The sequence below is a fragment of the Trichechus manatus genome, unplaced genomic scaffold (assembly GCF_000243295.1).
Source record: "Trichechus manatus latirostris isolate Lorelei unplaced genomic scaffold, TriManLat1.0 scaffold00294, whole genome shotgun sequence".
NCBI lineage: Eukaryota > Metazoa > Chordata > Mammalia > Sirenia > Trichechidae > Trichechus > Trichechus manatus.
Window position 1 is genome coordinate 890,809 of NW_004444230.1, and position 67,647 is coordinate 958,455.

The 67,647-nt window shown below is 49.4% G+C and overlaps 5 protein-coding genes across 8 annotated transcripts; 3 read left to right on the forward strand and 2 right to left on the reverse strand.

The window, feature by feature from the left end:
- The first annotated feature begins 7,590 nt into the window (after positions 1–7,590).
- CUNH17orf113 (chromosome unknown C17orf113 homolog) lies at positions 7,591–16,200 on the forward strand. Its single transcript, XM_023725266.1, has 4 exons — positions 7,591–7,633; positions 12,419–13,139; positions 14,437–15,918; positions 16,186–16,200. The coding sequence occupies exons 2-4, from the start codon at positions 12,615–12,617 to the stop codon at positions 16,198–16,200; spliced, it is 2,022 nt and encodes a 673-aa protein (XP_023581034.1). The 5' UTR covers positions 7,591–7,633; positions 12,419–12,614.
- Positions 16,201–16,866: 666 nt separating this feature from the next.
- Positions 16,867–24,697, forward strand: ZNF385C (zinc finger protein 385C). Its single transcript, XM_023725267.1, has 8 exons — positions 16,867–16,933; positions 17,372–17,544; positions 19,152–19,259; positions 21,430–21,595; positions 22,406–22,696; positions 23,260–23,456; positions 23,794–23,904; positions 24,376–24,697. Exons 1-8 carry the CDS (start codon positions 16,867–16,869, stop codon positions 24,607–24,609), a joined length of 1,347 nt encoding a protein of 448 aa, XP_023581035.1. The 3' UTR covers positions 24,610–24,697.
- Positions 24,698–25,328: 631 nt separating this feature from the next.
- NKIRAS2 (NFKB inhibitor interacting Ras like 2) lies at positions 25,329–29,861 on the reverse strand. 3 transcript variants are annotated; one of them, XM_023725250.1, is made up of 5 exons: positions 29,749–29,861; positions 29,046–29,126; positions 28,651–28,758; positions 27,989–28,230; positions 25,329–27,378 (listed from the first exon to the last, which is right to left on the reverse strand). In XM_023725250.1, the coding sequence occupies exons 3-5, from the start codon at positions 28,742–28,744 to the stop codon at positions 27,139–27,141; spliced, it is 576 nt and encodes a 191-aa protein (XP_023581018.1). In that variant the 5' UTR covers positions 28,745–28,758; positions 29,046–29,126; positions 29,749–29,861; the 3' UTR covers positions 25,329–27,138. The 3 variants fall into 3 exon arrangements, with proteins under 3 accessions (XP_023581018.1, XP_023581019.1, XP_023581017.1); XM_023725251.1 differs by having other exon boundaries at positions 28,505–28,758; positions 29,676–29,836; XM_023725249.1 differs by having other exon boundaries at positions 29,676–29,831.
- Positions 29,862–32,301: 2,440 nt separating this feature from the next.
- Positions 32,302–58,936, forward strand: DNAJC7 (DnaJ heat shock protein family (Hsp40) member C7). Its single transcript, XM_004390313.2, has 14 exons — positions 32,302–32,752; positions 44,004–44,092; positions 45,125–45,249; positions 45,871–45,984; positions 46,521–46,595; positions 50,393–50,511; positions 51,410–51,563; positions 52,096–52,260; positions 53,117–53,208; positions 56,319–56,392; positions 56,748–56,894; positions 57,114–57,266; positions 58,090–58,152; positions 58,580–58,936. The coding sequence occupies exons 1-14, from the start codon at positions 32,676–32,678 to the stop codon at positions 58,615–58,617; spliced, it is 1,485 nt and encodes a 494-aa protein (XP_004390370.1). The 5' UTR covers positions 32,302–32,675; the 3' UTR covers positions 58,618–58,936.
- Positions 58,937–60,142: 1,206 nt separating this feature from the next.
- CNP (2',3'-cyclic nucleotide 3' phosphodiesterase) lies at positions 60,143–67,472 on the reverse strand. 2 transcript variants are annotated; one of them, XM_023725220.1, is made up of 4 exons: positions 67,336–67,472; positions 64,958–65,627; positions 62,965–63,104; positions 60,143–61,667 (listed from the first exon to the last, which is right to left on the reverse strand). In XM_023725220.1, the coding sequence occupies exons 1-4, from the start codon at positions 67,336–67,338 to the stop codon at positions 61,218–61,220; spliced, it is 1,263 nt and encodes a 420-aa protein (XP_023580988.1). In that variant the 5' UTR covers positions 67,339–67,472; the 3' UTR covers positions 60,143–61,217. The 2 variants fall into 2 exon arrangements, with proteins under 2 accessions (XP_023580988.1, XP_004390373.1); XM_004390316.3 differs by lacking the exon at positions 67,336–67,472 and adding an exon at positions 67,160–67,255.
- Positions 67,473–67,647: the final 175 nt, after the last annotated feature.

The following is a 67,647-nucleotide window of genomic DNA, read 5'->3' on the forward strand; positions in this document are numbered from 1 at the left end:
CCCAGGACAGGCCTCCTGGAGGCAGTGGGACATGGAGCCTTGGGACATGGGTAAGGGGCAGAGGTACGTCTGTCTGGGTTCAAAAATCCCTCCTTAATTCAAATATTTATTGACAACCTACTAGGTGCAAGCCACTGTATTGGAAAATCGTATTTTTAAAAGGCATCCTGTCAGAAAAAAAAAACCCGTTCCCATCGAGTTCAGTCTGACTCACAGCAACCCTACAGGACAGAGCAGAATGGCCCCATAGGGTTTCCAAGGAGCAGCTGGTGGATCTGAACTGTCAGCCTTTTGGTTAGCGGCCAAATGCCTGAGAGATGCCTAAATAACTACACGGGCAAATGATTTACCCCAAGATAGCTGCATGCTTGATAGAGGCGGGTACAGGTGCTGCGAGAAGTCAGGTGGGAGGGATGAATTCTCAGGAGAAGTCAGGGCTGCTTCGGAGAGTGACATTGAAGCTGGGTCTTGGAGAGAGGAGAGGGGATCCCAAGCAGGGAAACAGCCTGGGCAAATGCACGAGGCCTGAGAGCCCATGGCTTTCTGGGAACAGTGGGCACTGTGCTGGGCATGTGGCAGGCATGGGGGGAGGTGAGCAGGAGCCACTGTGGGGACCATGCAGCCAGGCTGGGGGTTTGGCCTTTGTTCCGAAGGTGACTGGCATCATTGAAGGGTTTTGAGCAGGGACAGTTTGTGTTCTCAGTATCTCTGGCAAGCGGGAGGTACATGAGGAGGGAAGGTGGGGATGGGGTGGAGCCTTTTCTGCAGCAGAACCTACAAGACTTGGTGACTGATGGGAAGCAGGAGTGGAGGTGGCAGAGAGGAAGGTGCCAAGGACCTAGCTTAGGCAATGCTTGGAGGGCAGTTCAGTTACCAGAGAGGGGGATGCTGAGAGAGAAGCAGGACAGGAGGGCCAGTATTGAGTTGAGAAGGCCAGTCCTGTGGCCCAAGGACATCATCAGGCCCTTGTGACACAGCCTTCTCAGGTCTCACTTCCCAGGCAATGGTCCCTGTGGTACAGGCCCCTCCCTCTCTACCATCCCCACCATGCCCAGGAGGTGTAAGAAGAAAAGGCCACAGTCCAGAATGCCCCTGGCCAGAGACAGGCTATCCAGAGGGATGGTATATCCCTCACCTGGCCTCCTTCTCCCCACAGTCACTGTTCCCTGAGTACTGGTTAGGTTTGGGGGGGCACCACCATCTTGCGGGTCACCAAGAGACATGATGCCTGGTACTTCAGTCTAGACTGTTAAGTCGGACCTGTTAATTTATTTGTCCACCTAGTTATCTGTCCATCCATTATCTGTCCAGCATTTTCTAACCCCCAGCCCAGCCCTGTGCATGCCCCATGCAGGGTGCTGGGATACCGCGCTGAGTAGACCTGGGTGCCTACCCTCCAGGCACTAACAGTCTAGAGAGCAGGAGATAGCCAGGGAACCAGACCTTTACAACAGTGCATGCTAAGAGGAGTGACATGGAAGAATGACAGTTGTGCCTAGTACAGGGGCGAGGGCTCCTTGGGTTTCTGGGAAGCCTGACATTCTGGGGCTCCTGCCTGAGAACATCCTTTTGGCCTGGTTAATTCTGTGCCATGACCCCCCAATTCCCCCCCACCCCCGGATCTCTCCTGTCTTCTTGGCTCTCTGAGAGGCAGCCCCTGGCCAGAGGATGGACACCTAGCAACTGCCCCTGAGGTGGGGAAGGGGGCTGAGAAGGAGCACCTAGGGGACCATCAATCACCCTGAGTACCTCTCCCAGCTTTGCCCCTGGTGGAGACCTGGCCTGCTGGCCAAGCTCTACATAGCTACAGCAGAGTGGAGAGCCACTGTGTGTGGCTGACTGGGGCACCCTCTGCAAAATGGCAGGGGGCACACTTACTTTCAGGGTTGTGGGGGGGCTTGAGGCTAATTCGTGGGGGGCCCTCACCACTGCTTTGTTCCTACATACCCACTGTCTGCGCTCCACACCACATGAGGTCTCCGTCCTTTGCAGGTAGAAGGGAGGGATCTGAGGAGCTGCGGGCAGGGACCTCCCAGTCATGTCTGTTTGAGGCTCCCTCTCTGGGAGGGCTCCTGAACTGTCACTTTGATTAGGGGCCTGTGGAGCTGGTAGCTTCCACACTGACAGCCACTCACAGGCAGTGAGGCAAAGACCCTCTTCTGCTCACACCCCTGAGGCTGTTTGTGGAGAAGGGGGAGGGAGACATGGAAGAGGGAGTGACTCTTCCCTCTCTGAGCTTCCTTGCCAATGCCCTGCATCAGAGACCTCCTTGCTCAGAGACACGCAACTCCTTGAATTCTCACCTCCTAGCCCTGAATGACTCTGTCACGTGGGGTTGCTATGAGTCGGAATCAACTCCACAGCACCTAACAACAAGAAGCCCTAAGTGAGTCTGGAACACCTTCAAGGGCCCATGGGATGGGGAAACAGCAAGTACCCTACACTTGCCCATCTCCCCTCCTCCAAGTCTTCCCCCAACTTCCCCTGCCCACCCCATCTGTCTCCCACACAGGAGGCCCTTTCATTCTTCAGGAATGTGTCTGGAGCCATCTTTCACCGCCCACCCCCCTGCCCCTCCTCCCAGATAGGTGTGGGCACCAGCACCACCCCTATAAGGCTGAAGTCAGTGACCCTATTGACCATCACACACACATACATCTAAACAACAACTTTGGATGTTTCTCAAACATCTGCAAAGAGAGAAAGGTTTGCTGGCTCACTGCTCCTAGCTCTAACCTGTGATATGGATGTTGGGTCAGCACCTGGGGAATACCTGGGCAGGAGCTGTAACCTACTCCAGCCCCAGGGTGAGCATCTGCTTAAGAGCTGAACCATTTACAAAGTCCTCCCACATCTGCATCCCATTCCTTCTTCACACAGCCATCCTAGAAGCCGATGACGACATACAGTCCTCATTCTACAAATTAGGCTATCAGGGCTCAGAGAGATTAAGGAACATACCCAAGGCCACACAGCCGTGGGTCCAGATCCGGGCGTTTGACTCTAAATCCTGTATCACACGTCCCCTGCCCCTCTTGCACCTGAGAACAACATATATTAACAGAGATTGTGCATTAACTTTTGGGGAGTGGGAAGGGGCTGTCCAGAGAAGGCAAACAAGCTCTCAGGACAGATGATTCCACAAGTGCTTCAGGACCCTCGGCCACTCTTCTGCCCTGTGCCTTGGTGTCATCAGCTGAAAAATGGGAAGGTGCCAGCCATCTCTGGCCTCCCCCATTTTGCCTAGGTTGGCTAGGGAGGGGGAGGGGAGCCTCTTAAAGCCATCTTGTCCCTTCTCCTGTCTCTGGCGGGACTGACCCAGCCAAAGGATTCAGAGTGCACACACCTCCTGTCCTCCATCATCCATTGCAACATGACGCTGAAGGGGACAGAAAGGGATTTCGGGAATGCCTTAAGCTCTGGTTTACAGAAATGGCCAGAGAGGCCTTGGGTGGGGAGTGCAGCATAGACACTAAGGGCGGACAGGAAAGCAGATGTGGAGTCAGACTATTATGGATTTCAGGGCAAAGATGGCTGCGGCTGCAACAGACTTTCCTATGCTTTTGGAGGATGGAGGGGTGGGAGAGAGGTCAAAGGGGGGCAGGCTGAGGCTGTCCCCTACCCGCACCCTAATCAGTCTTCCATCTCCTCTCCAAATCTTTGACTCCAGAAGCCTCTGGCTGCCTTCTGGGATCTAGAGATCAAAGACCTTGAGCTCAGGTCACGCCTGAGTCACTAGTTTGATGAGCTCCTCACCCCCTACTCCCCGCAGATGGATTAATTTCAGTCCCATCAGGAGGCCCAGGAAGCCCTCCAGCCAGTCCCTCTCTCTTTAGTGTCTCCCTGGGTTGCTGGTTCCTCCTCAGCAACCCCCACATCCTGGCCTTTGGGTGCATGTTTCAAAGAAACTGTGCTCCCCCCAAGGCCACTAGAAGTACTTCTTGAAGTCTAACCAGTGCCTCCTGCTGTTATTCTTGGCTCCTTAAGTGGCAGGTGATCAAAGTGGCCACACTCTCTCTGGACACCCATCATCCCCCACCCCCAGTGTGAACCTGACCATCAGCACTACCCCCTCCCCAGCCCCACGGACTACCAGGCAAGGCCTGGCCTGTCTGGGTAGAGAATTAGGGGGCTTAGCTCAAATCCCTAGCCTACAGAAGACAGACTCCATCTGTGTCTCTGGGTGGGTTAATTAGCTCTGGGCTTGAGTTTCCTTCCTCTCCCAAACAAGCAACTCCTTCCCCCCAGAGCCCCTTCCTAACAAACCTGTTTTCAGGAGCTGCCGCTGCCAGCCCCTCCCTGAGACCTTCTTTGTGGCTGGGACATTGGCTGCTCCCAGATTACAGGTTATTGTCTGGTGGAGACAGGATACTGAGGGGTGGGGGCTACACTGGGACCCCGAGCTTGGAATGCGAGACAGGATCCAGCTGTGGGTTGGCTGTCTCCTCTCCTCCCATTCCACCCCCCTCCCAGCCACCAGGTGCTCAGGTAAGTAGCCAGACAGCCGGTTTTCTGAAGAGGAGGGGGAAGAAGAAAACGGAGGAGACAGGACTGGGAGGGGGCAGAGGAGGGTGTCAGGGGTTCTAGCTCATCAGAGCAGTACCCCACCCCCTTCCTGGCATTGTCCAGGTAGCAAGTCCAAGGGTCCAGGTACTGGACTGAGAGACGCAGGACACCTGGGCTCCCTTCTCCCACCACCATGGCCAGTGCTCTGTGATGAAGTAATAACACCTCTCTGAGCCTCAGTCTCCCCTTCAGCAAAATGAGGTACATATAAGGGCATGGCGGGCAGAGGCTGAGGAAGGCTGGCCAGGAGAACGAGTGCTTCTGCAGCTGCAAGCTTTCCAGCAGACAGAGAAGGGACTAGCAGCAGCTCCTTCCCTGGACGTCTCTGTGGGCAAGGTCAACTCATCCCTTCAGTGGAAGAGGCACGAGGCAGGGACCTATCCAGAATGGGAGTCACCTCCCTGCTGTCACCCTCCCCCTCGTCTCCACGTTTGTCCCTTACTGTCACGCCTGGGGAGACGTGCCCTGGTCTTTCCACCTGTGGTTGGGCTAGGGAACCAGGGAATAGCAGCTCCTTCCTGGCGAGGAAGACAGGGCCCAGTAACACGCTGCTTCCCAGGCAGGACCAGGAGTCCCTCCCTTTCGCCCTCCCCTCCAGTCCTCGCATTCCCTCTGTCACTCTCTGGCTGGCTTTCATTTGCTCCTCAGCACTCCGCGGTGCTTCAGAAGGCAGAGAATGCTCTTGGGTGAGTGCTGAGGACGGCTGAGCTGCAGGTGGGGGGGGAGGGGGACACAAGGGGCCAACGAGGGTGGTCCTCTCCCGTCCCCAGCCCTCGCCTTTTCCTGCTATTGTTGGCCCTCAAAAGTCATCTGGCAGGAGACTCCCATAGCCAGTCAACCCTTGGTACCTTTTCCCAGGTCCAGGGCTGGGCAGGGAAGCCCCCACTTGGGCTGTGAACAAAGATGGGGTGGGGTGGCAGGAATGGTTAGGGAGCTGGAGGTCCACCCTGCAGAAATCAGGAGTGCTGTACATCTGGGCAGAAGTGTGTCCAGGGAACCTGCGTTCCCTAGTTCTGCGTATCAAATTGCAACTTCAGCCCCCTCCTTGGAGCCTCCAAGGAGTGGAGGGGAGAAGTCCTAAGGAACTGAAGAGGGACTTGTTAGGGCAGCAGATAGAGAAAGAAGCAGACAGGGAGATAGACAGAAATCAAGGTGGGCTCCTACCTGAGGTCCAGGCAGTGTCCATGGGGTCAACACCAAAGTCCCTAGCAGCAAGGGAGACAGCCATCACCCTCTTCAAGGGCTGTTTTTGGGACTCCCTCCCACGGAAGCAAGGGACTGAGGCAGTGGGGCGGGGCTTTGGGGTCTTCCTCCAGCATTGTGGGGTCCTGGAACATCAGCACAGCCCTTGAGTGCTGAATGGCCCAGAAGGGGGTTGGGGTACTGGAGAACGTGGGCTAGCAGTGGGTCTTGGTTGGACGCTCCCCCTCCTCGCCTTTGGCTCTCCCTCCCTCCTGGATTCTCATTTTATTGGCAGAGTTTTAGTTTTATCTGTTACAGAAATGGCAACTTTCTATTATTTGAGAAGTGTGTGTCTGTGTACCTCTGGGAGGAACCCACCATCGGCCCCTATAACTTTGTTTGCCCATGTGTGAGAGATAGACTGACAGACACACTCTATGTTTGCCTATATGAGCTCGTGTATGTGTCAAATGCGTTCACTTTTGTACAGGGAGTGTGTGCACATCCTACCTCTGGGCATTTGTGTCTGTATGTGAGCTTGTGTATAGGCATCTATCTCTGGGAGGTGTGTGCACTGCACAGTGATCGTTTTCCGTTGTCTCTATATGCACAGACATATACAAGGTCTGCGTGTCCCTGTGCACTGTTCCCTCAGGGCATATATGATCTGAGTGTCTCTGCTGCTCTTGCCGGCTGCGTGTACGTGCGTGCTCGTGCGTAGCCTCTCGGCCAGTGTGGGTATTTGCCTGTCTCTGCCTGGGTACCACCTGCACAAATCAGATGGTCTAACCATGGGAATGTGTATGTAAGTATGTGCCTCGGCGTCTGCGACAGGGGCCTCAGTTGTGTCCCTGTGTCCATGTATGTGTGCGTGTGTGCGTCTCTTCCAGTCATGGCAAAATAGCAGGATGCTGTTCCCCCAAATCCTCTGCCTCGGGGCAGCAGTCATGGTGATGTTATTTCAGGAGACGCCTGCTCTAGGTCCCCACCCCCAGCCTTGGTTGGACTTCTGGAGGCAGCCTCTTTTCTGTATTCAGTTTGTTCGTATGTTTGACTGGAGTCAACAACCAGCCCTCCTGAGGCAGCTATCCACTGAGCTGGGGGTGTCACTGTGGACCACTCGCCAGGGTTGGGGGGGGGGACTGCTCTGCAGCAAGATGCCATCAGAGAAGACACCCCACCTAACCCTTTTCGGGGTGCAGAATTCTGGACCCATCAGACCATGTAGTGCCGTCCTGGGTCAAGTGTGGGGGCTGAGATGTCCTACTTCCTTTGCATGTAGCCAGGAGCCAGGCAGCCACACGTGTGTGTGCATGTGCTGTGACTCGGTGACTATCGCCGCAGCCTCTGCACTTCCAGCTTCCTCGTATAGCTCTGCCCTGTCACTGCTGAAATGCCCTTCCCCTTGTACAATTTCGTTCATCCTCTTGTGAAGCCTAAGCGATTACACCCACAGACTAACTGCTGGCTCCTGCGTGATCCCAAAGCACTTGGTTCCAAACTCTCAAGAGTTCTTGGAGACGGTAGCCTCCCTAGCGCTCTACCTGTTTGTCTCACTGACTGTGAGCTCCTCTAGGACCGCGGGATAAATGAAGGAACTCGTGTACCTCCTGCTCCCGGGGAAACCTCTTTCCTGCCGTCTCTATCCTCAGTCGCTCCTGCTGCAGCGCAAGCAGTGGGAGGAGGCTGCTGGTGATGCCCGGTAAGCGCGCGGGGCGAAAGCCGCGGCAGGTGGGCGCCGCCCGCCCCGCCCGCAACCCTGGTCCGCGCCGGCTGCCGGCGCCTCTTCGCCCGGGTTACCGCTAGTGGCTGCTGTCGCTCAGCGGAGCCCAAAGAGACCGCGGCCAGAGCGTCCACCACCCAAGATGGTGGCTCTCGTGTCTCCGTGAGTGTGTGCGGGGCGGGGAGAACCTGGGCGGGCTGGGAGCCGGAGCGGGGCGCCCCCTCCTGGAGCTTCCGGGCACGGGGCAGGGGGCAGGCGACCCAGGACCAGGGCCCCTGCGGGCGGGGCGGGGGCGGCAGGGTGGAGGCCCCGTGCCTCTGCACGAGCCATCCGAGGGCTCCTCCACCACGCGCCCCCCAGAGGAAGTTCCCCACCCCTCCCGTCCCAGCTTCGGGAAGGATGGGTGAGGGGGTACAAGGGAGCCCCAGCCTCACCTGGGCTGCCAGAGGAAGAGGTGCCCCACCCCAACGTGGGTCTGGAGCGTGGACTTCTCCGAGTGGGTCCTTAACTGTTGGGGCCCAAAGGAGCCCGGGAAGGAGGCTGGGAACCATGATCCTGGGGAAAATAAATACTGGGTTTGAGGTTTACATGCTGGGGTGGGCGTGGGGGAGGCCGACCACTACACAGCCTCTCAAGTTGCACCACTTCTGTCTAGCTGGCCAGGGTGTGGAAAGGTGTGTGGATGTGAGTTAAAGACAAGTGCGTCCTCCTGATCACCCCTGGTCACAACTGAATCAACGTAACCAGTTGCCATAGAGTCGATTCCGACTCACAGGGACCCCATGTGTGTCAGAGTAAAACTGTGCTCCACAGGATTTCAATGGCTGATTTTTTAGAAGTAGAGCACCAGGGCTTTTTTCTGAGGTGCCCCTGTGTGGACCTCCAACCTTGTGGTTAGCAGCTTAGCACATTAACCCTTTGTACCACCCAGGGAGTCCAGACCAACATCATCACGATTTACATCCCACCCCACCCAGCCTGGTCCCCTTAGGTTGGGGTGGGGAGAATGTCACTGGATTCTGGCCTGTTTTTTAAGAGTGTGTCATCCAATAGAACTTTCTGGAATGATGTAAATATTCTATATCTGCGCTGTCCAATACATGTGGCTACTGGCTACCATATTGGATAGTGCAGTTTTAGGATCTCTACCTTCCCATGTCCCTACCTACTCTCTTGCTCTTTCATCCAAAACACCCTAGGTCTGAGACTCATTTTATCCCTCTGCAGAATGTAGCAGGATAGCCAGCTTCTGGGTAGGCAGAAAGGATCTCACAAGCTTCCAGAAGGGTGTCACCCTGGCTCTGTGACCTCTCCCATTCTTAGGTCCTGTGGATGGTGGGCTGGACAAGGTCACAGAATCACAGGCTCTGGGGACGAAAGGAAGTCAAAGGCAGCTATTTTAAGCACCCAACAGGTGCCCAAGCACCCACTCCATTGCTTTCTTTATACTTAGAGTTCGTTCTTCCTTATTCATTCATTTCCCAAATTTTGTGGAACACCTGGTGGGTACCAGGCACTGTGCCCAACTCTGGGGTTCAGACATGAACAATGTAGTTACCTTTCCCACCCTCAGGGGATGTGCATTCTAGAGAGAGAGAGACAACCAGGCAACAGAGCTGTGCAGAAAAAAGCAGAAACTTGTGAACTATGGGGAGTGCAAGGAAGGGAACAAATGGGACAATGACAGAAAAGAAGGGGGATTTCTGGGAAGGACAGTCAGGGAAGATTCCTCTGAAGAGAGGACCCTTAAGCAGAATAGGACAGCATGTGTAAAGGGCCTGGGGAAGAGAAATGAGAGAAGGCCAGTATAGCTGGAAAAGGAAGGAAGCTCAAGTGATCACTGGATAGGCCAGCAAGGCCCAGGCACTAGGCAGGATCTTGCAGGCCTTGAAACGGATTCTGGTGCTGGCCTCAGAGCAGAAGTTAAGCAGATTAGTGACCTCATCTAGTACATTTTTAAAAGCCCCCTCTGGTTTCTGGGGACCAAAGGGCACCAAGAGGGCTAAGAGTGGAAACCCATAATTCATCAGGAAGCAACTGATCTAGTCCAGGCAAGAGATGAAGGCAGCCTGGACAAGGGTGATGGCCATGGTATGGAGAGAAGGGATGAGTCAGAGGTAGGTGTTGGAGGTGGAATCAGCAGGACCTGTGGATGGAAGAGGTCCTGGAAATGAGAGTCAGTGGGGGTCAGAGGAACAGGTTTCTGGCTGGAGCATGTGGGTGGATGGAATATATTTTGCGGGAACAGAGTGAGAGTTCCATTTGGACAAGTCAGGAAGGCGGATGGATGGAGAGGCATGGTGCCCAGGGAAGTGGCCCAGGCTGGGGTTATGTATGTGAGAGTGGTCAGCACAGATGGTTCTGAAATTCTTGGACAGTTTGAGGTTGGGAAGAAGAAGAGGAGATGACATTGGAGGTTGAGGTGTGGTTGAGAGGGAGAAGGCAAACCAGAGGAAGTGGGGTCTTGGAAACCAAGAGAAGACAGAGTTTCAAGGAGGACGTGGTTAGCAGTGCCATATGCTGCTCAGAGTCCAGGGGAAGAGGAGAACAGGTTTCACCGGCATCCGGCAACACAGAGCACCTTTCCTTATTACTGAATGGGGCTGGCCCTGGGAATCCACTCATCTGTCCTCGTTTTACCACCTCTGCATGCCAGTCCCCATGCAGCTGCTGTACCAGGGGGCAAGACAGCCACTGCTTCCTCAGAGTTCAAATTCATCTAACCAACAGTCTCAGAAACAGAGTTTTTCATATGAGCCAAAATTCATCCTTTCATTCTTTTAAACAACCAACTTCCACTGAGAGGCGCCTACATGCCCAGCCCTGTAGCCGTGTACAGTCACTAAAACCAAAAAACCAAACCAGTTGCTGTTGAGTTGATTCCGACTCATGGTAACCCCGTATGTGCAGAATAGAACTGCACTCCATAGGGTTTTCCAGGTCTGCTTTCGGAAGCAGACCTCCAGGCCTTTCTTTTGAGGAGCCTCTGGCATAAACGAATAAACGTGATCTTGGCCTTCCAGGAGCCAAGTGCAGAGATATGTAGAGAATCCTTGTGTTCACCATATTGTTACTAAGAGTCACGCACAGGAAATTAGGGGAGACGAGAGGATGGTACCAGCCCAGGGTGACGGGATCAGGGAGGCAGAGGGGCTGCCTGAACTGCTCTCCAGGAATGAACAGAAGTTAGCCAGGGAAAGAAGAGGGATCGGGAACTCCCAGAACAGAGGATGAAGGCAGGAACAAAGGTAACAGCCTGGTGTGGGCAGGAAAGGGAAGCCTTTGTAGTTGGCTGAGTAGACAGGAGTGGTGGGGGGCTATGGGGGTGCTCAGAGGCTGGGGAGGGTTTTGTTGGTTCACAGTGAAGTGGGTAGACTTAGGCAGTGGGGTGCCATGGAAGAGGTGGAGCAAAGGAGTGACATGGCTGGATTGGTGTTTGAGCTTGCTCTCTCTGGCTGCTGGGTGGAGACAGGTTTGGGGAATGAGAGACCAGCCAGCTGGTGGGAGAGGGGTGGTCATGACAGGGTCTCAGCATAGCATTTGGGGTCAGGAGGACTTGGATTCTCATTCTGCCTCAACCACTTACAAGTTGTAGAACCTTGGGCAAGTCACTTGGAGTCACTGAGCCTCAGTTTTCTCCTCTCCAAACTGAGGATAAGGCCTCCCTCCCAGAGGACTTGCAAGAATACATGCAGTTCCTGGGTTATGAATGTCCAACTTAGTACAACTGCTAATTAGGAACCAACCCAGTAAAGCCTATTATATTAAAAACTCGAGGTACATACAATGGTTTGTAATAACAAACAGGTGCTACTCTGCGACACGCATCAAAACATTATTATTATTATTGTATTATTACGTTAAAGATGTTTTAGTGTATCTGGAAGTGTTTCTTTAATTTTTTTATGCACAGAAAGGTACACTATATACTATATACTAAGACAAACATTTGACTAAATGATGTTAGATACTAACCATACCTAACTGTTCTGACTTACGTACAAATTCGACTTAAAGACAGGTTTAGGAACAGAACTCTTCATAATCCGGGGACTACATGTAATCTGTCTTCTCATGGAATCATTGTCAAGTACTCGGCACAGGGTCTGAATCTGCTCACCCCTGATAAATGGTACTTGTTGTTGTTGTTATTAGGCATGGAGAGGAGTGGACAGATTTGAGAGAGATTAGGAGATGGAGTTGGCAGGTTTGGGTCATTAGCTGGACATGGCCTTCCAGTCCTGAATTGCTTGGGGTGGGGGCCTAGGGGACTGGTAGCAGGAGGGAGGTGAAGAGTAACCAGAAAGCTGCCTTCAGCCCAAGCAGCCCTCAGTTCTAGGTCACCCCTCCCAGAACCACACTACAGGTGTGCATGAATGGCGTGTGTGTGTTTCGGGAGGGTCGCTCCAAAGAAAACAAATTTCAGTTACTGTCCTGAGCCTCTGGAAGCAGCTCATTTTTGTGCTAACTTCCTTCTGATGGAATACATAACGATGGGCTGGTGGGACCAGCCATCCTTTGGGTTAGAGGCAGGAGGTCTGAGTTTTAGATTCAGCCATGAATTATTTATAAGGCCTGAGAACCACTGTCTGTCTCCAAGACTCAATTTTCCCACCTATAAAATGTGGTTGCGTACATGGTGCCTAGTCCTTTTCCAGCTCTGGTGTTTCCAAGTTCTGAGCCGCTTCAGCAGTCAAAGCCAATGTCCTAGATGGAAGGAGACCTCAGAGGGGGCTGGGGTCCCCATTCCTCCACAGAGTATTGGATAATACACTATGGTTATTTGCATGACTCCGCCCACTCTCAATAGCCCCTTGCCCCATTGAGTCCAGTCCACCCTTGAGCTGGGGAGGGCTCTGTAGGCACTGTGAACCCTATCACCCTACCCTAAACCACCCCACCATGATGGACCCCCTAACACCTCTCCCTTGTCTCTTTCATCTCCAGTCCCCCACCGGCGGAGAAGGAATAAGCTTTCCTGAATAAGTTAGATGGATGGTCCCCATTAGCCTGGTGGGCTGCCCCCCTCCTGCCTCCCCACCAACTCCCCTTGCCAAGGGAGGTGCCCCTGTGTGGGGGGGAGCCTGGGGGGGGGCAAGAGAATTTGGGTGGGGGCTGGAGGTACCCTGCCCAGCAAGCAGGAATGGTGCCCCCCGGGAAGAAACCTGCTGGAGAGGCCTCCAACTCCAACAAGAAGTGCAAGCGTTATTTCAATGAGCACTGGAAAGAGGAGTTTACCTGGCTGGACTTTGACTACGAGCGGAAACTGATGTTTTGCCTCGAGTGTCGCCAGGCCCTGGTACGCAACAAGCATGGCAAAGCTGAGAACGCCTTCACCGTGGGCACAGACAACTTCCAGCGCCATGCCCTGCTGCGTCACGTGACCTCGGGAGCCCACCGCCAGGCTCTGGCCGTCAACCAGGGCCAGGCTGAGGGAGGAGGGGCCTACCCAGGCCTGGTTCCCACCCCCACCTCTAGGGGCATCAAGGTAGAGGTGGACCCCTCTAAAGTGGCTGTGCTGACCACCGTGTACTGCATGGCCAAGGAGGACGTGCCCGATGACCGCTGCTCTGCCCTGCTGGAGCTGCAAAGGTTCAACCTGTGCCAGGCGCTGCTGGGCACCGAGCACAGTGATCACTACAACCCCAGGAGGGTGAGGGACATGCAGGTGGGTGGCAGCCAGAAGCATGGGGAGGGCCTGGGGAGGGAGGTCATTGAGCCAGCTGGGCACAGCCCCAGCATGCCAGCCCTGCCCACTGCCCACCGCAGGCCAGGGCACTTCATTCATGCCTTCAGCCAGCAGGACCTTCACCGAGGGCCTTCTAGGTGCCAGGTCCTGGGGCAGCTGCTGGGGATATAACAGTGACGAGGCCGGACCAGGCCCTGTCCTCAGGGGCACGGGGACATTCCCCTCACTACCTAGGCCAGAGGTTGCACACTGGTGGCCCTGGGGGCATAACTGGCCCACAGATGTGTTTTATTGGTTCTCATAATGTTTTTTAAAAACTTAATGTCCAACTTGAAAAATCAGGACATTATGTATAAAAATCTAGATATGTGACTTCTACTGAAAAGCTGTAAGGAGCCCTGGTGGTACAACAGTTAAGTGCTCAGCTAAACGAAAAGTTGATGGTTCGAACCCACCCAGAGGCTTTGTGGGAGAAAAGACCTGTCAATCTGCTCCCAGAAAGGTTACAGCCTAGAAAACCTTATGGCGCAGTTCTACTCTGTCACATGGCATCGCTATTAGTCGAAATTGACTCAACAGCACCTAACAACAGCAACTGAAAAGCTAGGCTACCATGCTCTTATGGCAAGAAGTGGTGGAGCTGGAAAGCAGGACATGGGCTTGCCAGGGTCCTCACCATTCCCTGTGGTTCCACTTCATGCTCAGTGTCACCCACATGGCCCTTGGAGGCATGCAAGTTGCAGTTTCTGTCCTAGGTACCAGCTGTGTGAGTCCTGAGGGCTGCAGCAGGGGGCTGGGGGCTGGATCTCATCCTACAGAGAGATGACAAAGAGAGCACACAGCCGGGACCCTGCGTAACTGGCCAGGACTTGGGAATGAATGTGTCAATCAGTTAACCCTTGAGCTGGATAGTAGAGGATGAACCCCAGGAATAAGGTAGTCTCTGGGGTGATGTTATAGAAAAACAATGAAAAACTAGCCTTCTTAGAGCACTTTATGGTTCATAAAGCACTTTTACATTTATGAGCTCATTTGAGCCTCACAACAACCCTGTGAGGAGATTGCGGCAGGTATTAGCCTGATTTTGGAGCTAAGGAAACTCAGAAAGTGAAGTGACTTGCCCAAGGTCACACAGCCAGTAAGTAGCAAAGCCAGGAAGCCAGGACTGGCCCCTAAGTCTGCCTGTGTTCTTTCCACCACCCTACACTGCCTTGCTCCCCCTCTCAGAACAAGCCTAACTCTGTCCTCCCTCCCTTTCTCTCCCTGGCTGCCCCAGGTGGCCATTGCCAGTGTCTTGCACACGGAGGACTGTCAGCGCCTGAGGGCATCCCCGTATGTGGGGCTGGTGCTGGATGAGACCAGGGACTGGCCTGAGTCACGCAGTCTGGCCCTGTTTGCCACTTCGGTGTCCCCCTGCGATGGTCAGCCTGCCACCACCTTTCTGGGCAGTGTGGAGCTACAGGAAGGTGAGGCCACCGCTGGCCAGCTCCTGGACATCCTGCAGGCTTTCGGCGTGCCCGCACCCAAGCTGGCCTGGCTCAGCTCGAGCCTCCCCAGTGACCGCCTGAGGAGTGTGGGCCTACAGCTCCGGGCTGCCTGCCCACTGCTCACAGAGCTACACTGCCTCCCCGGCCGGACAGACCCCAAGCCCCCTGCCTACTTGGGTGAATATGAAAGCATACTAGATGCCCTATTCCGCCTGCATGGTGGCCCTAGTTCCCACATGGTCCCTGAGCTCCGAGCAGCACTGGACCTTGCAGCTATTGACTTGGCAGGGCCACGGCCAGTGCCATGGGCCTCAGTGCTGCCCATTGTGGAAGCAGTGGCCGAGGCCTGGCCTCGCCTGGTGCCCACACTGGAGGCCGCAGCCCCAGCCTCTCCCACTGCTGGGACACTGGCCCTTGCTCTTCGCCAGTTCACCTTCGTGGCCTTCACCCACCTGCTGCTGGACACTCTGCCCTCCGTGCAGAAGCTTGCGCTTGTCTTGCAGCCAGAGGAGCCAGACTTGGCCTTGTTGCAGCCCCTGGTGATGGCGACCGCTGCCTCCCTGCAAGCACAGCGCTGCTCAGGTGGGGCCCGCCTCCAGGCCTTCCTTCAGGAACTGGCGGCCTCAGGCCCCGACGGGGGCGACAGTCGCTGCACCTACCGCGGCGTGGAGCTGGCTGGCTACTGCGAGGCCTCGGTCCGGGGCTTCGACCGGCTGCGGGGGGCTTTCCTGGACTCCATGCGGACAGGACTGCGGGACTCCTACCCCGGGCCCTCGCTGGACGCCGTGGCCTCCTTTGCTGCCATCTTCGACCCCCGCCGCTACCCGCAGGCGCCAGAGGAGCTGGGCGCTCACGGCGAGGGGGCGCTGCGCCTGCTGCTGCGAGCCTTCGCGCCAGCAGTGGTGCGCCAGCGCGCGCTAGGCGACTTCGCGCTCTTCAAGCGCGTGGTGTGCAGCCTCGGGCGGCTCGGGCCGCGGGCGCTGTGCGCCAAGCTGGCGTGCACGCACTCCGAGCTGCACGAGCTCTTCCCGGACTTCGCCACCCTGGCCGCACTGGCCTTGGCGCTGCCCGCAGGCGCCGGCCTCCTGGACAAGGTCGCCCGCAGCCGGGAGCTGAGGTGGTGGGGGCCGGCAGGGGGCGGGGAAGGCCGCAGTGGCCACGTGGTGAAGATCGCTGTGGACGGGCCCCCACTGCATGAGTTTGACTTCGCGCTGGCCATAGAGTTCCTAGAGAGTGGGTGGGGGGAGGGGCTCCTGGGGGTCGCAACTCACGTGAGGAGGCCCAACTTTTTCTTAACCCAGCCAGTCTGAGGCACTGGGCACATTGTGGGCCAAGCCGGACCTGGCTGTGGTGTTGCTCTGAAGCTGACCTACTAACTGGCTTCCCAGAGGTCTGATGCCTCCCATCCACCTTCCTGGGCTTTCTCTGCTCCATGCTGACCTCTAACCATGTTTCTTGGACTGTGAAGGGGAACCTGGGCAAGTGGGCAGAGATGCTGGGGTCTGGGATCCCCTAAATGGCTCCTGTTCTCTCCAAAGTTTGAAGAGGAGTAGCTCACCCCTTCCCCTTCTGGTCTTGGTCAAAGTTTTGGTTCTAGAAGAGTTTGGTCTTGGCTAGAAGGAGCAAAACTGGGTCCTGGGAAGTGGGAGGTTGAGAGAAGGAGAATGGGTCCTTGGCTGTTCTTTAGCCCCACTCCTGGCAGTATCTCTTCTCTTCAGATATGACTGGGGAACTGGGACCTTATTCATTCTTGACACACAGCACAGCACCCCACACACACACACATAAGCTAATGGTTCAAGGGCACAGCTGTGGAGGCAGTGGTGCCCTCCTTCGTTCCACCCCGATAGGCTGCCTGTTGGCTTTTCTGTACATGGCCATGTGTATAGATATAAATATTTAAATGTGAAATAAATCTGTCCTATCTTTCATAGTGTTAACACACAAAAATCTAAACGGACTTCTTTTGGTTTTGAAATGAGAGGGTCTAAGAAAGTCCCAAATGGACTGAATTAATTTCTTTTTTTTTTTCCTTCCTTAAAGTCTGGTTGCTCTCCAAATTCCTAGCCCTCCCCTGCCCTTGCCTTGAAGACCAAAGACTCCAAAACCAGAGCTGTACCTGCTGCTCCTGAGGACTGGCCTCAGGGCCTGACCCAGGATCTCTGGAGGAGTTTCGCCTCCTGGGGGAAGCAGTTGGGGCCTCCCCAGAGCTGGGGGACATGCCCCTTCAGATTCCCACGGTCTTCCCACCCACCCCCCGCCCCCCGTCAGCCCTGACTGTGAATGGTGTGGGGATCAGAAGACGGGATAGTTAGAGAGTGAGAGAGGAGGGCACTAGCCTGTCCCCAAGCATCCTGGGTTTGGTTTTAATAAAGTGGAAACCCAGTGCATCTTGCAGTCTCCTTGGTGGTGTGTGTGTTGGGGCCCTGCCCTGGCTCCTCTGCCCCCTCCTATGGCCGGACTCCCTCGGGGGGTTCATTTCAGCCATTCTGCTGCCTCTGTAAGTGGGGAAGGGTCTTTCTCTTGGACTAGGAGCCTTGCCCTGTAGACTCTGCCTCTGCTTCCCCAGCTATGGGGAGAAGAGGCCCCTTGCCCTGGGCTTGGCTGGGCTACTTTGTGAAGAGGGAGACAGGGATTTCTACCCTGGCTCCACACCCAAGAAGTCCATCAGCCTCTTGTTCTGGCTGCAGAGGTAGAAGAGAGCCCTGTGGCTCCCCACTTCAGACCCTGCCCTTCTTCCTCCTGCAGCAGGCCCGGCCTCCAGCACTCCCAACCCCCTGCTGGCCTCCCTGCCCCTGCCGGCCAGGCCTCTGCAGCCCCCGCTGGACTTCAAGCACTTACTCGCCTTCCACTTCAATGGCACCGCCCCGCTCAGTCTCTTCCCCAACTTCAGCACGGTACGGGCTGGACTGGTGGGGGGCGGGGGGGGGCGCGCAGCCAAATCGTTGGGTGGGCAGGTCAAGTGGGCTCAGAGGGGTACGTTCTCTGCAACTGGGTCTCTCCAGGAACTCATTCTCCAGCATCCCCCCTAGTGACTAGATGCTCCCCAAACAAGGACCCTTGGACCCAGCTCTTCCCTAGGCTAAGAAACAAAAATGACTTTGCCTCCACTGCCACAGTTGCTGGCCCTGTGGGGCCTGTACACTCTAGTTTCACTCGAGTTTTGTGTAGCCACAGCTATGGATGATCTCTGTGTGTCTGTCTGTGCTTTGGGTGTGCCTTCATGTTTTAGTTTGTGCTGTGTAGGTCTATGTTATTTGTGGATGGATATCTGTGCGTTGGTGTCCAGCGTGTATTTGTAAACAATTCTTGTGTGCCTGTGTATTTGTCTGACCTCTGAGTGTGTTTTTTTGTGTGTGGTTTGGGAGACTGTGAGTTTGTGGTTGTGTGCTACCATTTGTGTGACAGGAGTCTGTGTATCTTTCTGTGTGTCTCTGTGATTTGTAACTACTTGTAAGCTTATGTGCTGTATCTGTATGCTAGTCTCGGTATTTCTATATGTGTATGTGTGTGAATGACAAGTGTAGTGAGTACGAATTTCACTCTGCTACATGAGGTGAGAGGAATATCCTTTCCCCCCATTTTATTAATTCCAAAAATTCATATTTAGTCGTTGATGAATGCTACACTATCCTGACAAACTGGCCAGAAATTCCACCTCGGCCACCCCTGGAGTACCTCCCTCCCAACCCTTCAGGGTTGTACGGAGGTCCTAAAGGGGCTCACCTGGTCCAGGATGTTTGGGGAGGGGCCTATGATCTTTGGTCCCCTGTGTCACCTGTTGACATGCTTACTGTTTAAGGGTGAGTGGAACCACTGTTGTCCTCATATGTTGGGAGCCCTGCAGGCCGTTCTCTCTGAGGTTCTGTCCCCAGCCCCAGCTGCCCTGGTGCTGTGAGGGTTACCACATGTTCCTGTGTTCAGGGAAGTTTCCAAAACCATGCTCTTCTCCAAGCCTCTGAAGTCTTCCCTTAGGAAGGTTTGGCAAGTTTCCCTTGTAAGCCTAAACAACTTCTGCTTTTGGCTCAACCACCCAGACTCCTGAGAAAGGGAGCTTGGTTTGATAGAATAAAAAAAAAAAATCACTTACAATAAGGAAAAGAAAAAAGCCCACAAATTAATATTCCAGAGGAATGATCCTGCTACTCAGGGAAGCCTTGGCCTCCGCTTGCTGCTGCCTGCCCCTCCCCACCCCTCCCCTGGACACTCTTCCAGTGATGGATACAGCATGTGGGAGGGTGGCATTCCACAGGTGCTCAGTAAGTGCACACTCACAGAAAGGCCCCAGGGACAAAAAAAGCCCCATGATATGCTTGGCCTCCGAGGCCTCAGGGTCTGAACAAGTTGTTCAAGTCCCTGTTAGACTGCGCTCAGGCTGGGAAAGTTCTTCCTAGAGTCTGTCCACAACCCCTCCTCAATAGTCTTTAGTTTGGGGCATTTTGTACTGCCCCTTCTTTTCCCGAGTACACTCCAGAGTTATTGTGGCCTCCCACCCCCTTCACAGATGGACCCAGTCCAGAAAGCTGTCATCAGCCACACATTTGGCGTCCCCTCCCCTCTGAAGAAGAAGCTCATTTCCTGTAACATCTGTCACCTGAGGTTCAACTCAGCGGTGAGAGGGGTGGTGGAAGCAGGTCCGGGAGGTGGGGGCTGGGCAGGAAGAGGCTGAAGACTGGGCTTCCAGGGTCTTTCAGGGAAGAATGGGGGTGGCAGGGGGAGTCTATATTTTCCATCCTGGTCACTGAAGAGGTGCTCCTGGTCCTTTAACCATCCCATTCCTCTTTTTTCTTGGAATTCCTCTATCCCATCCCTTAACCCCTGCTGCCCAGCTCTAGTCCCTCTGGGATTCCATTTCCTTATCTTATGCCTTTCTCTGTGTTCTGGATCCTTCTGTAGAAGAGGAGACCACCTTTCCCCACTCTGGCTCCTGGTCTGAGACCACCTGGCATTCCGTAGAGTTCTCAGAGCACCTGAGAGCTTGCAGAATGTGTTTTTTGTGCCCATCATCTTAATTAGTTCTCATGACACATCTGTGAGGTATTAGCATTCCCATTTTTCAGTTGAGGAAACTGAGCCTCAGCAAGGTTAAGTGGCTTGCTTAAGGCCACACAGCTGGTGAGCAGCAGAGCAGGGATTTGAGTCCAGGCCTGAGTACTTTCTACCACAGCCTGCCCCTAGGTAGTGGAGAAACCTCTTTCTGGCCTCCCGGGGAAGGTTTGCCTTTTGTCCAGACAACTCTGGGATTTGGGGGAAATGCTCTCAGCAGACTTGCTGTGGTCAAAGGATCCAGGAAGGGACTTGGAGGGTAAAAACATCACAAAGTTTAGTAAAGCAAAAAGAAAGTTTTATTCGGCATACACTCAAAGAGGCAAAAGCAGGAAACAAGCATGCTGCCAGAGCCATGTCTGCCGGAATCTGAGGAAATTTACAGAATAGACAAAAGTTAGAAAACGGGCAAGCATGTTGTTAGAGCCATGTCTGCCCTAGTCCAAAGAATATTACAGAGTAGGCAAAAGTGGGAAGATGGACAAGCATGCTGCCAAAGCCATGTTTGTCTGAGTCCAGGGAAATATTACAGAATAGACAAGAGTGGAAAATGGACAAGCATGCTGCTAGAGGCATATCCGAGGAATGTTAGAGAGTCATCAGTATATGTGAACATTGCAAATGGGCAAAACCATTGAAAGCTTCACCTTTTCACAGATTGGCTAGAAATGGTGATCCTACATTTTGAATTGTCTTTCTTAACAATCATTGGTACAGGTTTCAGAAATGACAGTCAGGACGGTCTTCATTGGTCCAAAAACTCTTATTATACACTAAATGCTAATAGAAAAAGATAAGAGTGGAAAGTATGTGGGTCTTTTGTGCTGTTTTATGATTTGTTTATGTGAAAGTTTCCCTAAAAAATGTTTTCCAAGATTATCCTAGCTATTTTCTTTATACCTCAGGGCCCAGCTGATATGTCCTTGTGAGTCCTTGTGAGTTCAGCCCCACCTGGGTCACATTTTAGAACAGGGACTAATGGCTCCAATATTATCTCTTAAATTAGACTGCAGGGGCCTGTTCCATATTAAGGGAAGCAGGAAGCAGGGACCCGTGGTTGAAAGAGGAAGGACACTGACAGGCCAGATTTTGGGGTTCCCTCTAGGCTGTCAAGTTACAGAAGTTATGAGAAAGATGGACAGAGAGAGATTGCTCTGAGGGAGGTACTGTGCCTTCTTCATGCTGGACCCCTGGCACAGTGCCTGGCAAACAGCAAATGCTCAGTAACTATTGGCTGAAAAAATGGACAAAGGAATCAATGTTTTGGGGTGCACATACCCCCAGAGTATGAGGACTGCTCTGTTGTCTCCATTTGGGCATTTGTAAACCTGGTAACTAACACTAACTGAGAACCTCCTGTACATACTAGGCACTTGTCATTCATGTTCCTACTTAATTCTCCTAACTCTGTGTGGTTAGTATTGTCATCGCAAAGTTTACGCGTACAGAAACCGAGGCTCAGAGAGGTGAACTGACTTGCCCAAGATGCACAGCTAATAAGTGCCTGAGCAAGAACGTGAAGCCAGAGGCCGCTTGCCTTGGAGCTCATGTACGAGAACACATTCTGTCATCCTCAGAACCGTACACATGCTGTGATGATGATGGCAACGACAGGGACACCCCCATGTGGCCTGAGCCCTGCCTCCCTCTGGCCTGGCCACGGGCCAGAGCTGGCACATGGATGAGTCGTGTGGACTCCGTGAATGAATGGCAACACGGTGCCCTTCCCTCCCCAGAACCAGGCTGAAGCACATTATAAAGGCCACAAGCATGCCAGAAAAGTCAAGGCTGTCGAGGCCACCAAGAGCAAGCAGAAGCCTCAGACCCTGGCCCAGGATGGGGCAGTGGTGTCCCCAACCCTGACTCCAGCCAGTGGAGCACCTGGAGAGCTGCAGAGCACAGGTCAGTTCTGGACTCTTCTCCGCCCTCTCCCTCTCCCTCTCCAAATGTGGTTTCTGACGAGCAGTTGAGATTTCTGCTTATTACTTCTGCTTGGGTTGAAGTGTTCCACACATACAGGAAAGGCACAGGTCAAGGGACTATCCCAATCAGAACATGCCCAGATCAAGAAACAGCCTGGTACCAGCACCCTAGAACCCCCCTTGGGCTCCCTTCCCGGCACCACCCCTCCCCCAGGGTAACCACGATCCAGACATTTCTCAGCAAAGATCCGCTTCACTGGTTTTGGTGAATTACAGCGTGCAGGCTTCTGTGTTTGGCTTCTTTTGTACATCATTATGGTTGTAAGCTTCATCCCCGTTGCTGTGTGTAGCTGGTTTGTTCTTTTTCATTGCTGTGTAGTATCCCATTGCATGAACATACCACTATATCTATTCTCCTGTTGATGGATATTTGGATAGTTCCCAGTTTTCTGTGGTTATGAATAGTGCTGCTGTGAACATTCATGTCTTTTGGGTAATTCTGCTTATTTAACAATTACTAAATAACTGTAGAATATCAAGGCTGCAAGGGCTTTATGAGACCTCCTGTTCAACTTTATGATTTCAGATGGGGAAACTGTGGCCCAAAGAGGCCCAACTCTGCCCATCGAGTTGGTGGGAGAGCTGGGTGTGGAATTTGGCACAGGTCATTCCAACCCCAGGGAGCCTTCACTCTGCCATGTCACCCCATTATGTCAGTATTAAAGTCATGGTCTCAAGAATCCACCTGAGGCCTTGCTATCTTACCTGATGTCTCCCATCTCCCCAGAAGTCCCTGCAGCCCCTCCTCTAGGTCCCCCACTCCAACCACCACTGATTCGAGACCCCACGCCCAGGGAGCCGGCCCACTCAGACCTCTTGGATGCTGCCTCCTCTTCCTCTCCTTCCTCCTGCCCACCCTGCTCCCCAGAACCTGGGCGAGAGGCGCCAGGGCCTGAGCCAGTGGCAGCCGCAGTAGGAAGCAGTGTGAGTGGGGAGGGCAGGACTGAGAAGGGGAGCCTCTACTGCCCCACGTGTAAGGTGACGGTGAACTCCACCTCCCAGCTACAGGCTCACAACACAGGTGCGTGCTCCCCATCACCCGGAGTCCAGGGGGAGGAGAGGGGCAGGGAGGCTCACCCTCCCCAGGTGTGGGCAGGCTTGAGTTCCTGGGCACTTTGCTCTAAGGGCCTGGTGACACAGGTGTTGTGCTCAGCTGTTCTTGGGTGGGCATTCCTGGGTCTCCCCAGTAATCCCTGGGGAGGGGGAATTGGGAAGAGAAGCCTGGGGCAGCAAGAACTGAAGATCACTAAACCTCTGAAGGGTCCCTCTAGAGAGGGCAGGAGATGCCTGCTCCATCTCCCCTTAGGCCAGAACCAGAAGGAAGGGATGGACACTAGAGCAAAGGGGAAGCTGCCCAGTTACGCTGAGAAAGGCCTTCCTTGGGGGGAGGTTGGCATGAAATGAAAGAAGCTTGGGAGAACCTCGTGGAGACGAGAAGAGAAATCTCACTGACCGGAGGGAATGTATGTGCAGCACAGCTGCCAGGCATGAGGGACAGCCAAACGGAGCCAGTTTGGAGGGGGTCTCTGCGGCCCTCACTCACCCTCCTGGGTGCTGACAGACCATCTTCTTCTCTCCCCTCAGGAGCTAAGCACCGGTGGATGGTGGAAGGCCAGCAAGGGGCTCCCCACAGGGGCCGGGGCCGCCCGGTGCCCCGTGGAGGGGCCAGACACAAGGCCAAGCATGTGACAGGGGGCCGAGGGGGTCGGCCAGGCCTCAGCCCCCATTTCCACTGTGCTGTTTGCCAGCTCCAGGTCAACTCAGAGACTCAACTCAAGCAGGTGGGAGAAGCCAGGCTGGGACTGGGGCTGGAGGAGGGGTGAGGGGCATGGAACCAGTGCAGGCTGGGAGAGAGAGCCTGAGAGAAGACGGGAGTGGGGGCAGAGCAGAGAGTCACTAGAGGAAGAATAGTGAGGCTGGTTGGATAGGGGCTCCTTGAGGGCAAAGACCAAGTACCACCTCCCCTTCCCAAGGCCAACCTGGGGTGAGTACCCAGTAAGTGCGCTGAAGGTGGCAATTATGGGTAGAGGAAGGGTGAAGTAGTCATGCATGATAGGATAGTTTTGGGGTCCTTGGGATTCCTCATCTTGTTCCCAGACTGTCTTGTCTATCCATTAGCACATGAGCAGCAGGAGGCACAAAGACCGCCTGGCTGGGAAGCCCCCCAAGCCCTCTAGCCAGCACAGCAAGCTGCAGAAGCACGCAGCGCTGGCTGTGAGTATCCTCAAGGTATCTGTCTCCAGGCAACACAGCTGGGACCCAGGTCAAAAAGGGAGAGGCAGGGCGGGAGAAGGCCAGTTGGGGGACTTGGGGGTGGGACAGGAAGGAAGCCACCCCTCTGAGGCTGCCTGGGCAGGAAAAGCGTTGGGGCTGAGTTTTTGGCTGTCTCGAGATCTGCCCTGAGGAATTTCCGGGGAGGTAGGCTGGGGTAGCAAACTTAGGGGCAGGAGCGAGGGGTAGGCGGGCATCTCCTGGAGACCATCTCTACCCCTCCCCCCCACGTCCTCCTCCCTCTGGGCAGGAAGACAGGTGGTAAAGAAAGCCCTTTAAAATGGATGTTTCGGGGTGGGAAGGAGGAGGATTTAGATTTGGAACCCTAAAAGGCACGTTTTTCCTGTGGCAAAAAGCCTGAGGATGGCGCCCAGGGAGGGGTGGGAGTTCTGGGGTCAGGGACTGTCTCTATCTCTCCCTCCTTTGTAGTCAAAACTGGCCTTGCAGAAGCAACTCACCAAGACGCTGGCAGCCTGCTTCCTGCCTAGCCCGCTCCCCACAGCGGCTGCCATCTGTGCCCTGCCAGGGCCCCTGGCCCTGCGGCCTGCCCCCACCACGGCCACTACCCTCTTCCCGGCTCCGATCCTAGGCCCAGCTCTGTTTCGCACCCCAGCGGGAGCCATCCGTCCTGCCACAGGACCCATCGTCTTCGCCCCCTATTAGCCCTCCTGGGGAGCCCAGGGCTGGCTTCCCAGCAGCTGCTCACCCAGTCTCCTCCTCACCCCCAGAGAACCTTTGTTTTCTACACCTACAGCCTAGCAGGTCCTGCCCAACCAGGAAGAACTGGACTAATTTGAAGGGCAGCAGCCCCTCACTTCCTGTCTGGACTGAGGATTAAATCAGCGCCCCCCTGGTCTCAGGACCATCCCCACCCTTCTAGAGCTAGTTCTGGATGCCCCTGCATTTTCCAGACGGGGTTTCCAGGGAGCTGACCAATAAATCTCAAAGATCTGCAAAATCCCAGCCCCAGCCCCAACCCCACGGTGCTCTCATCCAAGCCCTAAAGCCATGTGTCTCCCCTAGTCTGGGGACAGTCTATGACCTCCACTCTCATGCTGGGGAGAAGGCCTTCCCTGTTCACTGGATTCTCTGGAGAAATCACTGGAGATGAGGGATTGGGGTCTCAAGCTGGACTGAGTTCAAGGCTATCTGGACAAGGTGATCATGGGAACGTGGGAGGCCTGTGGAGGAGAAAGGAAGACCTCGGAGCCCCCGGGCCAAGCAATGCTAAGGTGGGACAAAGAGGCTGGGACTGAAAGCTTTTGGGGGCCTCATCTAGTTTAACTGGATGGGGTTAGGATAGGAGTAGGTGAGGGTGTTCTGGCTAGGCCCAGTTTTAACATAGGAAGTGATCAACCCTACAAAAGCTCTCTTCTCCTAACTTTTCATTGATTACCCCTGAATCCCAGCTTTTGGCGGGGAGGTGCCTGGGTCTCCCTCAGACTATGGACCCAGCTAACACCAAATCCCCCAAGGCTCCCTACTGAAGCGCTTTCCCCTACAGCTCCCTACCCCAAGCTGGTCCCAACACTAAATTCAGCTTTCCCTTCTTCTCCCAGCCAGCAACCCCAAGCCCCACACTGTGAAGTTGAGGGTTGGGACCCAGTCTAATATGCTCTCAAGACCCATTTTCAAGCTGTCAAAATCAGTATTACAGACCCCATCCCGCCGCAGCACTGCCTTCTCACCCCACAATATGGGACTTTGCCAGTACCCACCTGTATCTTACTATTTTTAGATACTTCCAACCGGACAACAAAGGGGGAGGGAAGGGAAACTTTTTGATAACAAGCAGTTGTGGTTTTATTGTGTCAATGCATCAATAAATGAACTTTATGCCCAAGCCTGTATGTGCCCTGATTCTACTTGCCCAGCCCAAGGCCGCCTGCCCCTGCTCACCTCTCCTGTGTGGTGGAGAAAGGGCGTGTATTGGAAGTTGCCTTGCCATAGTGTCTCACTTATGCTGGGTGTGCACGTTAGAAACATGAAGTAGGCACAGGAAACTGTGAGTTATAAGCTCACAACCCTTATGAGCCCCGACAGGTGCTACGGGTCTGCCTGTTCTGTTCAGGCACCTGAGGTAAGAAGGAAGGGCTAGAGAAGCACCTTGTCCAGCCTTCACCATGGCAGCAGGCATATAAATACAAGTAATTTATAAATAGAGGTCCAGCCATTAGCTTAAGACAACCAGGAGAAGGGGTAAAGACCAGCCGCCACGGGGCAGTGGGGTAGTTGTGAAGACTGGCTGATTGGGCACTGAGTAGACACAGTGGCAACTAAGACTGGATAGTGCACTCCTGCCCCCTGGTGGCTGGAAGGAGAGTAGTGTCCCAGCCTCCCTGGCTGGTAGGTATAGCACCTTGAAAAGGGAGAAGCAAGGGGTACAGTCACAGATGGCTCAAAGCCAAGGGCATTATAAAATCATAAAGCTAGGAAAAATCTAAAAGATCATCTAGTCAACTCTCATCACCTTACAGATGAGAAAATGAAACCCAGAAAGGGGAAAGGCCTTACTAGTTCACCAAGCCAGGTGGTGACTCCCAGCCCAGTCATCATTCCATTCTACCTCAACCAATGAGGCCCATCTGCTTCCTGAGCAGGAAGAGGAAGAGAAACAATTGGGAGAGAGTTAAAACACTTCCCAAGAGGCCAGCTTCTTCCAGCTAAGGAAAACACAGGAGAAAGGTCAGGGTGTCTGATGAAGACACTCCCTAACGCCAGCATACACACACACGCATGCACATCTACAATACCTGGACCTTTCTCTAGAGTCCAGGCTGGTGCTGTAACTGTGTGTGTGTTGTTGGCAGGAAGTCCAGGGTTTGAGGTCCCTGTAATAGGTACCAAACCCTAGACTGGGCACTTCCGAATGATTGTTCTGCTTCTGTCTGAGGGAGGTGAGAGGGACACTGACCCATGGCTGCCCCAGGTCACAGTGGAGCAGGTATGATGAACACTGGATGGAAAGTGGGGTGGGGGGAGGATTAATCTAGATTATTCGCACTTCCCAGAGTTGGAAGAAAGCAAAGGTGGCCTGAGCCCCCTGACAGTCTAGCCACCTGGCCTAGTGGGGAGCTGCTCTGCTGACCTCGGGGAAGATACCTTGCCTACCCCGCTTTCCCCCTCAATCCATCTTCCAGAGCCCTAGAAACTGGGATGGGGCTGGACGGGTGATGAAGTGACAGCAGCTCTTCAGCCATCCAAGGAGCCACTGCCCTTGTTCTTGCGGCTGAGGGGGAAGGCAGACTTGCTCTGGGGCTGGGTCATCTTGCTGGCCAGGTAGATGAAAGGCTCCAGGAGGGAGCGACGGTCGGCCACTGATACCTCCCACAGCTTCACCTTCTCTGACTTGGCCCAATGCTGAGCCACGTCTGGGTCCACACGGCGCTGCTCCTGCAGGTCACACTTGTTGCCGAGGACCACGATGGTGACCTGGGAAAGAAGGGACTGCCAGGCCTGTGGATGCACTAAGGACCTCAAGAATGGGGGTGTGGGTTGGTTACCACCTAGGGATTCTAGAAGGAAAGTCTCAAAGGCTGATGTCTCAATTCCACCTGGATTAGAAACCATGGATTGGTAGGAGGAAGATATTTTTTCCACCCTGTTCAAATTCTGGCTTCCTCTGATCCTCCTTCCAGGAACTCCATTTCAAGCCCTATATCGCCCATTCCTGCTCACTACTTGCAGTTGGTTAGTTTCTAGTTAAACTTTTGGAAGTACTCCCACAATGCCTACGGCTTAAAGGGATATTTTGGAAAACAGAAGGGCCTTCATAGGTAAGAACACGGAACTGTCATGAAGAAAGAATACTGCAGCTTCATATGTTAGGTCAGGAACCCCTTAAACTGAAGAGAAGCCTCTTTGGTTAAGCTGCCACACCATGTGGCCACCTCTAGGGGTGAAGACACCCTCCAGTGGCCTCCACTCTCGTAACCCAACTCCTGGCAAATGAGTGAAAAATGAAGTCATTCCAGGCTTCCCAAAGCCAGCCCAGAGCGCACTCTCCCCATTGGGGCTCCCACCACAAGCCTAGGCCACACACCTCCTTCTTGTCCTTGGATTTGTCAATCTCCTTTTTGAGCAGCTCTACACGCTGAAAGGACTCTCGGCTATCTGTGCTGTAGACCAGGACGTAGCCATCAGTACAGGAGAAGCAGTGCCGGGGCAGCTCGGCCCCATCTCGGAGCCCCCTGGTGTCATAGAAACGCACTTGCTCCCGCACACCCCGGTCTGTCTCAATGGAGCCCACATAGATGTCCTCTTGTGTCTCAATCATCTCAGAACCTGGGGCAAAATGAGGCAAAGTGGGGAGGGAGATGGGAATCATGAGCGATTGAGTATATCCTCACAGGTTGACCAGACAGGGAGAGGAAGGAATGTGGGGGCTGAAGAGAGAAGGCCAGAGACTGAGAGTCTGGTGGGACTGGAGTGACTGTGGGGAATGGACGTTAATCTCATACTAACACCATGCTAAGCAAAAGTGCGACTTGGGGGCTTTTCCTCCTTATGTTGGATACTGGGCTTCCTCCCTCTGGATTTGTGGTGTGGATATTCTCACCTTCACTGTGGTAGGGTTGGGGGTTGCAATGTAGGTTTTACTCTTCAGGTTGCAAAAACCCACCAGGAGCAGTTTTCAGCCTCTGCATGTTGGGGTCAAATCCTGCTCCTTACTCTTCAACTTCTTCCACCTCCACCAACACTCACCAACTACATGGTTCCCGTATAGAAGCTGCTCCAGGATTGAAGTTTTGCCCACAGATGCCTGGCCACAGACAACCACTTTGCAGCTCTTCCCCATAGTTAGCCTTTGACCTTGAGAAACAGGACACACGGTGAGGTGAGAAAAGAGGATCAAAACAGAGGGTAGACTTCCCACAACAGAGAGCCCAAATTCTGAACCAAATGCATAGCCTCAGGGATTCGGCACCATCCTCTACGCAAATTGGCTATACTGAACTGATATATCCACATCCACTTCTAGACAGTAAGCTGAGTTTTATTCATCTTTGTTATTCTCAGTACCTGAGCTACAGCAGGTACTCAGTAAATGTTGCAGTAAAGGAGGAGGAGAGCCACTGGTTTAACCACTGGCCAAGTACCTTTCTGTGCACAGGATGTTGACAAGACTTGTTAATGAAGGCCCCCTTCCTTGGCCCAGTTTTCTCCTTTTAACCACAAACCTATGGTGAAATAAGCAGAAATTTTATTTTTGTGGATCTATCTTAATCCACCTGCTCCCTAAGGAAGACTGAACAAATCAACCAGGATAATTAGCTTCCCTATATGATTTATCTGGACAACAACTGATTTCCTCTAAATCCCCGTCAAGTTCATTGCTACGATGAAGAACATCGGACAAGTGAGGAAGGAGCGAAGGAATCTAAGGAAAAAAGGCTTCGGAAAGGAGATAATTTTTGCTGCAGGAGGATAATATAAAAGCCCTTGGACTAAAAGGCCCTCCAGAGAAGGCCCCAGACACAGACCTCCAAAAGGCACACTAGGCAAAGATTCCCCTAGAAAGCAGAGATACAGAGACCAATCCCAAAGGGAACCCTCACACAGAAACCTCTCCAGAAGAAGCTCCTGACAGACCCCCCAACCCCAACCCCAACTTGAGCCCCATATAGAGAGCTTCCCAATTAAGGGATATCCCAAAATAGACTGCCAAAGGGGTCTCCGTCACAGATTCTCCCACGAGGGGAGCCCCAGGGAGAATCCAAAGCACAGACCTGCCACCTAAAGCGGCCCGGAGGCGGTGACCGATTCCCGTCGCTGAAAGAGCCCAGCCTCCCAGCTTTGTACCTCCCCGGGCCCTCGCAGCACCCTAGCCGGGCCCCTAGAACTGAACCGGGACCATGCGACGGGCAGCACCGTCGCACAAAACCCCCTCTTCCTCCCGGGTTGTTCCTGGCTCCGTCTGGCCCCGCCCCCTTCCGCGTGCCCGCCCCCCAACTTCCGTCGCGCAAGACGAACTCCGACCGCGGAGAGCGGGCGCCACCCGCACAGCGCCCCCAGAGGCCGGCGGGGGAAACGACGGTCAGAATCTGGCCTGGTTGTGGGCAGGAGCGCACCGTTCTGGGCTCCTTGGATGCAGAATGCTGTTCTGGTGTCTCTGCTGCCCAAATGTTCTCTATAGGCTACCATAGCACAGTAACCTTCGTTTATCCAATCATTTATTTGTTAAGTGTTTCCTGAGTTAACTCTGTGCCAGGTGTAGGGCCACGTGCTGGGAAAAAGGGGACCATCAGACATGGTAGCTGCCCACCAGAACTTCACCATCTATAAGAGCTAGACATGTAAACCAACAATTACAGTACAACATGGTTAAGTACTATTACAGAGGTGGTATAGGAGCACAGCAAAGGGGCATCTATCTTGGGGTCAGTGAGCCTTAAGGAAAACTTCCTGGAGGAGGTTGTATCTGTTTAAAGGGCTTGGAGGGAAACGGTGTTCTGGGATGGAGGAAACATGGTAAGAGTCATAGCATTTTCTGGAACTAAAAATATTTGGGTTCAATATTGATAGTAGAGCCCTGAGGTAATCTTTAAACCTTAAACCAAAAATAACCCCTTAAGTCTTAAAATCAAACAATAATTTAGCTTAACTAGCAAAAAATGTCTGCCTTGAGCAGTATGCTCTTTTAAGAACTATGTATATGGGATCAAACTGACAACAGCAACTTGAAAGATTAGATAGGAACCTTAGGGGCCAGTGACTTTGTTAATGGGGGAGGATTGCTCAGAAAAGGAGGGTGAGAATGGTGGCACAACTGGAAGAATGTAATCACTGTCACCGAATTGTACACGTAGAAACAGTTGAATGGGTGTATGTTTTGTGGCGTATATTCTCAACAACAAAATAAATAAAATTTTAAAAATATATTGATAGTAGAAAAAGGCTTTGGGTGGTAGGCAGAGATGGAACTATATCCTTTCCACCACTGGAAAGCCATTGATAGCTTTTATGCCAGTCAAGTGACATGATCAGTTTTAAGATGCAGGAAGGTCATTTCTGGCAGAAGATTGGAGAGAGATGAGACTGGAGGACTGGTTAGGAGCCTACCGCAGTATTTCAAGTTGAAAAAAATGATGAGAGCCTGAATTGTGACGGAAAGGAGGAGATAGATCTGGGAGATACTTGGTGAGAGAATCAATAAGATTTGGTGATAAAATGGGAGTCAGGAGTGAGAAAGAGGGAGGAATTCATGATGTCTCCTATCTTTCTCATTTGGTGACAGAGTGAATGGTGAATCCGTTCAAATAGATAGGGAATTCAGGAAAAGATAAGTACAGCATTTCTTTTTTTCTGTTGTTGAGGAGTGGGGAGAAAATGGTAAGTTTAAACATCTTAAGTCTTGGGGAACTGTGAAACATCCAAGAGATGCCAGTAGATAGTTGGATATATAGATCTGGAATTCAAAAGAGAGGTTGAAGATAAATATTTTGGGAGTCAATAACAGATGAAATTAAAAGTTGCAGGAGTAGATGAGTTGGCTTAGCTACGGAGAACACAAAGTGGGAAGATGATCAAAGACAGGCCAGCCTCCTGCATTAGACTGTAGCAGGGCAGGTGGTCTATGAGTCTGTGCCTTCCCAATCTAACACCAAGTAAGCACCTTGTAGAGAGTTATTGAATGATTGGCTAGATGAATGACCCAAAGACCACTGTATTGCCTTCTCGAATCCAACTCACACTGAACCTCTCCTATCCTTCCCTATCCAGTGATTGGCGGTAAGTAGTAGATCCTTTTTAAAATTACCTTGCCTCTTGTTATTTTAGTTCCCCTTAATTTTTGACCTCAGAAACTCCTTCCCCGATTTAAGTCCACAAATATTGGTTTGGGTGAGGGAAGAAGTTTCAAGATGATTGAGCTGTGCCCTTGCCCTCTCTGTGTTCCCAACCCAGACTACATTCAGCAAGACAAGCGTGCTGAGCCGGGAGTTTGTATGAGGGGTGAGAGCCCTGGCGACACTGTGGAGCAGGGACCTCACCCCGTGAACTGCCTTATAAACTCCAGGGCAGGGACTGGGGCGCCGTGCCACCCTCCCTAGGCTTAATGCTGAGATGGCACTCCCAGGCGGCTGACATGAAAGCAGCCTCATAAAAGGGTCAGCGTCATCAGGATGATGAACCAGTTAGTGCTTGGAGATCCGAAGGGGATGAAAGGCGCGGGGTGAAGACGCCCTGCGTTCCCCGGGCTTGGTTGGGCGGGGCTTCTAGGGGCCGATGAAAGTTGGGGGACTGGGCTCAAAGTGTCTCTTCTTGCCTTTCCCGGGAGGAAGCTCTGGTCACTCTTCAAGGTCGGCAAGGTAGTACTGGGGGCTCTTACCCTCCAGAGTCCTGGGTAACCCGATCCCTACCCGGCCCAGACTCCCCTGAGCGTTACAGGAGACTCTCTAGGGTTGGACATTGCTATGGCAACAAGGCCCTTGAAATCCTGAGGAAAGCCAAGGCTTGGAGGCGTGACAACCTCTTGTAGCTCCTTCCGACCCACGGGCAAAGTGGCACCTCCCACGCACAGAAGCCGTCCCTGGGCCCCCGCCCCAGGCCGGAGACCACCGTGGACCTCCGGGAGCGGGAGGCCGCTCTGGCCCCAAGCGGAGCCTCTCGCTGGTAGACGGGCCCGAGGGAGCCCCTCTGGGCGCGGCGCCGCTGAGCTGCTCGATGCTCCGGCCGGAAGTGCTCTTCACCGCCCGCCTCCCACCCGGCTCTCTGGTCCCGGCGGTAAGATGGCGGCTGCCTCTGAGTGCGATGTGGTAATGGCGGCGACCGAGCCAGAGCTGCTTGACGACGAAGAGGCGAAGAGGTAACCGGGTGGCAGGGTAGTGAAGGGGACGAGCTTCAGCTCTATGGCTCAGGGGAACCGGTCCCTGCTATGATTCAGACCCCAGCTGTTAAGGCGATGCCCCGCCCTCTGCGAGCCCCCCCTTGCATCTGAGATCAGGTCCGGACGGACCCCCTGAAGGTGCGCTCTGGGGGTCGGCCTTCCTCTCCAGCTTCCGCCTGGCGTGGGAGCTGAGGCACGGCCTTGTTCCATCTGGGAGGAAGGTGGTCCTAATGATAAAGGTCGGGTCTTGGAGGGGATCTCAGAGGGCTGTTGCGGGGTGGGGGAGGCGGCGAGGCGACGAAGACAACTTCCTTACATCGCCCCTGACCCCCGTCTTCTCTTGTTAACCAGTGTATTGTTTTCGGTCAGTACTTTGCATCTCCGAAGTCCTCTTTCTCCTCTCATCATTTCCCCAGTAATCATATTGCAGTGACTACTAGTCTGGGTCCGCGGTGATTGTGTGTCTCCGTTATTGACCTGGTCAGCTCCGCCTCCCCTTGGTTACCCCAGAAATCGAAGATGATAAAGGAGGAAGAGTGAAGGGGCTTGTCTCATGCTCTGCCTGTCAAACTCTTCTCCCCCCATCCTTCCTGAGTGGGATCCTCATTCCTCCCAGGACTGCTTTTTCTTAAATTAAGCTGCAAAGGAGGAGGGAAACTGCTTGGGAGCTGTTGGCACTGCTGGGCAGCTGCAGTGACTCGAGATTGCCAGACCGGACTAGCCGAGGAGCTGCTGACTGTGTGATTTTCGAGAACACTCTGGATTCTGACTACAGCTAAGGCAGGTGATTGAAAGTGGGGTTAGAACACAGTTGTGGGTAGTCATACTTGTTCTAATCCCAAAGAATTGACAAAAAGGTTTTGGAAATTTGGAGTCCTTTCCTTATGAACTGCAAATTATTTCAATCCTTTGTTCAGGATCAACTGCAATACCCCCAGTCTCCTTCCCACATATCTCATAGCTATACCAAGCCCATTATGGCTTTAGTCCGAATGATTTGAGATGGAATGTAGAATTAGTTCATGAAATCTGAAATCAGGATTCTCAGATTTCTACAAGTTAGAAACATAAGAGGTACTCAGTGAAGCAGAATGAATAGTTATCAAGCTTAAAGGAAGTTACCACAGCCAGTTCCTCAAGTTCCTAACTTGTTGGGAGCTGAGAGGCTTGACAGAATGTGCTAAGTCCTTGGGCGATCAGAGAAGGCAGGATACCAGAGTCCAGTTTCTCTCTATGTTCTCAGTTTTGAGTTTTTACATCTATTCCTAATTTTTCCAGCATCATCAGCTCATATACATCATTAGGGAATTGCAAAATGGGGAAAAACTACTGTACCCCCGACACAGCTTAAATGAACTGTAAGGATTTACTTTACTTGCATTTAGAAAGAATTCCGTGGTTCTTTGTGCAATAAATAAGGACTTGGGCTATGTGTAATTTTAAAAATTCATCCTACTCAGTGTAAATCTCTAATATAAAGACTGTCCCTAATTTGGATTTTACTTCAAAGTCTCCTGTCAACTAAAGCAAATCTTTTTCCTTAAAAAATCACAGCTTGACTTTCTGCCATATAAGGCATCCTTAGGAGAGTAAACATTAGGCTCTGTTAGCTTCAAAAAGCCTTGTTTATGTATAGTTTTCCAATGCTGGAAGTGAAGTGGGGGTTTAGAAGCTTTGGAGGGAGGTCTTACATTTTTTCACGTTTCCTGGAATCCTCCTGTGTAGCTATAGCAGAGGACAGGGGCAGGAACATTCCTTACAAATGCCTTTTTACCATCTGGCTTGGTTAGAGCCTTTTGGCCAGGTTCCTGTCTCTCTTGTTACAGTCCTGCTACCAGTTCAGTTGGGGACATGGGAGTTGATGGGTCTCTTGTGCTGTTTTTGTGAGGTCCAACATGTGAGTCCTTGTTAGAGTCCAGCAAGGAGTCCTTCCTGCCTTGTGTCTTGGCTCAAGGGCATCCTGTTGCTGCTGCTAAATTATCACGGGGCAAAACAAGAAGCGCTTCCAAGACACAGGACATCATGGTTGCAACATTTTAAATGGCTGCATACCTCATTTCGTCAACTTTGGTGTCTAGAGAGAAAAGAAGTGGATGTCAATTTTTTTGCCCATCACTCCGGGAAAGTTCTTTTCCCCCATAGTAACTGAGAGGCTAAAATAAATGATGTATTTATTCAGCACTCCAAAATAGATCAGGGTTCTGTGCATGAAGATAATCTGTTTCTCTTTGCCCACCAGAACAGCTAAAGCTACCTGAGTGCCAGAGTGTTAAATTTCAGAGGTTTTACATTTCAGCTAATTTACGGTATTAGTCTTAGGTTTTCCTGGGAAGTGGCCGACTACTTTACCTTATGCGTACATAGTGGCTGAGATAGTTGCCATCCTGTCTAGTTATGGATCTCTGGTCATATCCCCTGGGCTGGGGAGCAGCTTGGTTTGTATAGGTAGTTTTTATTGTGCTAAAATTGAGGAATTTCAAGTTGTTCATCTATAGAAGAAACATTCTGTCCTGGCATATGTATACCTAGCAGTGACTGGACAGTCAGGCCTAAAAGAACCATGCAAGCAAGCCATAGACTTAGGAGCCAGGACATTGTTATCTAATTTCTAGAACTGATAACCTTAACTTCTCTGTGTCTGTTTTCCTGATGGAAGCAAGTAAGAACAATTCTTAGGCCCTATGTCTTAGTACCTGGATATTGTAAAACCTGTGTGGATCAGGATTTTTTCTTTTATTTCTCTATCCACATTGGTGGTAGGAAGAGTGGAATCCTGAATTCATATCCCAAGATCTGCTGTAGTTATTTTTTTGCTGCAGTTTAAGGGATTTTGGAGTTTGTGGCCTTATTTAACTGAAAAGCTTGTGGTGATGCCTTTCCTTCCCCCTTCATTCTTACCCTATTTTAAATATTTAGGAATCTATCCCCCTAATCTTTCTCTTGAAGTTCCAGGGCAAGCAGCTAGGCATTTTAGTAAAGCTGAATAGGAATTTATCTTGGACTTTGGACCCATATCAGTGAGAAACACTGCTCTCACCTTTCATTTTCAGTTTGGTGTACTTTTAAGTGTGGGAGCAAGGAGCCCTGGTGGTGCGAATGGTTAAGTGCTCAGCTGCAAACCAAAAGATTGGCGGTTTGAACTCACCCAGTGGCTCTGTCAGAGAAAGACCTGGCTAACTGCTTCCATAAAGATAACAGCCAAGAAAACCCTATGGGGCAGTTCTACTCTGTCACATGGGGTTGCTATGAGTCAGAATCGACCTGATAGCATACAACAAGTGTGGGATCAGAGATGAGGAAGTGGAAGATGGGACAAATGAGTCATGGTAAGGGAGGGATAAACCTAGGAATACAGAATCCTGAATACCAGCAAATTAATTGAACCCTGATATTATTAAAAAGCAAAATTGCTAATCATGGTAACTGGAGCAGCGATAGAGTACTGAGGAAGGGCATCTCTCTTCTTCACTGCTTTGCTTCAGACCCACATATTACCCAGAACTGGGTAGACTGAGTAATTTTGATAGAAGTTTGGGCCAAGTGAGTGACAGTTGCTCTAGTGTCTAGTCCATTCCCAACGACCGGAACTCTGATTGGCTTAAAGCCTAGCCCTATTGTACATTCCAGCCAATCAGAGATTAGTTTAGTCATTGAAATTAGTATTTTAAAAGCTTTTAAAGCTGAGTACTGGGCACTTGCCTTTGCTTTCTTTCACTAGGACTTTAGAAGATTGGAGAACAAATGGTCATCGGCTGTCTAGGTGCCTTGTGGCCTGATGCAAAGTCCCTCTGAGAGCCCATTTCGCCCTTATTCAGCTAATGTTTGGTCCCCTTTCTCCAGTGCTGAGTGATGTGGAAGTTACTTAGAGGTCGTTCCAGGTATTCCTTTAAACTATCTTAATTTCAGCTGTAAGAGCAGGATTCAGAGTGCAGTTATTCCAGTGGTCTGTTCGTTTATTGGACTGACAATTGTTTTCTTCCCCAACCAGATCTAAACAGTAGTAGTTCCTGTGTTTTACCCTACCCCTGGTGGGACTATGAGTGGCTAAGGCTTTTGGGAATGGTAATATAAGGAGGAATATCTGACTCTCAAGGTCTAATTCTGAGGCCTAGTTTTCTATTAGCATGTGACTTACAGTTTGTGTGAGGAGGCCAGACTGTCAGATAAACAAAGTGTTAACTGCCTCTTCTAATTCTAATGTAGAAGGAATGTGACTTACAGTTTGTGTGAGGAGGCCAGATTGTCAGATAAACAAAGTGTTAACTTCCTCTTCTGATTCTAATGTAGAAGGACAAAATATCTGACTTTTGGGGAGGTTTGGCAACAGCCCTCTGGCTTATGCTGAAAAGCCACTGACTTATGTCCTCATAGTGTCTGCAAGGAATCTTGTTTCTCAGAAGCAGCAGATCCTCTCCCCATTTGTAAATGAATGTTAGGTAGAGGCCAGTCCACAGATTGTGACACTTCCCATTTAAGGAACTAGCATAAGTTTGAAACTCACGGTTCAGGCAGCTATTTCCAAGTGAATGTCCCTCTGCCCGAAGTGATGGGATTTCTGTCAGGAAGGAAGAATTAGATTGGTTGGTTGCCTTTTTTTTTTTTTTTCTTTTACAATTGAATAAGTCATAGCCACTTCCAACGTGCTGCCTGGTGTCCTTCCCTACTGAAGCAGTAGGGAGTGCTACTGCCTTACGTAGACTGTCTCTGTGTCTCCCGTTGGTGTCTCCTCTTCTGGCCCTGCCACTGGCGAGGCTTCTCCCTGAATGTCCAGACACCAGACAATTTGAACTGAGGTGTCAGTGAATTTTTTTCATCATCTTTGTCTCCTACCTTCTTTCTTTGGGTGGGGTTGGAGGTGGAGGAAGGAAGCAGGGAGGGGGTTGTTTAATTGTGCCTTAAAGTGAAAGCAGAAGCTGGTTTTTCTATAAGAAATTGGATAAAGGAAGCTGAGTGCCAACAAGTAACAGTTGGATAGAGCCCACTCTGTTTTCTCTGGATCATTATGAAGCCTTTATTTGCATTCAGCATATAGTGCGTTGCATTTAGCAGGTGCTCAGATGTTTGTGGAATTGTTCCAAGTCATTTCATTTATGGCTTCCACTTATCTATATGAAACTTAAATTAACATTTCACCCCTAGATTAGTAGAAGATAAAGAAATGGAATGACTTGCTTTTGGTAAGATGGACTAGAAATCTGGCTCCTGGGCCCCTTTTATGAAGGTCAGTCAGAGTACACATGAAACAGGCCCTGTGATATGCCACTGGGCACAAGAGGTCTTGGACTGTGGGAAGGAGGAAGGAATTTCTACTCTGAGACTGGCCAAGATCCTGTAAATTCTGAAGGGTGGAGGATGTTTCTAGATCAACATACAACTAGTAAACTTGACTGAATAAAAGAAATGGGGCACAGTAATCATAGAGTAAGGGTGACTTTCTGGAAGGAGTATGTATAATAGGAATGCATAAAGCATATTTGACTCATTGACAATCTGAAGTATTGTCATTGTTAACAGGCTTAATCCCTGGGGGTAGAAAAGGAAAAATATCTTTTTCTAAGGTTCTTCCTGCCAGTAAAATTTTTCTCCAAAATCAAAGGCCCCTAAACACACCTTTAAGGAGCCTTGGTTGCGCAATGGTTAAGCACTCAGCTGCTAACCGAAAGGTTGGTGGTTCAAACCCACCAGCTGCTCCATGAGAGAAAAGACCTGGCAGTCTGCTCCCATAAAAATTACAGCCTGGAAACCCTATGGGGCAGTTCTACTCTGTCATGTAGAGTCGCTATGAGTTGGAATCGTCTCAATGGTATACAACAGTAGCAAACATCACTGCTCTAGCAAAAGAAATCATTTTGTCCTGAGTTGTAATTTTAGCAAAACTGTATTTTTCTTCCACTTCAGGAGTAGCATCAAGAATATGCAAAAAAAGAAAAGCCTCATTCAGGCTGTTGCAGCTGTCAATTTAACTCATATTAATGCTATTGGAAGAACTGAGCTTTACTAAAAATGTATTAATATAGCCAAATACTTGAAATAAATAAATGCAATGTGGTGTGTTTTTTGTCATACAAAAAAATTTAATCTGCATTTCCTAGGTTGCAAATGTTGCAGAATAGTGAAACCATGCTAGTCTTTATTTTTCATGCTCTGGGGTAGCGTAAATCTTAAAATGATGCTGTACTGATGATGAAGAATCTCCTGTTTTAATAATCTACAAAGATCTGATATGTGAAGCAATTCCAAAGAACCCAACCATGTTAAGGACGTTTAAAAAACTACCACACATTAGTGGAGATAGAATAAAGTTGTCGAATACCTCTTTAATTGCTGAAAGACAAATTGGCCTGAGGCAAGGATTTTGCTGAAGTGTTCAGCTTGGAAGAATTTAGAAAGAAAATGGAGATTTTTTTTTTTAGGGTATCTAATTTGGGGCACGTTGTAATGTTAGCCATGGCGTTTTAACGTGTTTTTAGTTTCACTGAGCTGTAAATGTGCAAAGTTGGCTGACGATCATAAGCCCAAGTTGTTTGATTCGATCACAGGTTGCTGAGCCTTGCTAAGACCTGTATAATATCAAATGATTCTGTTGGCAGTGTTTGTTGGAGTAATTAGCATCGGTGATGAATAAATATTAATTGGGAGAGAGAGACTGTAACTGCATGATTGGAGAATATACAGATTTTAACACTTACACTGAGTGGAAAGGCAGGTTTTCAAAACTGCAGTTTTCTGTCTGGCTGTTATTTCTGAAAAATAAAGAAATACATTTTAAAATAGCAAAGCAGTCTTTACCTATGTCTGTCACAGGAAAAAGTGGGCCCTTCAGTGCTGATCTTGTTGTGGAAGATCCTTCCATCATACATCTAAAGAGGACAGATTGTTTGAAAACTTTTCATAAGAAGTTTTTGCTGAGTCTTAAAGTGAAGGGGGCTGGATTGATGGAGATAGAGCCTTCCCCATCATCTCTAGGTAAATCATCTGGGAAGCTTATTTTGCTTAGCATTGACCCAAGGGTTGGGTGAGGAACTAGATAAATTAGTTTTAATCTAAAATTCTTGACACTAACAGGATCTAGTGGAAAAAAACATTAGGACTAGGAGGTTGGAAACCTGTGCGGCGCCTCACTAACTGTTCCGCTGTCGAGGACAGGTGATAACATCACTGTAACCACTTCAGAGGGCCATTGTGAGGATCTTCATTGGAAGTGCTTTGAAGATCTGGAAAAGCACTATAGTTATAGTACAGTTGTTACTAGTGCATCAAGTTACTTATGGCCAAGTCTGTTTTTTGCTGTGGTATTGTATATCAGGGTTTAGTCTGCATTTTATTTCTGGCCCATAAAATAACCTGGTTTAATTTAGTCCCTTTTTTGGAATCTTAGCCTTTTTTTCAGTTAGTCCATGTGAACTCACTTAATCCCTAATTCTTCCTTTCTCAATACTGATCTGTTTCAGTAGGTCCATGTTGTCACCTCACTTGATTATCATATGGATTAAATATTACTAGTTGAATTGACTCTGGCAGAATGGAGTGACAGCTGCCACTGCCTGATCACCCTCAGTTCCAGTGTTAACTAGCTCTTCTCCTTCTTTTCCAGTCCCACGCCTTTGACATCTCATCCTTCAGTCCCTTTGCTGTAACGGCGACTTCAACAAGCCGCAGTCCTTTCTCAGATTCCCAGGGCAGGACTTGAATAGTTTTGTTCCTGATGCAGCCTTGTTCAGTTCTTGCTGCTGCCATGCTGGATTCCAAAGATCCACTCTTTCCTCGGCTGGTCTCGAAGGGTCAGGCCCATTGGTTAAAGCTTATCCTGTATTTGGTGGGGAAGTTCAAAATGAAGGAGGGACTCCACTTTGGGCGTTGGACCTGGAGGCAAAAAAAATAAGCGTTCAATCTAAAAGCACTAAGTGCCCATTGTTTAGGCAGCTGTTAATTAACCAAGTTCTATGAAAATAAGTCCTTTTCATGAGGCAGTTGTGTGGGAATAGCTAATTCTGGCCTGATGCTGTGCAGTATGAGGTTAAAAACATGGTAACTTGTCACAACACAATTCTTGTTCTTTCTGCTGTGGGCTGATTCTACATTACTTGCTTTGTTTGCTCTCGAATGCAATCTACTCACCATTTATTAAAAAGAAATGCATTTCTTGGGGGAGGCAAAGTCTAGTTCACTAGGTCTTGCATCTTAAAGAGAAAGGAGCATAGAACATAGAGGAGCCCCGCTCCTTCTGTGACTAATTGTTGGGAATGTTATTTAACTTGTTTAAATCCAGATTTCAGTTCTGGGGTTGGATTTCGTATGCTAGGACTATTTCGTATCTTGGTTTAAAGAAATGTATATTCATTGCTCATGTCTTATTCCTAGGAGTACAGGTTAATTTTTTGAAAAATATTTAGCATTAGAGAGAAACTTAGCATAGTAGAAAGCACACAAGCTTTGGAATCTGACGGGTGTGGGTTTACATCCTGACCTTGGGCAAGTTATTTAACCTCCAAGCTTTAATGTCCTCCTTTGAAAAATGAGGTTAATGAAGCCCACCTGATTAGTTGTCTGGAGAAGATGATGTATGAAAAGTACACAATAATTGTTAATCATCTTCTATCATAATTATCCTTTGCATTTTTACTAGAAGTCAATGCTGAACTCACCTCCATGGGAGTCATGTTTCAGGAAACAAGGGGCTCCTTTCAACAGCTCTACAGGTTGTTTCACCTTTGACTAACAGGCTTTATACTGTTTACACACTGTCTACCCAAGTACCTAGATGCCTTTGGTTTTCCTTAAGGATTTGTACAGGCTTAGCCACTAGCCATCTGAGGAGGAGGCTGGATCCTCTCAGGTACAATTTGGGCCTACTTTGGAATTTACAACTCCATTTCTTTACAACTCGACTTCGGAAATCCTGTGTTGGGGAAGCTGTTTCTTCAAATCTCTTGGCGTGTCTGCCCTTAAAGGTTAGGTCCTAACAGTTTTTTGAGTCCAAACTCAAACCCACTGCCATTGAGTCAATTCCAACTCAGCAACCCTATAGGACAGAGTAGAACTGCCCCATAGGGTTTCCAAGGCTATAATCTTACAGGAGCAGACTGCTACATCTTTCTCCTGCAGAGAGGCTGGTGGGTTAAACCTGCCGAGGTTTTGTTTGGCAGCCGAGTGCTTTAACCACTGCGCCACCAGGGCTCCTTTTATTTTTTTATGGTACCTCGCTTGATTTAGCATTACCGGATGTCGTGCACCATGTTGAAAGATTGTGGTTGGTCCTATTACTCTTGCAGTTTGGGAATCCTTCTTGAGGACTTTCCATAGCAGGTGGTTTCTTTTCGCATTGTAACAGCTGGTGTAATAAAATTACTCAAGCAGATTTATGTCCATCACAGTTCAAATCTGTCAGCATTTGTAGGTCATTCCCATTTTCCTTCTTTCTTCTGGCAGCCTTTTCATGTTAGTAGGGCTTGCCAGGACTGTGATGGAGAAGAATGGAAAGGGAGGATCACCTCAATAAATGGAGGGCAGCTTTGCCAGTTGTGGTTTGAGATATGTAAGTAAATCACAGATCTCCTCAGTACTGTGTCCATAGACTCATGCTGTAAACTACCGTACCCTAGCCAAGGTTAAGAACTATGATTTTTATCCCCGCTTCAGGCAGCCCTTGAACAAGGTTAGTGGGTGTGGGTGTGGGTGTGGGTGTGTGGGGGGGGGGGCAGAAAGAAACAAATATTCTTGTAACAAAGATACTTAAATATTTAGTTGTGTTGCACTAATCATTTCAGCAAAGACTTATCTTCGAGTGTCACTCAAGTTGGTCAGTAGGATGATTTTGGTTATTTTTGATAAAAGTTACTAGTTCTTTTATAACATTATTGGTCATGTCTTATTTGATTCTAGTTCCTTGGTCAGGAATATAATTCCCAGTATATAACATTGTTCCTTTGGGAAACTACAATTTGTTTGATGGCACAGCTTCAAAAAATGGATTAGAAAAGGGTAAGGAAAAATTGTGATATTACCCACTTGCTAGATGTGCAAGGTACTGGAGGGATGATAAGGGGGACAGTAAGTGCTCACATAGATGTGATGGGCAGCAGGAACACTGTCATGGATTGAATTGTGGCCCCCAAAAATATCTGTCAACTGGGCTGGGTCATGATTCCCAGTATTGTATAATTGTGTATCATTTTGTAATCTGATGTGATTTCCTTATGTGTTGTAAATTCAATCACTATGATCTAATAAGATGGATTAGTGGCAGTTATACTGATGAGGTATACAAGATTGGATAGTGTCTTAAGTCAGTCTCTTTTGAGATATAAAAGAGAGAAGCGAGCAGAGACACATGGGAACCTCATATCACCAAGAAAGCAGTCCCAGGAGCAGAGCATGTCCTTTGGACCTGAGGTTCCTGCGCTGAGATGCTCCCAGACCAAGGGAAGACTGATGCATAGGACCTTCCTCCAGAGCAGACAGAGAGAAAGCCTTCCCCTGGAGCCGATGCCCTGAATTTGGACTTGTAGCCTACTGGACTGTGAGAGAATAAATTTCTCTTTGTTAAAAGCCATCCTCTTGTGGTATTTCTGTTATAGCAGCACTAGATGACTAAGACGTACACCAACAAATGGATACATCTTATAGCATGACACTGGCAGTCTATACCTTGTACGTTCCTGTCATCCAAGTTCTTAGTCTCTGCTGTCACTCAGCTTTGTCCCCCATTCAATATGCTATGCTTTTAACTCCTTTGCCACCTGCTTTTGCTCTCCTTCTTCCAGTGACAAATGCATGAGCCACTTTTTAAGACAGTTAGTCATTGAAACTCTTAAGGATGTGACTGATTTCACACTAAGAAATCGTTTGCCCCTGAATGGAATTACCTGTAACCCATTTTCTTTATGTTTTCTAAAGAGGCAGCAGGTGTGGCACAGTGGAAAGGAAATAATTATAAAAAATTCAATTGCTGTTGAGGGAATCTTTGTAAATGCCTTCACTTAGGACAGAAAAACATGAGAGGGATTCTCTTGATTTAGTTTGAATGTATCTAAGTGACAAAAAGTAGCATATGAAGAACTGGGCTTCTTTCATTAGCTCCTCCTTTTGGCCCATCAGCCTATTTAGCAGTCTGTAAATTCCTTCAGATATCACTGACTTTTAGCTGCCTGGGCCTGGGCCTCTAGACCAAAGATTACAGAAGTTATTCCCTAGATATAGTAACATGATTCTCTTTCTTTTTCTTTTTTAGGGAAGCAGAGTCTTTCAAGGAGCAAGGAAATGCATACTATGCCAAGAAAGATTACAATGAAGCTTATAACTATTATACGAAAGCCATAGGTAAGAAGAAGCTGGTGCTTATGCTTAGAAGATACTCATCTGCCTAATACGTTATAAATTGTTATTGTAAATGGAGAGCTCTGGTGGCTCAGTGGTTAAGAGCTCGGCTGCTAACCGAAAGGTCGGCAATTCAAATCCACCAGCCGCTCCTTGGAAACCCTACGGGACCATTCTGCTCTGTTCTATAGGGTCACTCTGAGTCAGAATTGACTTGACGGCAACGGTTTTTTTTTTTTTTTTTGCTATTAGAAATAGGTCCGCTCTAAGAAGTAGACTTTTGCCTTATGGCTTGATAACTGTTATTGTGTGAATTCTTTTGGGTTTAATGACCTCATGAGAGTATAAACAAAAAAAAAACCCATTGCCGTCCAGTCAATTCCAACTCATAGCGACCCTATAGGACAGAGTAGAACTGCCCCATCAGTGAGAATATAAAAGGGATGACTTTTTCTAGCTCAAGTGGGTAGTTCTTTGATAATCATTTTTTGACAAATTATAGGCAATTCCAAAAATTCTGGTTGTTATGGCAAAAAGATACCACCTAAATGCATCTCAACTATTTGACAATTCATTAACTATCTTAGAAAATGGCATTTGTGGATAGTTAAGTTTCAGTTATCCCCACGTTCAATTTGCCAATGTATTTTTAATCCCACGTCAGCAGTGTTCTCGCCTAACATGCTTACAGGCTGTCTCCAACTCAGGAAATTCAAATTCATTTTTATTATACAAAGCACAGTCATTGAGAAGATAAGTATGCTGACTCCTCCCCCAAAAAAGATATTCAGTGCACTTCAAAGCTAAATATAAATTATTTTTAATTACTCCGTTTTAAATTGGTTGTTACTATTGCTACCGTCCATTTGCACAGATAGTAAAAAAAAACATTGGCGTAGCCTTTAGAAGAGCACGTGTCAGCATTCCTATTCTGGTTTGTTTGCTTTCACGTAGTTCTGAGGAAGATGGCCCCTGAGTTTTTGAGGCAGTGACCCATGCTAAACTTGGTTTTACATTCTTCTGCCCTTTCTGCAGATATGTGTCCTAAAAATGCTAGCTATTATGGTAATCGAGCAGCCACTTTGATGATGCTTGGAAGGTTCCGGGAAGCTCTAGGAGATGCACAGCAGTCAGTGAGGTTGGATGACAGTTTTGTTCGGGTATGTAATGGGGCTATTTGGAGAAGACTGAGTTGCTGCAGTTGAGTTCCTCTAGCCCAGAGTTTCTCAGACTTGGCACTATTGGCATTTGGGGCCAGATAATTCTTGGTTATGGAGGGCTGCCCTGTGCATTAGAGGTTTAGCGGAATCCTTGGCCTCTTCTCACTAGGTATTAGTAGCACTCCTCCCCCCAGTTGTGATAACCTGACATTGCTAAATATACCTGGGGAGAGGAGCCCTGGTGGCATAACAGTTAAGCTGTCTTGGCTGCTAACCAAAAGGTTGGTGGTTCAAACTCACCCAGCAGCTCTGCAGAAGAAAGACCTAGCAATCTGCTTCTATAAAGATTACAGCCAAGAAATCCCTATGGGGCAGTTCTACTCCGTCACATAGGATTGCTATGAGTTAGAGTCAAGTCGACAGCACCCAGCAACAACGGCAGTGGCTTTCTGCATCCTAATCACAAGTGACCATACCTGGGGAGCAAAATCACCCCTGGTTGGGAACTGCTGTAGCCATTTTCATCCCATACTGGTTTTGTGTGTGTGTTTATTGCTGCTGTTTATTTTTCTCTGTTTGACCAGTCATGCTTCTTTTCTTCCCTTTTTGGGTTTCTTCCAGGGACACCTACGAGAGGGCAAGTGCCACCTTTTTCTAGGGAATGCCATGGCAGCATGTCGAAGTTTCCAGAGAGCCCTAGAACTGGATCACAAAAACACTCAGGCACAACAGGAGGTATGATCTGATCCTGTCTATATCAAAAGAGACAGTGTGGTATATTTGGGAAGAATAGTAACTTAGTAAAAAAATCTATGAAAATTAGAGAGTTTTCTGAGATGGCTGGGGGACAGGCAGATGTTTCAAGGAACTGATTTGAATGAGGTTAAATAAGTCAGGTAAACTCAAGTCCTGATTAAATTGATAGCCGTTAAAACTTCTTTTACCAATAACCTTCCATCTCCATATACACCCAGTATGCCCCTGCAGTGTTAATGAGTAAGAAACTCAAAACTTCTGCTTAGCCAATGGCAATGCATTGCCTTTATTTGATGTGTATCAAGGCATGAGGCTTGTATTTCTGTCTTTAAGTTTAAACTAAGGCTGAAAGTTGGGCCATAGCCTTTCTGTTAAGGAGTCTTGGCTGCATCTTTGTCAACATGATTTGTTCTGGTGTTCTTGAAACGACAGATTCCTCCAGGCCTTACTGATTTTTGTGTTTGTTTAATATAAAACTTCATTAAAACTTTTCTGTATCTGATTTTCCCATATAGTTCAAGAATGCAAATGCAGTCATAGAATATGAGAAAATAGCGGAAACGGATTTTGAGAAGCGGGATTTTCGGAAGGTAGAGTACAACTATGAATAAGCCTCGTCTCCCCTTTCTCAGAAAGTTCTTATTTTTTGTGTGTGATCGTGATAATTAAGAAGAGTGGTATGATACAGATCTCGAGTAAATTATTGCTTTAATTTGGCTTTGACTCTATGTATTTATTTTTTGGCTAAGATACTTATTTTCTTACTTACATTTGATTTTACAATAAAAAGCAAAATGAGTTACTTAAACATGTTCTTATTGTTAATGTAAGGTACTGGTCTAATAGAGTGTGCTAGCTAATAGAGGAGAAGCCAGTTGGAATTATTTATTGGGTTTAAATAATCCAATCTTATGTGAGTAATGAGAGCTGACTTTAACTCCTGCTTTATATGAAATGGGGTGGAGCTATAAATCAAGAATAGGGAAAGGCCCCTTTTGCATTTTTGAGTAGTGAATATAACCTGTCATCACCATCTTTTTGACCTTAGTCCTTTCTACAGAAACATGTCCCTTATGGAGCTATGTGATAGTTCTTGCAAATTTACATGCCAAAGGAGCTGACAAATCTGAAACATGGGAAAGGTATAAAAGTTCTAGATATTCTTCTAGATCTTATAATGCTTATGCTCAATCTGTATAATTCCTGGTTCCCTTAGATGGTACTTAGAAACAGCTTTCACTAGAGTTTCAAAAGGGAGGTGGTAAATGGTCCAGAAGGAGAGATTTTCAGGATCACTTAAAAGAAGTTTGTGAGTACCATCTGAGGAAGGGAGTTAGTTGTCACCTCATATGTGAGAATTTGCTTAATGCTTTTTGTAGCAGGTGCTCAATAAATGTTCAATAACAAGATACAGGAAGAATCATTCTTGAAAGTTACACATTGCAAAGGTCTTATATTTGGTAATAAATCTAGCTCATACAGAGGCCCATCATTAGCTTGTTAGCATCCTTCATCTGTCCATTAGTTTTAATAACCACAGTGTCTTTGTGGTGTGATTTATAAGTTTTTTTTTCTGACTTTGTTTTTTTGTGTGTGTGTTTGGAAAGAGATTCTGTCTCCTGTCACATTTTCTGAGGTTTACGTAGGCAAAAGCTTTGTCTTGAAAGGCTGTCTTTCCGTTTCTTTTTTCTGTTGCCCGCTCTGGAGCCAGAATCCCCAGTTTGTGATAGAATCCTCTGTTTGTGACATTCCAGCCCCCCCCCCCCCCCCGCCCCGGTAGCTCATGGTGATGTCACAAATGAAGAATTATGATCCTAGCAGGGGAAACAGATGAACTTGGAAGAAACAAAGATATTCTTTGCCTGCAGCTGTCCCTAGTCATGGGAGGTGGGGGGTGGGAGAGAAGCACTGAGCCTCCAACTGATGGTTCTCATGACGAGCAGAATCGTCTCTGTTCTGGATGTCAGGGACGCAGCAGGGTGTGGCTGCTTAAATTTTGGGTAACTCCCTCCTGCTTTTCCCCTAAAAAATCAGCACCATGGCTGTACATAATACTTGAGTTTTGATGTCATCCTTAGAGCTTCCAGGACAGTAGCCCGTGCCGTTGAAGGAGAGGCATCCCTGTCACTGCTCTGTTGACACTGTAGAAAAGTCTTCTCAGCAGAACAGCTCATGGTCCTTACCTGCCCCCCCACCATTAAAAATTTTTTTGACAAGGTGATACTCATGGTTCAAAAGCTGGAAAGTATCCTAGGTATATACCCAAAAGAATTGAAACTGATACACAAATACTTACACACAAATGTTCACAGCAGTACTGTTCACAATAGCTAGAAGGTGGAAACAACCCAAATGTCCATCAACAGAGGAATGGATAAACAAATTAGGATATATCCATACAGTGGAATATTATTCAGCCATAAAAAGGAATGAAGTACTGATACATGCTACAGTGTGGATGAACTTTGAGAATATGCTAAGTGAAAGGATCCAAACACAAAAGGTCACAGATTGTGAATCTATAGAGACAGAAAGCAGATTGGTGGTTGCAAGGCGCTGGGGGTAGGGAATGGGGAGTGACTGCTTAATGGGGTACAGGGTTTCCTTTTTGGGGTGATGAAAATGTTTTGGAACTACATGAAGGTGGTGGTTGCACAACATTGTGAATGTACTAAATGCCACTGAATTGAATACTTTAAAAGGGTTAACTTTATGTTATATGAATTCACCTCAATGGGGGAAAAAAAAGCTAGAAAGCATAAAAAATATTTAGTGATGAATGTTGCACTAAGCTTGTCTTCCATCTGCCCAGTTTCCACCCACCCCTAAGGTAACCACTGTTCTTGTTTCTCTTACTGCCTTCCACAGTTTTGTTTTGCATATACGGGCAACTACAAATACAAGTTATTCTTTTGGTTTTTTTTTTTTTGCATGAAAGGCAGTGTGCTTATACACTGTTCTGAGCCTTGTTTTTTGTTTTTGTCTTCCTTTCTCCGACTTAATAGATTTTGGAAGTCTTTCCATATTAGTACATGGAGAGCTTCCTCATTTTTTTTTTTTAGAGGCACATAGTATCCTATTATATGAATGTATGTGTTAGCTAACCAGTCTCCTATTGATGGACATTTGAGTTACTTCTGCTTCTGAGATTTTCAGACTTCATCTTTTCCTGATCCCCACGGCCAGATTCTGAGAGGGAATGTTTGTCCCTTACTCAAAATTTCTCCTTTGGGTCATTTGTTCTTAAGAGAGAATATGAATCAAGAGTCTCCCAGTAAGCCTTAGGAATAGCAACTAAACCAAAAATGAAAGCTCAGAGAACAAACTTCTGAAGAGAGAAAATAGAAATATATAGATGATGCTGAAAGACTAAGTCTAGCTTTTTTTGTTTTTTTTTTTGGATGATTTTGGCTTTTGGTTTGTATAGCAACATGTTGGGAATAGTAATCTGATATAGTCTATTCAGAACCATTTAACGTGATCTATTTTATTGGTGTATTTCTGTACTAAAATATGCGTGGAGGATTGGCCACCAGGATACTCAGTGAGATGTGAGGCTCCTGCATAGGAAAGGAGGGAACTGTGAGCAATTTCAGTAACAGGGGGCAATGAATACGTACAAGGTTATTTCTGCCAGTCTTTGTCTAAACAGGCTAAAACCAAACCCATTGCCGTCGAGTTGATTCCAACTCAGTGCCCCAATAGAACAGAGTACAACTGCCCCATAGGGTTCCCAAGGCTATAATCTTTATAGGAGCAGACTGCCGCATCTTTTTGTCCCGTGCAGCGGCTGGCTTGTTCTAACCATCAACCTTTTTTTGGTTAGCAGCTGAGTGCTTAACCACTGTGCCACCAGGGCTCTTAAACAGACTGTGCAAGTAGCAAATAACAGCGTTTTTACATTAAAAGGATGTGAACTTTGACCACAGTTACTGTGGATATGATTCATTATGGAGGCAGCTTAGCTTGCTGATCTCAGTCACAGGCTCTGGAGTCTTAGTGTCTAAATTCCAGTCTTGTTTCCATCGTTTATTAGCTTTGGTGACTTGGAACAAGTTTCTTAATCTCTTGATGCTTTAGTTTTCTCGTCAGTAAAATAAGGGTAGTAATATTACCTACTTCATAAAATTGTTGTGAGGATTAAATGGGTTAATATATAAAGTACTCAGTAAAGGTTTGCTGTCATCATCATCATCCAGATCAACTCATTTCAATGGTTTAATTAAGTGAATTAGATGTTTTTAAGCTCTGATATTACTTTCTAGCTCAAAAGTGAACCCAGGAAACATCGTTTAGCTTTTAGTCTGTTGCCTGTGACTAAACTAAAAGTGAAGACGTTTCTGGAGTCCAGGATGAAGAGCTTTATTTGTTTTCTTCCTCCCTGTAGGTTGTTTTCTGCATGGATCGTGCCCTAGAATTTGCCCCTGCCTGCCATCGCTTCAAAATCCTCAAAGCAGAATGTTTAGCAATGCTGGGTCGTTATCCAGAAGCACAGTCTGTGGCCAGGTATGAAATCAAGCCAATTCAGTATTGAAATGGCAGGTACTACTGGATTGATGCCATATGGCAGCTCTCTAGAACAGGAGCTACTACATGGCCCTGTGGATAAGCCAGCCAGGGCTGACTGGACCTTCCCGGAGCTTAAAGCCAAAAAAGTTAGACCAGATTTAAAAACCTACAATGTATATAGGAGTATAGTAGATATTTGAACTGTATGTGAAAGAACAGATGTGGGTTGTGTCTGTTTTTTAAATGTAATCCTTTTCCTTAGGGTACTTCTACTTCAGGGGTTGTTAGCAAACTCTTTGCCAGATAGTAAATATTTTAGGCTTTGCAAGCCATAAGGTATCTACCTTTATAGTGCAAAATCAGCCATAGATAATAAACAAATGGGCGTGTCTGTGTTTCAGTAAAGCTTTATTTACAAAAACAGCAGGCAGGATTTGGCCCACGAGCTATAGTTTGCTGACCCCTGTTACAGTCTAACAAGGATTATGAGGCACAAGAAGTGTATTAAAGATAAATGTAGGTGGTTTATTCTGGGGAGGTAGGTACCTGGGTGGCGCAAACGGTTTGTGTTTGACTGTTAACCTAGAGGTTGTTGATATGAACCCACCCAGTGGCACCATGGAAGAAAGGCCTGGAGATCTGCTTCTGTAAAGATTGCAACCAAGAAAACCCTATGGAGCAGTTCTACCCTGTAATACATAGGGTCACCATGAGTCGGAGTCGACTTGACAGAAACAGGAATTCTGGGAAGGTTTGGGAAGAGTTCTTGGGAAGCTGTCTTCCTGTGGATACTTTCAATATTAGACATGGTCAATGAAAAAATTGGCCATAAATGGCAGTAATGGTGGAGATATACCAAACTATAGCTGAATGTGCCCCTTTCTGGCTCTTGCAGTGACATTTTACGAATGGATTCCACCAATGCGGATGCTCTGTATGTACGAGGTCTTTGCCTTTATTATGAAGATTGTATTGAGAAGGCGGTTCAGTTTTTTGTACAGGCTCTCAGGATGGCTCCTGACCATGATAAGGCCTGTGTTGCCTGCAGAGTAAGTTCTAGGCACCAGATTTGTGTGGGAAAGGAAGCCTACCCTTTGGGCCTTTAAGTTGGTTAGAGTGGAAGGTTTTAGAATCACAAGAAATATGTCTCCTCTTCCCACTTCACAAAGATGTTTGGTCTTTTCATTAGAAATTATTTCAGGACCACTTTTACTTAGCCAAAGGTAAGATCATATGATATACAGGTTCAAGTCCTTTTAATATCTAAGTGTGTGCTTCTTTGTGTGTGCTTTTTAAACTTTTTTCTTCCCTCAGCTGAAGAAAAGATAGGAATGCTTGCCCTGGGGAGTCAAGGCAAGCCCTGGGTTACATAGATCTTGGTATTTTTTTAAATCTTGGTTTCCCCTGTCCGCTCTGTAGGAAGCACAGTGAGCAACAAAGGAAAGTAGCCCAGGTGGTGAGGTGGGGGCTGTGTGTTGCTGAATACTGGGATCTAAGAAATTGAAAGTAGACCCTGGCCTCTCTGTGCAGTGTCTGAGCCTTCTGGATGCGTAACTGACCTCCTCTTGCCTTTCTTCATAGAATGCCAAAGCGCTTAAAGCAAAGAAAGAAGATGGGAATAAAGCGTTTAAAGAAGGAAATTACAAACTAGCGTATGAACTGTACACAGAAGCCCTGGGAATAGACCCCAACAATATAAAAACAAATGCTAAACTCTACTGCAATCGGGGTACGGTTAATTCCAAGGTAAGCGCTTGGTCTGGGTCTTGGGGCCTATGGAAATGTTTTTAAGGGACATCAAAGAAGTCTTGGGAAATCTACCCAGTGAGGATAAGCCAGGTGACAGGAGGAAAATGTTTGGGTTACTGTCTCAGCTTGTTAGGAGCTACCTTTTGAGAGGCAGAGTTTAATTTCTCTTTTCTGGATATTTGGGATCACTTGATGGACAATTTGGAAGGATAGTCCCGCATGTTCTTCAAGGTCCCTTGCCCCCAGCAAGAGAGTGGCTAGGGACTTCAGGATGATTTTAAGCAAGTATTATTGCTTCTTGACTAAGTAAGTGATTCCTTTCTTTTTTAGTAGTGATTTGGGGGGAATTAGAATGTGAGGTGAGCTTAATTTTTTCTCCCTCCAACATAACTGAGGGTCACCTTGCTCAGTTGAAAATGGACTGAGTGCCCTTGTGGCCCTAAACCCATAAGAAACAAAGAGCAGGCTCCTTGCCCCTTGCAGAATTTTTGTAGTTAAAAATCATGGTAATTCTAGTCCCTTTAGTTGGCCTCTGGAAAAATGCAGGGCAGGAACTCCCCTTACTATTTCTTTGTCGTGGGGGGCACTTAACATGAAATAATAGAGGTGGTTTATCCTTGCAGACAGGTATGCCTGGCTTGCATCATGTAGAAAAGAAACCAATTCCGAATTTGGGAAGGCTGCCTAGTGCCTTAGTCCTCTGAGATACTGGTTTTGCCACTGACCGGGAACAAGTGTGACAATTAGGGGGCCAGCATGACTGATCATCTTAGAATTCTGAAGCCATGCTCACAGCTCTGGGCTCCCTCAATCACCAAAGATGTGAAGTATGACTGCTCTCTCTCTCCTGAAGCTTAGGAAACTAGATGATGCAATAGAAGACTGCACAAATGCAGTGAAGCTCGATGACACTTATATAAAAGCCTACTTGAGAAGAGCTCAGTGGTAAGTGCCTCTGGGGGGAGAGGGGAAGAGGTAGTTGCAGATGGCCTACCAGGGGAATTGCGTTGTGGATGCCGGAAGCAGACCCAGGGATGTTGTGAGGTCATTTGGTCCTTCCCCCTGCCTCTAGGTGGGATTGTTCCAGTCCTAGACTATCTTTATAGACCTCCAGCGGAGGAGATTGCACAAGCTCCCTCAGTCTCCCATGCCTGTGTCTAACGCCCCTCACGCTCAGTAAGTTTCCTCTGATACCTGACCCAAATTCCTTTTGTTAAAGATAAATTCATTTCCGTGGGAGATTTTGTGTTGTACACTTTTGCTCTAACTTGGCACAGTGCTTGGCACATAGTAGGTGCTGCTCACTCAGTAAATGTTTTATTGAATGAATGTATGGTGCTTGGAAGTACCTCTTGGAGACAGTGGAGAGTTGTGCTTATCCTGTTTGTTGTGGGTAAGGGTTATGGTTAAGAAGGGATTTCAAGTTAATCTGGCTCAGCCTCCAAGCAGTACAAGGAGCCCCCTTTTGAAATAACCTGGATAGGTTGTCTGCTTGAGTGTTTTGAGGAGAGGGGGCTCCTTGCCTGACAAGGCACTTCATGAGCCAGGATATGCCTACCTCTAGTGGCTAGGTTTGTGTTCAGAGTCAGGGTGCTCCCCAGCATACTTGTTCATCTGACTCTTGGACCCACCAGACTATTTTCTCCAGACAGGAACATTAACAGGAGCTAGGAGAGACCTGTCTCAGAAATCCTTCTCTTGTAATTCCAGATTATTCCCCAGACAGAGAAGAACTTCTTGCCTTTAAAGTTCCTGAAGGAAGATACATTTCTATACCAATCCTCCAACACCTGTTCCATTCCTTATTATGAAATGTCATACCCAAAGAACGCGTGCTGCTAATGATGCCCAGACCCAGGCGCAGTGCTCTGAGCTCCCAGTCTCGTCAGTGGTGTAGACTGTCTCATGGACTGGCTCCCATTTAGTTTGCACCCCTCCCCCTGAATTATCCACTCTTTAAAACAAATAGGAAAACTGTTGCTGTGTGTGGTGCTTTTTATAAAAAGAGAATTTCTAAGTAGATGAATAAGCCTTTCAGAAACAGAAGCACACACAGTTATAGATTCTGCGAGACCAACCATCCATCCATCATCCCGTCTTTGAAAACCACTGGCAGACAAAAGTGGAAACTTTGGAAGAAAAAAAAAGTGCCCTTTGACCCAACCAGAGGCTTATCTCGACAGAAGCAAAATGCTATATACGTAAAGATGTTTACTACAGTTTTGTTTATAGTAGCAAAAAAAGGGGAACACCCAAATGTCCATAGCTGAGGAGGGGAATGGCTGATCTGTGATACGGTATCTATGATACATATATGATCAACTCAGTGGCATACTCTGCCATCTTTGAACAGGGAATGGAAAGAGAGAAGAAAATTTGTTAGGATAGTGGGAGGGAGGATTATTTTCTCCTTCATGTTTGTGCAGTAAATAAAAGTCAGGAATTGCTTTAATGAAACAACTCCTTATCTTTGTGGTAGAAATAGAACTGTCCTTCTCTGAGTGTCTGCCTTGAGATACCACCACAGGGGGAGAGCACACGCCATTTGGCACAGTTGGCTGAGTATCAGAGCCATGGTTTCAGCAGCTGGGACTGACCAGAAGTGCTGGGGATTAGTTCAGCCAGAGGCCTGCCCACTGCCCCATTCGGCCTCACCTTAACCCCTACGTTGGGAAAATGCCAGATCTTTGCTACATCTCCCATTGTAAGCTAGAGTTCTTCCTTTTTCCCTAAAGCTCTACTTACTTTTTTATGTTTCTTTTTCTTCAGCTTTTTAAATTTTAAGAATAAAGATGTCCTTATATTAAAAAAAAAAAAAAGTTGTGAAGTAAAGATGCAAATCACTGTAGTATAAGCCTGTCTAATACATTATGTACGGACCTGAAGATGTCATCAGGGTTACTACTCACTTGGCAGATTTTTCTCCTCAGTGCTATCAGTTATCAGTGTTCTTCCTCATAAGCTGCTAAGCTTTAAGTCTTATTACACATACAGGTTCTCGGGGCTCCTAGTAGTATTTACAGTGTGTGTCAGCCACCTGTGTTTTGTCACCATTTTTTTTAAAGTCCTAAATTGAGATGTTGCCAAAAAATCAGAGATGCCTAAGATGTTAGGCCTCTCTTTTGCCAGCCATGTGAGTAGCACTCCCCCGCCCGAGCCCCCAAGCCTGGTGGGGCTCTGTGGTGTTTGCAACGATGGGCTTGTGTGGTAGCAGTATAATGAATCTCATTTGTGTGGCAGCTGGCTGCACTGCAGGGTCACTTCCCACTCCCCAGCCGATGGCACCTGCCTCGAAACTCTGACCAGTCTGTTTAGTTGATAGGCCACTCCTTTTGCCTATTACCCTATCAGGACATGGAAAATGCCACTTGGTTCTGTGGAAGAGAAACTTAAAGGTCTGGCAGCTGGCCTGTTAAGCTAGATTCCTCCCATCTTGGGCCAGAGGCCCCTCTTTGCTTCTCTGCTACCGAAATAGCAGCAAGCCTGTGTTTAGAGTTTCCTTTTCTATCTGGCGTACCTATATTTCTCAGATTGATCGGTCTTAATGGAAGCATTTGCCAGCCACCACCTTGAACTGTTGAGTTGATCCTCCTCGTGGCTCACTAACCCCACTTTTGCTCTGGATCGGAGCCTGCCCTGCATGTTTATGGCACTCTAGGTGCTTTTATAGTAGCCATTATTTCACTTGATAACTTTTCTCCTGTTGTTTCAATCCCAAGTCATCACCTAGGTGCCTTCACATTGCCTTTCCTCCAGCAGTCCAGATGTCTCTTTGATGGCTCTGTGTCAAATGGAACCTTGTCCCCTTAATTGCTTTCCACTCAGATCAGAGCATCACTTTGCTGGATGGGTTTAAGTGCCATGAGGTCTGTTTCTTTTTCTTTCTTGAGGAATTGGTAGCTAAGTATTTCTCTTGGTGCTAGGTTAAGGGCCTCTGATGAAGCATCTTACCAAAAGTGTGTGTCTTGCTTAAGCCATGCCTCTTCCCCTAGAGTGATACTGAAGGCCATTGTGTTAATGTTTGAGCATGGTACTAATCTGTATTTCCTTCTCAGTTACATGGACACAGAACAGTATGAAGAAGCAGTGCGGGACTATGAAAAAGTGTATCAGACGGAGAAAACAAAAGGTAAAGCAGTTTGAGATCGTTGGTTTCTCAGGGAGCTGTTTTATCTTACTTATAGGCCCTAAAGATGGGCAGAGGGATAGTTTGATTCAGGGATTAGGGATGAACCTGAGGCTTATTTGATCAACAGGCAGGAAGAAGTAAACAGATTATTTTCTGGTCCCACATCCTTTTTTGTGTGCTGGGGATGATATGAGGAGCCCAAGTATGAGTAGATTTTTTTTAACCTCCATAAGAAAGCACTATAAAAGCCCCTGATGTGGTTAGGAAGGCTCAGAATTCCAAGGCCACTGGGCTGGGACCCAGCAAGGGAAGCTGCAGTCAGATTTGTCCACTGACACCAGATGTCTCCCTCTAGAACACAAACAACTCCTAAAAAATGCACAGCTGGAATTGAAGAAGAGTAAGAGGAAAGATTACTACAAGATTCTGGGTGTGGACAAGAACGCCTCTGAGGACGAGATCAAGAAAGCGTATCGGAAGCGGGCCTTGATGCATCATCCAGGTAGAGCGGGTTGGGGGAGAGGCTGGGGAAGAGCAAGCAGGCCAGGCCCTTCGCCATACCCAACCTAGAGTAAGAGCCTCGGAGAGGCGCTTCAGCTGGGTCAAGGTTAAGTCCCATAGTCTCCAATTCCAAAATCAGACATAAAGTGGTCTTTCTCTTAAACTTTTGTTTTCTTGAGACTCTGATTTCATTGGCAGTCTCCCTCACCCCTCCCTCCAGATCGGCACAGTGGAGCCAGTGCTGAAGTTCAGAAGGAGGAGGAGAAAAAGTTCAAGGAAGTTGGAGAAGCCTTTACTATCCTCTCGGATCCCAAGAAAAAGACTCGCTATGACAGCGGACAGGACTTGGATGAGGAAGGCATGAACATGGGTGGTGAGTTGGTGGGGGCTGCCTGGGAGGACTCTGAGGGTTGTGGAATGTTAGAAATTTTTCCAGAGATACTCCAAAGGGAGAGTTTGTATATAATCAGCTAGATACTCAGTGGTTTGTGAAGTGTACACTTGATGAGCACCTGTGATGTGTGAGGTACTGTCCCTTGTGCTGGGGATGCAAAGATGACTCACACAAGGTCCCTGACCGGAAGGAGCCCACAGGCCAAATCCTGCCCCTGGCCTAGAGCGCTGATAGCCACAGAGTCAAATGCAGGACAACATAGCAGGTGCAGAGTGGGCAGCAGGAGGTCCTGTGGTAGCACTGGCAAGGGAGGGCTGGAGAGTGGCAACACACGGCACCTCTGGGGGATTGCAGGCAGCTCAGTATGGGATAGTGGGGTAGGGTGCTAGAGGGAGGTGGTGGTGAGAGATAAGGCTAGAGGAGCTGGATCAGGCTTCAGAAGCCCTAAAGGGCTATAGTAAGGAATATGGGCTTTATCCTGTTGGCTAGACTTTTTTAACCACCGCAAAGTGTATGCTGACCAAGGTTTATGTATGTCAAGTATTCCTAGAAGCCTTCACAGATTTTAATTTCCCACAAAGACTTGGGAGTGTATTCTAGTAGTGGCATCAAGTGATAAGTTTGCATAGGTTGGGACAGATTTGCTTACCTCCAATCTGTGAAGTGTCAGGAAAGGAGGGAGGTGGTAATATCTGGGAAAGGTTTGGGGACCCATTCTCAGGGTCATGATTAAGTTCTTCCTCAGAAACTTCTAATTTTGTCACTTTTTTCTTCCTTTCATGTTACTTGCCCTGCTCCACAGATTTTGACGCAAATAATATCTTCAAGGCATTCTTCGGTGGTCCCGGGGGCTTCAGCTTTGAAGGTGGGTATGCCAAGTGGACACCGTGACTCCTCAGGCAGCTCTTTTGAGAGTCAGGGTGCCATGAGTGGAGGCAGCTGAATTCTTACCTAGCAGGACATCTGCCCACTCAAGTGTTGACTTAGCTGAGGATGGAGGAGGGACGGTTCCCAGGCGCACCTTGCCTTGGGACCATTAATACCGCCCCTCAGGGTCAGGAGGTGTTGCTGAGCTGCCTGCTTACCAGAGCTGTTCTGCAAGGGTGCAGGGTTCTAAAGCTGTGGACGCATCTCTCATGAGCTCTCACACCCCAGGCCCAGGCTGCTTGACATCTTGTAGAGCTGATTTTTATGTCTGAATGAAGACTTCTCCATAATCAGCAATTGGTTTGAAAAGTGATCTTCCTTCAAAAATCCAGAGCCAGCTAACAAGCCCTTCTTTTCCCTTCCAGCATCTGGTCCAGGGAATTTCTTTTTTCAGTTTGGCTAATGAAAGGAAACCAGCCACCCAGAACCTAGGAAATGCAGACTTGCTCAGTTTAACCTTGAATATGGACACAATTCGACTCCTCCCTTCATCATGTCTCTATGTACTTAGAGCAGTTTCATTTTCTCAGTTGGATACCTCTGTCTGTGTGAGCAGGGTGAAGGAGAGGGAGCCAGCGCCGAAGACTGCGGGTAGGGGAGGGAGGCGGGGGGTGGACAGGGAGGCAGCTTGTGAATTTTTGTTGTACTGTTTAACTTTATTAAGAAAGAAGAAAAAATGAAGAGAATAAAATGTTTTGACCCTTTCTGGCTCTTTGCTCTGGCAGCTGCTTTGTGTCACCCCAGAGTCAGTGGGCCAGAGCTGAGCTCCTGGCCATGTCTGATCCCGATGTGGGCTTCAGACTCAGCAGGCTGCCCCACAGGGGTGTGGGCACCCAGAGTCTGGTGGCATGTGGGGTGCTGAGCAGGCCCGGAGTGTGCTGCTGAGCCCAGCCTGATGTCAGTCATGGGGGTGGGTTCAGAAAACATGCTCATTTTTTGGTGGGGGCCACCAGAAAGAGCTAGAAACTCTGTGCGCCCACAGCTCACCTGAGTATGGGTGGGTGCTAAGCATCAGGCTGGGCTAACCTAGACAGGGCTGTCTACACAGACTCACGGTTCCTGTTGCCAGTTGTGGGCGAGACTAAGAGAAGGATGAAATCCTGCCTCCCTAGCCCCTTTCAAAGTGGGACAGGTGGCTCCTGAGCCCAGGGGTCTGGCTGCTGACATCAGACTCACAGCTGGAAACACCATTCTTAGAAGCCCTTGCCTTCTCCACTGGTTTCCCCTTCTGCATGGAGGAGGTGAGCTGGGGAAGGAAGACATGGTGCAGGCTGTGCTGTTCAGGTCAAGCTTGGTATCTGTGGTCACATGCTTAGGAGCTCTAGACAGAAGCATTTGAAGCTTTGACTGAAGCCTGTAGTTTTGGTGCTAGGTAGTTGAAATAACGGAAGAGCCTTGAACCAGATAGGTAACTTACGATTTCTCTTCCTTCTGAGTCCCTGCCCCTTTCTTTCCAGTCTCCCTGCTCTGGTGGCAAGGCCATGGTGAAATGATGACCATGTTAGGCCTGGGAAGTCCCCCCTTTGTCCAGCCAAGCCCTATTGGCCTGGAAAGGACTCTGAATCTTAGTTCTTCCCTGATGTTTGAAGTAGCACTGACTTGAGGTGGCCAGAGTGGCCTTTCCAACTAGGAACTTTGATCTTGTTGCAAAGTCTGTTTGGATGGGGCTGGGGACACCTGTGAGTCCCTTGTGCTGGTTAATGGTGGGGGAGTGGGGGTGAGAGGCTTTGTGCTCCATGTCCCTCATACCCAGCCAACCCCCACCTTCTGGTGAGTCTAAGACCAGCCTCTTTCCTTTCTGCCTCCTCATGAAAGCCAACACTGTTCAGCTGCCCAACCTCACCACAGCTGTGTCCAGCCAGCAGAGGGGAGATAGGACCGATGGCCCCAAGCTGTGGGGACAGAAGGGGAGAGAGACTGCACACAGCTAGGATTAACATGATTTATTATCAGTCTTACAAGTTGCTGAAGTTGGGCAAGGCCAGGATAGTAACTTAATCCCACATACTTTTGTTGAGTAACAACCTGATTAGCAAAGCCCTGTTATTGAGCAGAGGGCAGTGGGGGGCACCCAGGAACCATGCACATGTAACTGTTAAAAATCCCTTCCCAGAGAAACAGGTGAACCAGGGGTATGCTCCGCTGGATCTTGGTGCCCACTAGTTCCTTTAGAGGAGGTATGAGGCCTCCATCCAGAGACACCATGGAGGCAAGATGAGCTGGGCTGAAAGCAAGACTGGTGTGTCCCCACCGATAGACTGTGCTGGCCTCGATATGCCCACCACTGGGAAGGATGGTGACCCCATCCCCTTCCTGAGGTGAGGTCAGCCGGAAGCCTGGGATGTGGCTCCTGGTTATTGTTCTGTTTTCTTCCCTAGTTATCAAACTTACCTAGTTAAGGTGTGAAGGAGAAGGGGAGAGGAACCTAGGACCAAAGGTGGGAAGTTAACCCCTTTTTCTACCCTGGTAAACAGCTCCTGCCTTCGTGGGGCTGTGCTGATGAAGAAAGGGACAAACCCCAAGGATCCCCCACCCCAGAGCCACCACTAGTGTTCCATGGCAGTATCACCACTCCGAGCCCCGCTGCCTTCTGCCACCGCCAGCAGGGTGTCTGCAACTCTCAGGTGTCCCTGCTTACTAGCCCACGTGGCAGAGCAGCAGAGCTGGGGGCAGGGGCTGGGCTAACTAGTAACTGGAAGCAGGGCTCAGATCTGGGTGCAGCTCTAGCTAGGCCTAGCTCGCCCGGCCTCATCAGCTTTGGCCCAGGTTCCTGAATGGTGCCTACTACTCACCCCTCCTTGTGTTGAGGGCTTGGGTGTTAGAGAGGAAGAGGGTGGACAAGAAGAGAAGGTCAGTTATTTTACAAGTTTTTAAGAAGTTACAGGAGGTTAACTTTAAAAAACAAAAACAAAAACAAAAAAAACCTTAATGGGGATCAAGCAGAGAGATGTCTTCCCCCTCACCCCCCAGAGCAAGGGCGGGGGGCAGGTGGTGAGAGGGTACTCAGACAATGGTACAGGACTGCAGGGTGCCCCCCTTCCGGCTGCTGTGTGTGGGCACAAGTTTGCCCTTCCCGTAGTACCCCGTGAAGATGGCCCTGACCTCCATCTTCTTGGCCAGGTTCAGCATCCAGCGCCCATTGCCCAAGGAGTAGAGCTTGCCCCGGTGGAGCTCACCCACCTCCTCGCCACGGCTGCCCGCCTTCTCCTGCCGCACAATCTCAAGGAGGTCAATGCCTGTCTGCACGGCCTCCACGTCATTTGCACACCCTAGGGTGATGTGCGCGCGGCTCCCCCGAGACAGGCTGTCAGAGGGTGACAGCTTGTCCACATCATTTGGCCACAACAGCAGCTCCTGCTCGTTCAGCTCCACCCGGGCCCCAGTCGTCCTGGGAGTCACAAAGAGGGCAGAGATGGTCAGCGTGAAAGCCTTGCAGTACGATTTCTTTACCACCTGGGGAGTGAGAAAGAGGGGCCCTTGAGAGAGGGACAGCTGATGGAGGGTGGGTCACTCCCAGAGGAGGGAAGGGTGAGTCTGACAGGAGTGAGCACTGAGCAGAGGCTGTGCTTAAAGGCACACCATCCACAAACATCTGGGATGAGCACCCGTGTGTTAGAGGGTGTCTTCCCACTACACTGTTCAGGCTAATGTGCAGAGGTGCTCAGAGAGGCCGGACAGAGCAGGGGTCAAAAGCCAGACCACCTGAGTTCAGAACCAACCTGCACCACTTACTAGCTGTGTGGTTTGGAGCCAGTCGTTTAACCTCTCTGTGCCTTGGCTTGTTCACTTATAAGGAGGGAGAGTACTAGAAACTACTGCAGAGTTACTGTGAAGATTAAAGGAGTGAAAAGTTTGGAAGGAGCTTAGCATAACATCAGCAAGGGCTATTGTTATTACTACAGGCAGTACCCTGGAGGGCAGAGTGAGATCAGACAAATGCCATCGATCGAAATCCACTCTACACTTTGGTTTATATCTGATTGAGAAAACTTGTCTCTCCCAACTGACCATAAAAGCTTCTCTATTTTTGCTCATAATTCTTAGTCCCAACAGTGTCTGGCATGTCATAGGTGCTTCATAAGTATTGCTGAATGAATGAACTGTTAGAGATGGTAGTGGACAGTAATACAGCGGGGAACAAAACCAAAACACCTTCGCCCTCAGGGAGCTTCCATTCCAGCTGGAGAAAACCAGTAAACAAGTAAGTAAAATAGCTGTGTGAACCTAGGCAGAGACAGGGAAGGTCAGGGAAGGCCTCCCGAGGTGACACTGAAGCCATGCCTATCTGAGGACACGTCTGGTGTGTAAGGATCACTATCAGTGGCTGCGGGCACAGGATACTGGCTGTATGGTGGGGAAACGTCTGGTAGCCCACAGCCAGGCCTCAGACTTGGGGACAAGAACCTTGGCGCACCAGGCTCCCTAGGGGGTAAAGCCTCTGGAACTTAATGCGGGCTCAGAGAGGCCGGAACAGGAGTCTGCTGCACAGCAGCATTCTCCGTGAATCTTCAGAAGGAAAGGCACTCATGGGCAAGCGATACTGCCTGGCTGGCTCCTCAAAAAGGCAACCAGAAATTTATGCAGCTATGCCTGGGAAGGGGAGAGCTGGAGGAAGAGGTGCCACTGGTCTTGAGCTGCTGACCAGTTTCTCGTAGGTCCTTGCCTTGTACTGGTACCCATCTCCAGAAGACCCTGTACCCCTCCCCTCATACCCTCTCTACCTCAGCCGGCATCCCTGGGGAGAACTCACATCCTGCTGGGCGTACTCCTCTGCCCCAGCGGCCTTCCCGTAGTCGCAGAACTTGGTTGTGCAGTGCAGCATGCCTGGGGGTCTCTTCCCGAAGTAGATGACCAGGTCAATCTTCTCCCTGGGCTCATCCCCAGAGACAACTGCAGGGAGAGTGGCAGTCAGAGTAGGGGCCATACCAACACCGACCACCAAGACCACGGAGGCCCAGAGGGAAAAAACTGGACAGTAAGCATAAATTCTTGTGCAATCTACTATAATTCATTAGTTAGGTGGTCAAACAGCAACTTTAGAGCTATATTAGGCGTTTAAGTTCCCTGGTTTTACTTATATAGATGTTTACATCTCTTCCCCAGACTTGAAAACTCTCAGGCACTTGTGGGGTGGGCAATATAAGCTAAAGATTTACCAGCAGGTCACAAACAGTAGGGTAGAATGAAAAAAGAGGGTTGGAAACATGGTGGTCCAGCAGAAGGACCACAGGCTTCACAGCCAGAAAGAACATTAACATCCCAGCCCTGCCACTGGATAGCTGTTTGACCTGGGGCAGGTGGTCCACTCTGTCAGTCAAGTGCAGCAACTAGGGTGACCACCTGGGAACTATTAGTAGCACCCCATTTCACTTGGGTCCATCTGGATGAGATGTTACATGACTCCCATAATAATACATGCCTCACGGGGCTGTTTGTGAATGAGAGCCTAAAATGGACCCAGTACAAGAAGGGTCTTGGGATCTAATGGGGTAGCATCGTGTGGTCCATAGACACAGTAAGTTTTAGACTGTGATCCCAATTTCCAGACTCCAAGCCTGTGGCTGTCTTCAGAGTCACTAGGTTTTTTCTGGTTATCCCCGAGTCGAGTCCCTGCAAGGAATTCCCCCACCCTCCACAGGGGCGGAGGACATCTGCCCTGAGCAGGCTTTGTTCTTGTCCCATTACATTTCTCCTGCTATATGTCAGGCAGAAAAAGCTTTTGAGAGGCTATCATTTCCCAAGGCAGAGCCACCAGCTCTGGCCAGTGTCCTGCAGGCACCCAGGTTCCCTGATCTCCCAGCGGTTCAGGCTTTAGGAGCTGAGAAGACAGTTATCTGAGGACTTTGGCACAAATTACCTGCCTCTGAGCCATACAAGCTAACATAAAGAAACATGGGTGTGGATAGTTCAGATACGAAGATCATCAAAAATTTGCGAACTGGAAATGGGTTAAAGACACAGTGGGTAACAGAGCTCCAACAGGCCCCCGCAGGAGAATGAGGGCTGCCAGGGGCTTTCCTTGTCCCAAACCAACCCTCTTGTGGGCACAAACAGCCTTGCCAGGAGAGAACCTGGCCCGGAGTCCAGGGCCCCACACTCAAGTGGCTTAGGGCAAATCCCATAGCCATTTCCCTGTCTGCAAAACAAAAAGTTTGGGTCTTGGTTTGAGATTCTCTCTGGAGCCCTGGGATGCCATGGAGCTATGTTGGGGGCCAAGAGGAAGGTGGGCAGCTCAAGGTCTGGGAACCATCCCCAAGAAAGTCAGAAGAGTCCTATTTTTAATTTTTTTACCTTAGGATCCCATGTAGTATTTTGTTTTAGAAAATGGTTCTGCTGCTAAAAATGATTTTGAAAACATTGGACCAGATTTTCCAAGGCTGTATCGTATGGTGACATACTTATTGTTGTGACAGTAATTTTTCCCACCTCTGAGACAGGGACAGTGGTCCGGACCCAGCCTGGGAGAAGAGGAGGGCAGGAAGGTGCACTGGGAGGGCAGGTGCTCTGGGAAGCACTTGTCTCCACATTCCCACTGTGCTGCCACTACCCAAGGCCACCTCTAGTAAGCACCGACTTGCTTCTGCCTCGTATCAGGTGAGCCCCCATCTGCCTTCCCCGCTCAGCTCCCAATCCTTTAAGAACAATGGTCCTGTGCACGCGGCACCTGGTGCCCAGGGTTTGCTGGGCTAGAGAGTGAGGCGCAGGGACCTAGCTTCCCTGCCACCCCCAGCCCTGCCACCTACACTGTCGAAGCTCCTTCCTAAAAGCCTTGTGGTTCCCCAGCTCCTCTAGGAAGATCTGGCCAGCCTTGTGGAGGCTCTCCGAACTCTTCTTGGTCAGGAACCAGCCGAAGTAGAGTGGCAGGAAGTCCTTCTCCAGCCCAGGCTTCAGCTTCTTCAGGTCATCGGCTGACAGCTGCCACTGGTTCTTCTCCTTGAGCTGGGCACAGTCTAGCCGCCATGCCGTCTTGGGCTCCACCAGCACCACCTGGTACTGATACTGGTCAGCCATTTCAAAGAGCTGCTCCAGCCGCTCCCGCTCATGGTTGGTGTCATCCAGCACAAGCACTCTGATGTCCCGGCGGCAGCAGGCAGCCAGGTCCTCATCCAGCCGCTTGTACTCCTCGGAGAAGGCTCCACGACTGCCAGGGGTAATCTTGTAGGCATCAGCAGACAGCATCTTGGTGCCATCACGGTACTTGTCTGTGATGATGCGTGCCAGTGTGGACTTGCCACTTCCTGGCAGGCCGCGCAAGATGAAGAGTGTCTTGCACTCTTGCAGCGTGGCCACCGTCTCCTCATCCAGTAGAAAGGGAAACTGCAGCTCAGGCTTGTCCTTAGCCCCCGAGGATGACATTTTGCGGAAGAAGATCTTAGGCAGGAACGTGTGGCTCTTTCGGGAGAAACCTCTATTCTGCGTGAGGAAGGGAAGATCAGATGTCAGCCCAGGTCACCACCAGCAGTCACCCTCCCAGCCTTGCCCGTTATCTCAGGCCTAGTTCTAACCTGGCTCCCCAACCCTGGTTTACAAGTGCCCCTGGGGTTGAAAGCGCCTTCCCAAGTGGTGGAGTGGTGGACTTTTCTAGGGCCTACCATGCCCCTCGGAGTCCCTGGGTGGTGCAGTTAATGCACTCGGCTATAGATGAAAGGTTGGAAGCTCAAGTCCACCCAGAGGTGCCTCGGAAGAAAGGCCTGGCAGTCTATCTCCCCCTCCCCTCCAAAAAAAATCAGCTATTGAAAACCCTATGGAGCACAGTTCTACTCTAACATACACGCGGTCACAGTGAGTCAAAGCAGACTGGGCAGCAACTGACAAAAAAAAAAAAAACTATGCCCCTCCTTTTAGTCCCTGTGAGTACCTATCTACTCCTGGGAGTGGAGGATGGAGAGGGAAGCTGCCCCAGCCTACCTACACTCTCGCTTCCCTCCTGCCAGAGTGAGTGGTACACCAAGGATCACTCACTGCTTCCACCTCTAAAAGGAAGACACGGTGAAGTGCATGCAGGGAGGGCCTGAAGCCTGTGGTTCTACAGCCTGGGCCTAATTTTTATCTTCTTGGCAACTATTAAGGATGTCCTCTTTGGAGGTGGGTTTCTCTATCTGGGCAGACCAGCTGCCCTGCCTCAGTGTGTGCACTGGGGAGGCAGGGAGGAGGGTTACGGAAAGACTGCCTCCCTGCCCCCAACAATTGCAGCAACAGATAATACTCTCTTGTCTGGGATGAGGGGACAATGGTCCCACAGACGGGCTGGTGGGGGCAGGGCAGGAGAACGTTGGACAAAGGGCCTCATTCACCATGCCTGCCACCTCCTCCTGCCCTCTCTCTGCCCCCACAAAGTCGCGGTCTTTGTGCCTGTCCCAGAACTGGGCAGCACAGGCACCTGCGTTCAGGGGCTAGCTCTGCCCCCCACATTGCTATGTGTCACCAGCACCTCTCTGAGCCACTTCCTATCTGCTAAAAGCCACAACCCCAAAACCCACTGCTGTGAAGTCCATTCCGACTCACAGTGACCCTGTAAGTCACAGCAGCAACTACTGCCCCATAGGGTTTCCAAGGCTGTAAATCTTTACGGAAACAGCCTACCACATCTTTCTCCCCGAGAGCGGCTGGTGGGTTTGAACCGCCCACCTTTCGGTCAGCAGACCAGCACTGAACTACTGCGCCATCAGCGCTCTTAAAAGCCACAAGTGTATAAACCGTCTTCTCTTCCAAACTGGCTCCGCCTCCCTGAGCACCTCTCAGCGGGCATAATGTTTTAGCGGACAGGCCCTTGGGCAGGAGAAGGCGAGGAAAGGCTGTCCGTGCGCAGACCAGCGCGGGGGTCGAAACCAGGCCAGGGGTCCCGTCGCTGTAAACAGCTGCTCACACCCACACGCTGTCTAGGTTTCCCATCGTCTTCCTCCTCCCGCCCTCACTCCTCCCATACCTCCCCATTTCTCCCTTACCTTAGGACTGCATCCGGTTCCCAAGAAAGCTAGCGCTCAACTCCGGAACCTCGATCCTCATTTGCATACCACTTCCTCCCGAGAACCCGAAAATACTCTGGCTTTCCATTACGGCGCTAGCCCTCTGCCCGGCCCAGTTCTTTCCCTCCCCTCCCTGCATTCACCCCTCTGCTTACCATGATGAGGAAAGGGCTCCGCCGTCGCCGCCTTTGCAGGGACCCGCTCTCCGGGACCGCCCGCCTGCGCGGAGGGACACGGGAGTTGAGCGGTGAAACAACCCCAGGCCGCGCCGCTTTACATACCCCGAAGGAGGGGCAAGGGCGGGCCGGCCCCCTCTGCGCGCAGGCGCGCGAAATCGAAACTCAAAGCTCCTCCGCGCTGGGAGGAAGCTCCTGGGTTCCCGGCAGCGCGGAGTGCTGCACCTGTGCCCTCGAAGACCGGGGGCGGCAGGGAGAACTTACTCGGTCTCTTTTTTGTTGTGCTTGTTA

Coding starts and splice junctions, on each gene's coding strand:
- DNAJC7 (XM_004390313.2), top strand. CDS start 32,676: ATGGCGGCTGCCTCTGAGTGCGATGTGGTAATGGCGGCGACCGAGCCA. Junction 45,985..46,520: donor ACACTCAGGCACAACAGGAG/GTATGATCTGAT, acceptor TTTCCCATATAG/TTCAAGAATGCAAATGCAGT. Junction 56,393..56,747: donor TCAGACGGAGAAAACAAAAG/GTAAAGCAGTTT, acceptor GTCTCCCTCTAG/AACACAAACAACTCCTAAAA.
- NKIRAS2 (XM_023725250.1), bottom strand. CDS start 28,744: ATGGGGAAGAGCTGCAAAGTGGTTGTCTGTGGCCAGGCATCTGTGGGC. Junction 28,231..28,650: donor ATACGGGAACCATGTAGTTG/GTGAGTGTTGGT, acceptor ATTTTGCCCCAG/GTTCTGAGATGATTGAGACA. Junction 27,379..27,988: donor AATCCAAGGACAAGAAGGAG/GTGTGTGGCCTA, acceptor CTTCTTTCCCAG/GTCACCATCGTGGTCCTCGG.
- CUNH17orf113 (XM_023725266.1), top strand. CDS start 12,615: ATGGTGCCCCCCGGGAAGAAACCTGCTGGAGAGGCCTCCAACTCCAAC. Junction 13,140..14,436: donor GGAGGGTGAGGGACATGCAG/GTGGGTGGCAGC, acceptor TGGCTGCCCCAG/GTGGCCATTGCCAGTGTCTT.
- ZNF385C (XM_023725267.1), top strand. CDS start 16,867: ATGCCCCTTCAGATTCCCACGGTCTTCCCACCCACCCCCCGCCCCCCG. Junction 22,697..23,259: donor GCTACAGGCTCACAACACAG/GTGCGTGCTCCC, acceptor CTCTCCCCTCAG/GAGCTAAGCACCGGTGGATG. Junction 23,457..23,793: donor CAGAGACTCAACTCAAGCAG/GTGGGAGAAGCC, acceptor TCTATCCATTAG/CACATGAGCAGCAGGAGGCA.
- CNP (XM_023725220.1), bottom strand. Junction 63,105..64,957: donor TAGGAAGGAGCTTCGACAGT/GTAGGTGGCAGG, acceptor CTCTCCCTGCAG/TTGTCTCTGGGGATGAGCCC. Junction 61,668..62,964: donor AGGAGTACGCCCAGCAGGAT/GTGAGTTCTCCC, acceptor CTCACTCCCCAG/GTGGTAAAGAAATCGTACTG.